Here is a 55,801-nt window from a genome sequence, read left to right on the forward strand (position 1 = left end):
GATTGATCGATTGATTAAATTTATAATCTGCTCTCCCCGCAAGCAAGCTCAGAGCAGATAACAACAAAGCACACAAAGAAAAACATGGTAAAATAACCACAATAAAAAGCATAGGTAAAAACATGGTAACTTAAAATAGAATAAAATCAACAATCCAAATCTTATTGCAGTTTATTGGATGTTCCGCCCTACAGATTGTATTGACTTACATTGTGTAATCAGCCTTGAGTCCCAGTGAGAAAGGCGGGCTGTAAATAGCAGCACTGAAATGGAATAAATGGAAGCTTGCATATAACCACTTGCCCCGTTGTCTGGAGCGAGCAAGAGTTGCCCTTAGGTGACCAGTTGATGCCCATTCTCTTTCAGACTTAAAAATCTACTAGTCCTTCAAAGCTAGACAGCTGTGCATGCAGCTGTTTCCCTGTCTCCATAAAAGAAGGAAATAAACAGTTCTGAGCCCTGCATCCAGAATACAGGCATATGTGCATTGCAGTTTATTTCTGCTTCCAGCCTAAATTACATCTCCAACGCCAGAAAGAACAGGCAGCTTTGTGCACAGTTCATAGCCATTCTTTCTCCCAGAAAGTAAGCATGAAGATCCTAGAAGCTGGCTGAGTCCTTATCAAGTTTTTGAGCTAGGAAATATGATCAGCTGTCAGCCTTTCTAGCTGGGGGATACAGCAGCCCAAGCACCCTGTCATGCACAAGGAAGGATATAGGCAACATACATAGACACACCAGTGATGGCATTTGGTGCTTGCTGAATTTCTTTATATAGTTATGTTTATCTACCCCTTTATCTCTGGTTATTCTACAATATCTTCTTGAATTTTCTGAACTCTTCTCTAAATTTTTTTTCCAAAATTCATTCATAGGCAAGTTACGTGCTACCTCTCATTTTTCCCACATTTGATCTTTCTGAGGTCTTAAAGGGACAAAAAAAGACAAAAAGGAAGTTCTGTTTATGATGTTATGACTGATGGCCCCATTCAGAGCTGCAAAGCATCCCTTGCTGTTGCGCTCATTAAGTGATGGTATGCAAATATGCGAATCAGACCTGTGTTTTATTTTATAAAGGCAAACAGGGATGTGACAAGGCAGTTTTATTCTTGCTTTAGGAAAGATATTTGGAGATCCATAATGTTTGTTTCAATAGCTTATCTACCTTACCCCAAGGACAGGCTACAATAGAGCTAATCCCATTTTATCTTTCAAACAGACCTCAGAAGTAGGTTAAACCAGAAAATCACGATTTACATGGAGTCATCAAGGAAGCTTTATAGTTAAGAACAGATTTTAACTGGAGTCCAGTGGGGGAAAGTAGATTGTCTGCTTTTCTGGAGCTCCAATTGTTATACCAAAACTCTAAAATTAACTTTGAAAGCAGATTCATGTTTATTCTTTTATGTCTCTACCTGCCAGATTTCACCGTCTGTGTAATTATAATGTTAATAATAATACGTAGCACTTGAATAGCTTTTTAAAGTGTTCAATATACTTCATGTACATTACCTTATATTTTTCATAACAACTCTCCAAAGTAAGTTAGTATCATTATCCTCTACTGCAAAACTGGAGCAAGGGCATATCAGAGCAGCAGGTACAGCATTAGTGCTGTGGATCACCAAGGGAGGTTGCTCTCTAAAAAGGCAGCTGGTACAGCATTAGTGCTGTACTGATTAGAGTGTCAGACTACAATCTGGGATAGTTGGGTTCAAATTTCTACTCTGTCATGAAAGCCCAGTGGGTGATCCTAGACCAGTCACTTTTTAAAGCCTAACCTACCTTACAGGATTGTTGTGGTTGTGGAGATAAAGTAGAGGAAGGGAATGTTTCAAGCCACTTCAGGAGAAAAATGGGTTATATAAACATCCAGGGGTCATTTCATAGAAAAAAACTGGAGGAACTCATTAGCATAACTCATTAGCATATGCCATGCCCCTTGACATCATCAGAAGTGTGTCATTAGGATAACTGATTTGCGTATGCCACTCCCCCCTGACATCACCTATCCTGGCTGTTTTGGACCCAATCCTGGCCATTCAAGGCCGAAATTGGGCCCAAAATGGTGAAAAGGGGCTGAAAATGGCTGACAAGGGGCCCAAAATGGTCAGGATTGGGCTGCTGCTGAGTGGGAGAGTGATCCACCACCTGTCAGAGGCCCAATCCAGGCCATCTTGGTCCCAATCCAGGCCGAAACGGGCCCTAATGGCTGAGAGTCAGGTGGGCAGAGCCACCTGACATGTGACCTCTTTGGGGAAGTGCCGGAACTGCGTTCCTGTGCATTTCCCCTGGAAATGAGCCCTGTAAGCATCTAAAAAAATAGATATGAATGCACCAAACTGGATGGAAAAGAGGGTACATGCCAAACGAGCTGCAACACTGCAATCACATCCCCAGGTATTAGAGTTGCCGGGTCCCTATACCCTCTTGGCAGGAGGGGGGACCTGGTACTCTGCACAGGACCAATACTTTGAAAATCGGCCCCAAGCAAAGAGTGGAAGCATTCCCATGGCTGGTGCAATGACGTCACTTCCGGGAGTGCACACTCTGTGCTTGTGCCAGGGGTGCCTACCAGTGGTGGGTGATTGCCGGGCAACTTGAAACCTCCTGCTGGTCACCAGTGACTGGCGGGCAAGTGAGCAACTGGTGGGTACCTGGGATCCCTACCAAGCACATATTGTAAGCAGTAAAAAGCAACTGCTGGATGGGGGCTGGTATGGACTGTGACCATGACACTGCAGAAACAGCAGGTTTAATTAATTCCCTCAGTGTTGTTTTGCTGATTGAAATCGCTCTTCTGGCCTGCTTCAAGCCCCAGGAGGCAAAAACAATCCTGTATCTTTTTCCTCCTCTTGGCACTTAAAGCAGTTTAAAGGGACCATTTCCAACCAAGGAAACAGCACATGGGAAAGAATTATATCCTGCCTTCCCCAGATTAATGGCCCCAATCCATAATCCCCATGAATGTACGTCTAGGGATGTAATCATGAATTTTCCAGCATCACATGTGGGTTGGCCCTAAATGGCATGTGTAAGAGCAGCATACAAATCCCTGCCACTTTCATTCAGAGAGATGACAGCTTTTTCACAAGAATTGCAGACGTATTTGGCATGCCAGTGGTTATATGGTAGGGCCCATAAAAGACCCAAGACCTTAAAATCTCCAAGTAATCTAGCAATTACCTCGCGGATTTGTAGCCAGATATAGAATGTGTGTTGGTACGCTATGCTATAAACATTTCATTGGCATGAGGTTGAGAGGCCTGAGGAATCCATGATAAAGATGATGCCTGCCTGTCTACGAAAACGTGGTTATGGTGCAAATCAAGTAGCAACAACAGACAGGAGAAGACAAACTCATTGGAATGATATTAAGACAGTTATCTTGCTTTGATTTTTTAGAACATAGGATTCAAGACACTGATGCTCCTTCAGTGCTGAAATCCAATTGACGGAGGACGCACATGATGAAAGCTTCAAGCTCTTCCATATGCAGGAGGAGTCATGAAGGTAATTTGTGAGGATATCAGAAATGGGTGGTGCGTACTCAAAGATGGTGTTAGATACAGAGGACTGGGTGGCGCACCAACAACTGGGAGGGGTTTAAGATCAAATTAGGTCAGTTACGTGGGCAGAGTGACAGCACACAGAGATTTTAAAGCCAGATCTAGATTAACATAAATGTGTTTTCAGCTTCTCTAACATCTAGCTTTTCTTCCTTTTGATATGTACAAAGCCCTACATCCTAATATCATGACATTTAATTCTCTTTTGACATCCAGGAACTCCTTTTCCTTCCACCACATAACTGTTAAGGGAGAAACTACACATAATACAGGACAAGGCAGGCCAAACTTTATGTTTCTGGGAGCTACTTCATTTTTTTCAAGAGCCTCAGGAGCTACCCGTCACAAAATGGTGGTACAGTCAGTGAAGCCAGTCACAAAATGACAACTTCTACAAAAATTAGAGGGTTTTAGAGCAGGTATGCAATAATCAATATATGACAATCTTTCCTTTGCTGTTTTCCCTCTGTTTCTTGCCTTGCTAGGGAATAATATGTGGTTATTTTTATTTTATCCTTTGATACAGGGGTAAAGAATCAATAACATTCTCCTTTTTCATCCAGAGCAAGGGTTCATGTATATGTGCATGAAGGAAGAAGAGGAGAGGTGATTGGGAAAGGGTTGTTTTCCCATCGAGAGCAGATATGGCTGTGTGTGTGTGTGCCTCCTTCTCCTTCATACAAAAGAGAAAGAGGAGGGAAGCTGCTGTGGTTGATGTAAAGGGAAGGATAAGGAAATTATTAGGTAAGTACTGGAGGAAGGGCAGAGAGCTACTTTAATTGCTTGGTAAATGACTGGTCGGTCCTGAGTGACCTTCAACCCACTCCAGATATAGGAGATTCCCTGATCAGATCTCCCAATGTTTTCATTTAAAAGAAGCAAGCAATAGTAAAAGTAGATTTCTCTGAAAGGGGCCCCTCTACTATTTGTTTGGTGGGATTTACTATGGTGTTGAGCCATATCACAGCATATAGTATATAGAACTTCATTTTAGCTCTCATTCAATCTTAGCACTGGCCAGGGTCGTGAATCCCTACTAGTCTATGATGCCACATCCAAGTTCTTCTCACAACATCTCTTGGCCATTGTAACTCCAAATGTCTCCACCTAACCATTGTATGCCCCGTGCAATATCCATCAACACAACATTTGTGTTAGAATATGCCACAACTGCATCAGTACAATGGCTAGGGATATAAAGCTATCAGATAAATCACAGTTTGCTACAATCACTCTAGGAAAAGATCATTGGCACAGCCAATGTAAAGCAACCCTACAGTGTCCTCTAATGGCATTGACATGTACCTACATGCACACACTGAGCTGTAAAGAAGCTTGTAACTGGGAGGGGAAATTTCTGCATTTCTTCCTGTGTATTCTTTTTGCTTAAATTTTCTTGTTTGAATGTGATTGGGGCAATTACCTTTAAACGCACAGAACTGTTGCTGTCAAGGCTGGGTGGGCCCTTGACTCTGGTTTGCAAAGAAGGTTGCCAGATCTACTTGTAAGAAATCTTTACCAGGATACAGGAAGACAGCAGAGAAAGATCTAAAGACAACCATGTGCCAAAGATTGGAAGAATGTCTCAAAACAGACAGATGTTACAAATGACAGGAAAGCTTGAGGAACTGTAAGATAAACCTTCTTTTATTCTTGATTTTGACTTATACAGACATGAAAGTGTCTTTTCTGCAGCTGATACATCAGGGAAGAATCACAAAGGGATATTTTCCAGTGCATTTGTCCTTTGGGGTATTCAAGTCCTCCTCCTGTGCTGAAATGTCTTTCTCTGGCATGCCATATATTTCCTTGGTTCATCTTCTGTTAAGTTTTCTATTTCCATTCACATTGCTACAATACAAAACAACAACATGCCATCCAGTATTTTTTTCAAGTTCCTAATGACTACGGAATCAGAGTAATTACAAAAATGTATATGAAGTGTGGGATTATGATGTTTGTGTATGTGATCATGATGAGTGAGGGGCCATGGATCAGTGGCAAAGCATCTATTAGGTCCAATCCCAGGAACCTCCAGTTTAAGAAAGGATCAGGTTGAAGCTGTTGTGAAAGACCTCTACCTGAGACCCCCGGAGAACTGCTGCCAGTTAGAGGAGACATTGCTGACCTTGCTAGAACAAAGGTTTGGCTCAGTATAAAGCTGCTTTGGGTAGGCAGGTATGTACAGAACATTAATTCCCATGCAGTACAATGTGTCTAATGCACTATGCAAAGTTACACCAGTCTCAGCCCATTGATTTTCAAGAGCTTAGACTGCAGTAACTTTGCATAGGACTGCATTTTAATAGTGATAAAGAAGGGATGCTCGTGTTTGAACTCTGTGCAATGAATTCACTGACTAGACTCAGCCTCAGTATGCCTTGTCTATGAAATGGCTAAATGCTTTCTAGAATATTTTCTACATGTTCAATTTTACCTCAAATAAACCTCTTATTTCTAACTGGTTCAGTTGTTGTCTAAATAGTTTCATAGATCCAGAGGAGTTAGCCATGTTAGTCTGTAGCAGTAAAATAGAAAAGAGTCCAGTAGCATCTTTAAGACTAACCAACTTTACTGTAGCATAAGCTTTCGAGAATCACAGTTCACTTCATCAGATGAGAATTGCGAGCTTTCGTGAGCCACAGCTCACTTCTTCAGATCAACTGTATACCCTACCACAAATGTTGTTAGTCTTATAGGTGTTACTGGACTCTTGCTCTTTTCTGCTGCTACAGACAAACATGGCAACCCAGCTTGAACAAGAGCATGTGTATCTGTTGATGTTCCTGCCCCAAACCCATGAAAATCATATAATGGTAAGAGCAAGGAGAGACTAGGTGCCTAAAGCAGAAATTTGTTCCAGAAATGCTGTTATGTATTGAGCTAGCTTAGAGGGAAACAGGGTTCCTCAGGTAGCCAATCCTATTAGGAATTGGGATGTTCGCAACCAATCACTATTCCTTGGACGGGAGCCAATTGTAATCAAGTAAACATGTTGCCTTTTGTTAGAGCATGCAAATGAAGGATCCTAAAGCCCGCGCTCTTATTGGGCAGTTACGGACTTGGGGGTGGAGTTGGGAGTGTATATATTGCAGCCCCCTCGGGGGCCTGTGTTCTTCTCTTGTACAATAAACTATACTATGAGCTGAAGTCACGGTCTGGCTGAATCACTTGCGGGGCGAACCCAAGTACTTAATAAATGCAAACAAGATAATGTTCCTACCAACAAAATCTGCCACCTTGTAACTACTTATGCCTGGAGAGGTGATATGATAGCCATCTTCAAGTCTTTGAAGGACTGTTGCACAGAGGATGGAGTAGAGTTGTTTTCTCTTGCCCCAGAGGGTTGGTCCAGAACCAATGGATTAAAATTAAAGCAAAAGTTTTTATCTAAATATTAGGAAGAAATTCCTAAGAGAGCAGTTCCTTGGTGGAATAGACTTCTTCAGGAGGTGGTAGGCTCTCCTTCTTTGGAGGTTTTAAAGCAGAATTTAGGCATATTGTGAGAGGGAGGGCAGGAAGGGATTAGTCAGTCGTAGGCTTTTGTGACCCTTTCTTATGTGCCCAGGGTAATGCTAATTGCCACTTTGGGGTCAGGAAGGAATTTTCCTTCAGGCAAGAAGGGGTCCTGGAAGTTTTTTGCCTTCCTCTGGGCACAGAGCAGGGGTCACTGGGGGAGTAGGGAGGGTGGCTGTGAATTTCCTGCACTGTGCATGGGGGTGGACTAGATGACTCTTGGTGTACTTTCCCAGCTCTATGTCCATTTCCACACATCCTAAACAGAGCACCCCACTCACCAAACAGTGGTGGCTTTTCAACGGGATTTCTGACATCTCCATTTCCAAAACGGATGCAGGCGGTTTTGCTTCCATTGTCGTGGCACCGCAAAAACTGCTGGCATCCAGCGTTCGATGAGTGGGGCGCTCTTTTTAAAACGTGGAAACGGCCTATGCTTCTATGTTTATATGCCATTAAAATGCGACTGAAATATTTTAGAAGTAAGTATTATGCTGTGATACATATCCCCTTTGTGGTATATATAACAGTTGCGCAGATCATTTTACTGTATCTTTAAGCATACTTCTTATTTTTTTCTTCAAGTCTTCAAAATATTATGTTTAGTGGTTACACTTAGCAGGGTACTCTAAACCTGGTTGTCTGTAAGTAATTATAATTCCATAGTTTTCCTGTAGCCAGTGTAGTCAGCTGACAATTCATGTTATGTGTGTTGTAGCCAATACTTTTACACTCATACAGGGCCGGCGGGCCTATTGAGGCCAGGTAGGCAGTGGCCGCAGGTGCGGGGTGCCGGAGGGAGCGCCGGAGGAGGTGCGGCGGGCGGGAGCGCGTGCCACAAAGCACCAGCCTCCTATCCCTCCCACCCCGCGCCGCTGCCACCACCAGCACAAGCCCCCGGCCAGGTGCAGCCACCGCGGGCAGGCATCTGTGGTGGCGCAGGCAACCGAGCGGGAGAGCTCGGAGGCCACCCGCCGCAGCAATTGGGCCGGCGGCGGCGCGTGCACTCCCGTGATAACGTCACGCGTGACGTCATCACGCAGGCCGGTGCGCACGCGCGCTCGTGCGCGCGTGGGGGCACCCGGCCGGCCGTGAGCGAGGTAAACCCTTGCGCCGGCCCTGCACTCATATAATAAAAAACAGATATTTACCGGTTAACATCTGTTGCTGTTGTATGAAGTGCCTTTACCCTGAAGAGAAAAATTAAAAACAAAATTACTCTGCCACATGTGTGACTTTTGGGAATTATTTTTTCATGGACTTCCCAGAGATGTCAGATGATCACAAATTCAGTGAAATCATAACCTTGAGAACCCAAACTATAACTGTTAAATGTCATCTAATTTTCAGAACCATCACAAAGGTAAGCATTGTCTTGCCGGTTTAGACCAAATGGGAATGCATTTTCTACAGACACAGAAAAGACACAAACAAAAAACCGGAAGCCAAACAGCCTACAACTATTTTGAAAACAGAGATGTCTGGATTCCTGGGCAAAAGCTGCCAGCGTTCTGTGAGCGGGCTGTCCTTATAAGAGCATGCAGAAATAGCCCTGGATGTCTCAGGCTAACCCAATCTCAGTCTTGAAAGCTAAGCACTGTCAGTCCTGGGCCGTTTCCAGATGGCTTATCTGCACCCGCAACGTCGCGCCACGTTGCGGGGAAAACACGAAATATCGCGTTTTCTCATGCGAGTTTTGCACAATGTTGCACGACGTTGCGCAAAACTCGCACGAGAAAATGCGATATTTCACGTTTTCCCCGCAACGTGGCACAACGTTGCGGGTGCAGGTAAGCCATCTGGAAACGGCCCTGATCAGTATTTGGATGGGAGATCACCAAAGATGTTCAGGGTCTCTATGCAGAGGCAGATAATGGCAAACTACCTCTGTTCATCTCTTGCCTTGAAAATCCTATGGGGTCATCGGAAGTCAGCAGTAGCTTGATAGCACTTTACTCACACGTGCAAACTAGCAGCTATCTCCATAACTTGTAGCAGTGAACTGTATAATTATGCCATGTTGGAGGAAGTATTTCCTTGTGTCTATTCAGTCACAACAGTTTCTAGTCGAGTCATGCTGACTTCCAGCTATGCTCTCATGGGCTAAGGAGAACATGTCCATGTCAGCAACATGCCTTGAATGTATCATCTTTCTTCATAACAATGGCCTCTGGAGCAATAGCAGTCAAATGCCTAAAGCTGACATCTGCTCATTTCAGCACATGGTGACTGCCTGTTCCACAGGTGGCTTGGCCTGCGGGAGTTAGTTGGAAATGCAAGTTGCCCCAGGCTGAAGGAATTCTGTGAACCAGATGGTAATCCCTTCACACCAATAATTTGAAAAACAGATTGTTCAACAGAGTATGAAAAATTCAATGGGCATTTCTAAACTAATACTTCTAAACTCCATTTCATTTTATAATAGTTTGAGAATCTCATGGCTAAACTACCATTTGGTTTTTTAACAAGTTCCCCTCAGCCATGCAGCAGCTGTGGAGAATGGCTTTTTAAAAAATAAAAGAGAGCCCAAACAGGCCTGGAATGTTGCCATGGAGAAAGGCAGGAGCCTGTTTTCTCACGTGGCAGGGGTCATTTATCTGGTTATTTACCTGGTTTTGCTGCTTCACGTGGACAGAATGTTCCACATGTTTCCCAGACCCAACTTAGTAAAAAACAAAACATGTAGTTTGGCCCTATGTAAGGCTATTGATGGTCTTATTTTAGTAAAGCAGACAATTGTTTCACCATCCACATGCTCTAGGCTATACATACACCAACATAGATCTTCAACAAGAGCCCTTGGATAGCCTTATAGAAAGGATCAATAACGGGATGTCCCTGAGGTCTGGTACTCCAGTTGTCAGCATTTGGCTAATAGAAGTGTGAAGAAAGCAGTATCGATGTCAACAGAACTTGCTGGCAGATTGCTTCGGAAGGCAGGAGTTCTAGCACTGGCCTGCTACCCCCTCACGCTTGCTCACTATGAGAAATAGTTGCTCACTAGGGCTTTAAAGGGGCACAGACTAATTTGCATAAAAGTTCTGTTGTCCAGTAGTGAATAATAAATAATAATAAATTTACCGGGTTACAAGCATCACTGTTGCCTTGAAATTTTGAACCAGCCTAAGGAAACAGAGGGGGCGGGGGGAATTATTAACATTCTAAAAAGTCAGCTGAGTTTCAAAAATCTTTTTGATGTTCAGACACTAAAATCATGGAAGGATTTATGACACCATAGTATGTGATTCAACTTTTAGCCCACCCTTCCCACAAGCGGGCTCAGGGTGGGTCACAACAAGCATAAAACAATGGGTATAAATATATTTAAAACAATAAAAACCAATAAAAAGTAAGAAAATTAGAGTACAATTCAAAGGGAAGATGCCCTGTGCACGTCCTATTAAAATGAATGAGAAAAGCACAAGAAACTAATGGGACATGTACAGGAGAACTTCTCATCGGGTACTGGTTGTATCTTTGGTTGTCTCATTACCAGATAGACAGCTTCTATTCATGTCTGCTCATGTAATTACAACCCCCCCCCCCCCAATCTGTATATTATCTAACTAGAATGAAACAGTGTGATAACAAAAGTGTCCCTACCTGGTTGGAAGTGCTTTGGGAAGATGACGATTGGCCCTATGAAGAAACATAAAATCATTTACTATACAATTCTGTGTCCAAAGATAGGCCAGTCTGAGAAAAGGGAATTATGATTACCCAATGAGCCCACAGATTCCATATAGGCATTATCTATTTATGCCTTTGAACAAAACTGAATACAAACATAAGGTGTCATCTTACTGATGAGAAACAATACAAGGAAAGTAGCTATACCTGGTTGTATGTATTTTGTGATAACTGCCCCTGTGTGTGGGGCAGGGGGAACAGTTACTTCACAGAATTGCTTCTGCTGCCAAAATCTTTTTCCTTTTCTAGTAGGGCACACGCCACAATTATTCTATGAGCCCACATATTTCATATGGATATTTTCTGTTTGTCTCTTCTCATCTGACTAAGTTTTTGTGTAATTTCTCTTCATTGTAATTTTATTTGTTGCCTTCATACAAATCTTCAAAGTTGAGCTAATAATATAATAATATCATTCAATTTATATATTGCCCTTCAGGACAACTTAACACCCACTTAGAGCAGTTTATAAAGTGTGTTATTATTATCCTCATGACAATTACCCTGTGAGATGGGTGGGGCTGAGAAATCTCCAAGAAGCTGTGACTGACCCAAGGTCACCCAGCTGGCTGCAAGCGGAGGAGTGGGGAATCAAACCTGGTTCTCCAGATTAGAGTCCCGCGCTCTTAACCACTACACCAAACTGGCTCATGTCACCCACATAAAGAATAAGACTGGAAGATGAAAGAATCACTTCTGACCTTGGAATTCTATTAATTCACTTTCCCATCTTTGATTTAAATATTTTGTTTGATGACCTTTTATTGAGGATCATCTGAGAAGTCCCCATACGAACTTTGCCACATATTTGCTTCTCAGCTTAGTGTGTTCCTATTGCATCAACTGACACTGATGTTCATTCAAACCATACTATTAAAAACTAATATTAAACATTATTGTGCCCATTCACTGTACTTCTCAGCAAGCAAAATAAATGAGAATGTGGCTGACTTGTATTTGAGAACATGAGGCATCACCAAACATATAAAGTAGGGGAGTGGGCTATGATTCCATGCAGAGAAGAGATGTGTAGGAAAGAGTGCTTAATTCCATCCTCTTTCCTGCTGCTCCACCTAAGTCCCTTCCCCATCATTTTTTGTTGAGATTCAACCTTGAGAATAGAAGAAAGTTCTGCTGGAAGAAAAAGGTGAGGGTGGAGAGGCAGTGTTGTGAAGAAACAGGGACAGAGGAAAGGATTCCATACCCCACTTTACATCTCTTTGGCCCAACACACACACGAATGCATTGGCCTTTAATCCATCATATTTAGCCAGACTCCAACACTAGAAAGAACAAGTCTTTAGATGAAGATGAAAAAGGAGGCTTACCTGATGGCAAGGATTGTCATAGGTAGTTCCCTGTTTAAAATAAAAGTGTATTGTTATTGTTGTTGGAGAGGGAGGCTCTTGATTGCATTTGAATTGAAAGTTTATTTCTTTTAATTCCCACTTTATTGATTTTTGTGTTTTGGATGAATATACTACTGAGGCTTTTCATGGAAGTTGTCTTCTGAGGTTTTGATCAGACAAATGAGTATAGAGACTGTATAGATGGAGATGTTGTGGTGCTCTACAAAGCATCACCAAACTTTTAAAGCCCCTTCCTGCTCTCTTTTGCTTGCTGACAGTACTGAAAGTCCAGAAAGAACCAAGCTCTGCAAGTCCTCCCCATACCATGAGGAGTGCTCATATCTACAGTGCAGCGGACAAGCTACAAAAGGGTTGCAAAGAAGTATTGTGTCATTGCATGGTAAACAGAGATGAGGTTTCTCTGCCCTCCTATGGTACTACTCCTGGTAAGATCAGGAGAGTTCCACTCATGAATGCATTCAGTATTTATGAACAAAATGGAAGTAACTATATCTATTGCCCTCATAGAGTCCTTTATGCCCTGAAACCAATTCAGTTATTCTCCAGGAAAGAATTTGACAATAACTCCTTCCACATCATAGACAAGTATATATTCCCAAATGCTGTATATTTGTGCCAGGAAAAAAAAAACAGAAGTGAAGAATTTACCAGCCATTAACACATTTGTGGTACCTGTCAATTTTTCTGTGGTTTGCTATCAGAAGCAGCAAGACATTTCAGACTCTCCCAGTATATATAAACCTTTAAGGCACTTGCTTCCATCTGACCACAGTGGTCTGTTATTAGATAACATTGAGATGATTTTTTATATATTAAAACATACCTGACCACAAGGTTTGCCACCACTTGAGCCACTCTGCTTTAAAAAGAAGAAACAAAAATTATACTGCTAGCCTCCAAAAGACATACTTACAACACGTATTTTGTTGGTATCTTGCTAGTTAATCTGTAATACTTTAAAATGCTAGAATTTAAACAATTTGCCTCAAAATTAGTAAATGCAGGAGTCATTCAAAAACCTTAATTATTCACATAGGAATTGTTCTCAGAGAAGACATCTACAACAATCTTTAAAAGGATGATTACCTGGCTTCCTTGTGAAGAAGAGGTCTGTCAAGAAACCAAGAATATATAATTTTTTAAAAATAAAAACATAGGGTTCAACTTGTTTGCAAAAGCGCCACTGTTAAGTAAGCGCCAACACAACAGGAACTGCAGCGGTCATATTCCTGCCTTTCCCCAGTCTTGTATTCCTTAGCAAAGAGACTCATTGAAAACAACAGGATTCATAGATTTTAATCTTATGAGCAAATATTTCAGGTTTCAGGCGTATTTCATACATCTGCAGATCTACTATTTATACATTCAATGCCTTTGAATTGTTTGAATAATTTTCAGTCATCTTTTACTTTCATCCCATTTCTCTCTCCTACCAACTATCTCTTTCTAACTTGATACAAAATCAAAAACAGTCCAGTAGCACCTTTAAGACTAACCAATTTTATTTTAGCATAAGCTTTCGAGAATCAAGTTCTCTTCGTCAGATGATACAAGTTAATACAAATAGTTCACCAAACAACAATTTTTCAGTACCTTTGAGGCTAAGAGAGAAACTACACGAGATGCCCAACTTGTGAAGAACACATATTCGTTTCTCACAAGTTTCCATGGGAAGTGTTGTGAGCAAAAAGGCCACTCAATGCCATTTTCCAACAGGGAGAAGAGGAAGAGAATCCCTCCCCCCACTCGAGGACCATATTGAGGAATGCAGCCCAGGAAGCAAGCAGCCAGCCCCCTACATGCCCACTTTGCCATGAGATGGTGGGGCCCAGTGCTCCCTCCTCCTTCTGCCCCAGCCAGGAATGCTTGCAGCAGTCCCAGCCACCAGCTCTCACTTGGGGACTGAGTGAACATCTTGCATGCTCTGCCACCTCCCAAGGACCAAGGGCTGGAGCATTGTCCCTCTGGCTGCTGCTGGTACACTCCCCTTGCTCCTCTAAATGTACTCCACATTCTGTAAGGAGGGAGCATGCTGGCTGCAGCCAGAGAGAGCTGAGCGCACTAGCGTCTTGTGTAGTTTAGCTCTAAGGTTCAGAACTGCAGATAATGTTTGGCTACTGTGATCTAAATTAAAATATAATAATCCCACCCTTCTTTCAAGGATCTTAGACATATATAGATGATTCTTCCACCATCCAAACTTTTATGCCTCATGGCAATCCTGTGAAGTAGATTAGGCTAAGGCGTAGTGCCAGACCCAATAGAACCCATGGAGTTTCATGGTGAGAGGGGATTTGAACCTGCATCTCCTTGGTCCAAGTCCAATATTCTGTTTACCATATAACACTGGCTGTATCTATAATCATGAAAACATATCTACCTGTGTGCCATAACTGCTGCTGCTCTGTGAACCTGAAGACTGGCCCTATAAAGAAAACAGACAGGCATGCTATCATTAAAGGATGATTTTGTTCCATTTTCCAAAATGGAACAAAACATTCACCAAACTGGATTTACATAAACATTGACTAAACTGGATTTATCCCTGGGCGTTCTTTATCTTCAAATATTAGGAAGCTTTACAGCTTGATTGACCATGTTAAAAATAAGAAATGTACACTGCAATCCTAAGCAGAGTTACTCCCGTCAAACTCGACTAACTCTGTTTAGGATAATCAAAAAGAGTCCAGTAGCACCTTTAAGACTAACCAATTTTATTGTAGCATAAGCTTTGGTTAGTCTTAAAGGTGCTACTGGACTCTTTTTGATTTTGCTACTACAGACTAACATGGCTAACTCCTCTGGATCTGTTTAGGATTGTACTGTTAAAGTTTTTCTTTTTCTAGTTGCTGAAAAAGTGTTTGAACTGCTCTTTTAAAATATCTTGTATAACTCCAGGACTTTTGACTCCTGGATCACTATTTTCAATGGGCAAAAATAATTTATACAGAATTGTTAATATAATTGGCATTGATTGACACTTTATTGAATCCAGTTCAGATTTCTAGAGGAGTTAAACAAAGTTGTTCACTTTCTGCTTTACTCTTTGCCATTGCTATTAAGTCGCTTGCCATTACTGATATGTCAAACTCAATTAATTAGTGGAATTAACTTGAATAGTTATCAATTAAAGTTAAGCTTGTATGCTTATGATCTGGTATTGTTTCTGTCAAATATTCAAAATTCAAGTAAGATATTTTTTTTAAAAATTAGATAGCTACTTTAGTATCAACCTATAAGCTGAATGACCAAACTTGAATTAATGTTTTTATTAGTGGTTAGCTTTGTTACATGAAATACATCATTATTCCTTTCCTTTCCTAGCCCCATCCTCACAGGAACTTTGTGAAGAAGGTTTGGCTGAGGCATGGTAAATAACCAATTATACTCATTGAATTTCATGGCTGAATGGAGATTTTGACTCAGTCTCCTTAGTCCACACCCACCATTCTTCATCTTTCTTTATACAGTGGTGAAAGCATACCTACCTGTGTACCATAAGTACCACTTCCTTGTGAGCCGGAAGTCTGGATCTGTAAAGAATAAGGAAATTAGCAGTGCTACTATTAAAGAACAATTAAGTCACATTTTGTTTGAGACAGTAAGTAATGTTCAATACACAAACCTTGCTAAATTGGATGCAGATTTCTTTATAAGAAAATGAAACCCAATTTGGGCAGGATTATTTTTATGAAGGAAAGTAACGTAAATACTCAAGTATTCATTAGTATATTATGTTTTATGGGCATCATCAAGCCAAAGGCCTGATAATACCACTTCAGAGTCCCATTGGCTTCAATATGAATGCCAACCATGTGTTTAACACTTCTTACATTAAAATCCTATGGATTTAAGCATGCTCAGACAGATCAAGTTCCATATTTTATAATTAATATATGAGAGTGAACTACATGTAAATTCATGGAAGTTCCTTTAAGATACAGGATTTTTTAAAAAAATTGAAGAATTACTTGTGGTGAATTGTAAGCAACAAAGTTCACAAACCAAGCCTTCTCCAAAGCCTCTTGATCCATTCTACCCTAATGATGCCATTAGGAGCATTCTGGGATCTAAAGTATTCCATGCTATGTTGTCCACTATGATTTCCAGATGAATGTATAAGGACATTGGACATGGTGTAAATTGTACTGCATATTATGGAAAAGCAGGGGAAGAATCTGACATATGACTGGATCACATTTTCAATGGCAGCCAGTTATCTCTTGCGACATTGTTCCAGCCTGACACCAAAATCACTCCTGACAGATATTTGGTGGTGATGGTGGAAAGAATCGTCAAGTTGTAGCTGACTTATAAAAACCTAAAGGGTTTTAAGGCAAAAGACGTTCTGAGGTGGTTTACACCTCAGTTGCCTGTCTCTGCCTAGTAAGCCTGGTCTTCCTTGGGGGTCTCCCATCCAATTACTAACCAGGGCTGACCCTACTTAGCTTTCAAAAGCTAATAAGATTGGATTAGTCTGGGCCAGGGAAAAAGCAATAGCAATTTACTTCAGATCATCTCATGCCTTGAAAACTCCATAAGGGGTCACCATAAATCTCCTGTAATTTAAGAAATGTTTACATGTTCTCTTTTCAAAAACTTCCTGTGATATAGCTCCACTGTCTTTGTGGATGACTCGTTCAATTACCATGTCTCACTCATCATCAGAAAATAATTTTTGCTATTTAAGCTCTGTGTCTTTCCTTCTCTGCTTCTATTATCACATGCCTCAGGAACTGAAAAACCAATTATTCTGGTTACTTGTTGTCTCACTGAGGTGCCTCACAGGCTGTTTCCTCTCTGAGGCATGATGTAGCTAGCCTTAGTTTACCACCCACACAGTTCATGTTGGTGCAAGAGCCAACTAGAACAGCAACTTGACTGGCTACAAAGAAGCACATTATTAACACCTTTAAAAATGGCCTGAAGATATATACCTTGATACAAGCTTGGCTGTTATAGGAGGATGAACTCTGTAAAAGAAAGGCAGCAGCAATTACATTCTTGAGAATAGAGAGTATTGTCTCCTCACATACATACTCCAATCACCCTATACTTCTTCTAGCATAGTCATTAAAAGTTTCCAGATCAGATATGGGTAGTGAAAACTACCATCTGGTCCTGTGTGTGTAGCTTGTAAAACTATCTACTTTCTCTACCTCTCAACCAGACTACACAAATGTCCATTAAAGTGCATTAGGTCAAACTAAACATGACTTCTGTAGATATAATTTCAGATCACCTAATGGCTCTGTATACTTTCTCTTCTGAATTCACACTGGATTGAAACATGCTTTCAGGGCATGTGTATACAGACAATTCCTTATCACATGTTCATTTCACAATCTCATTACAAAGCTGAGTATCTTACACTACATCTAGTTTCATCCAGCTAGATTACAAAGAAGTTTGCCATACTGTCAATACTTGATGTTTAACACAAAGGTGATATCTCCTAGGGTATCACCTTCTGGGGTATCCTTCTGAAGCACTCCTGCTCCAACTAAGTGGAGGTAAGCCAAGACTAGCTGTTTGTTTGGGGGGAAGCTGCCAATGAGCAACAAAAAAACATGCTGGTGAGCATCACATTGGGGACCACTGGATTTGAGCTGGACCTGGACTGGCAAGATGAAGGTGTGTTCAGTGACCTTGGGCTAGTCACTCTCTCAGCCTGACCAAGTTATTGGGGTGGTGGTGGTAGTGGAATAACCACATCCATATATGCTACACGAAGCTCGTTGAAGAAGCACGGAAGATAAATGTGAAGGATGGATAATATGCTCTGAAAACTTTCAAGTCCTATATAACTGCTAAATATTATAATTAAAATAATATTATAATGCAAAGAAAGTGGCATTCTAAATTACGCTAGTGACTGTGAGATAAGCCCATAGACTAGTAGGCATTCCCTTTTCAGGGAGAAAAGGGGCGTCATCTTTTATATGCAATCTCATTCATCAAACATTTCTAATCCACTTTTGTGAAAAAAAGATGACTTACCTTATCACACACTTGGCCACCTTGCCCACTCTGTGAAAAAAACAGAAAAGTGATGAATTCTTTTATCAATGGATTTGGTTCTGTGTAATAGTTTTACCCCAAATCTTCCCCCATCTGTTGTTAATGTTTTGCTCATTAGATATACTATAGTAGATATAATATAGTAGACATCTGTTGATTAGCAGTTATACAGCCCACTTTTCCATGACCCCCAACCTCCTCCCTATCTGCTCCTGAATATAGATAAGATTTCTAAGACACTCAATTAAAACAGAGAATTATTTAAAATCATGAGTGGGTTTATTATATGCATATATTTAAGAAATATCATTTCCCACATTCCAGTATTGCTTTGTAACTGGTACCTCAATGGTAATTCGGATGCCTTTTGATGGAACGCCTTGAGGATTTGAACCCTGAAGAGAAAGAATAAAGGAGCTGCTTTTCTATAAATTTATAGAAGTGACATACAAGATGTAAAACATCCAAAATCACAATTAACACATTACAACTAAAAGAAATAATCTAAAGCTTTAAAAAATTAAGTAAAATGGATCCCACTCCAAATCTTGCGCCAGTGGTTCTATAGAATTTTTTCTGTGAGGATTTTTCATGGAATCTTTTAATTGTTTATATGAGGAATCACTGTTGGCACTAGCCATAGAAACAAATAAGATCAAAGGAAGGAACAAGTGAAATTCCATAGAATGTAGATGGATGGTAGACACCTGTTTTTCCTGTTCTTATCACTGGAAGTGCTGCTTTGTGGCTCATATAAATTATTATGTAACCATTTAATGGCAAAACTTGCATAACATCACCAGAGAAGGCTGAGTGGCAAAAAGATATATTAAATGTGTGTGTGTGCGCACGTGCACATGTGTGTAAATAACATTATAGGATCAGCATGGGGCTCAGTCACCTATAGGACATAAAATAACAATGAGAAGTTCTGGGACCATGTAAGAACATTTCCATTCCTTGCTCATATTATTATGATGGAATCAGAGGGCAGTATTGGAGTGATTTATGTTGTCCAAGACCATTGTGTCGTTGGATTATTAATTTTTAATTAACTGTTAGTAAAATAAACAACACTTACCTGTCCATATACAGAGCTACCACTTGATGAAATTTGTCCATCCTGTTAAAAGAATTAGGATTCAGTTATTTTGTTGTTTGCAAAATGATTTAAAGACAGAACTAGGGCAAGATTGTTTCACACGCAAGTCTTAAACAGCCTTAAATTCCCCCCTTACTATTTATGTTCAGCCTCATGGATGAGACAGTGTTATTTAAATTTTATAAATTCAATGGTATTTGACATTCAAAATCTTCTTGTTAACAAATTGGTGAGAACATAGGATCATAGCCTTCTCTACCATAATTCTAGTTCTGTGGAATTTTCCTCGAGAGGCCCAGAAGAATCTAATATTACAAATATTCAGAAAAAGATCTCTTGGAGGGCTATTCCAGGATGGGGGAAGCACTGACACCAGCAACAGAGTCGTGCAGGAAGGGTGTTCCTTTATGACTGTTACCAACTATTACCATGATGAGAGGGAATTGGGCAGAATCTGAGGAGGTGATTCCAGTCCAACCTTCTGGGTACTAGCCCAATGCCAAGCCTAAGTGGCCGTATCGTCCTCACCCAAGACCAAACATGGTGGTGGGTAGTGTTACCAGTCCCCTGCTTGAGGCAGGGGATCTCTTGCTCCCACCTTCCACCTCCGCTTACCTGGCCAGTAGGGGGGAAAGGTGGGGAACGCGCCTCCCCAGGCACTCTCCTGGGTGGAGTGGTGTGCTCCCACGCTCGCAGTGGGCCATTTGGTCCCCAAATGGGCTGAATCGGCCTACTGTGGAGCATGGAAGCGCTGCCAGGAGGGCCCTGGACAGATCCTGCACTTCACAGTGGGCCAATTTTGGCCCTAAATGGCCCGCTGCAGTGTGTGGGAGTCCTCCCAGAGGTGGCATGAAGCGCTGCATGATGATGTCACTTCCTGAAAGTGACATCATCACATTAAAGGTGAGTGCTGGGTCTCCCACTTCCCACTGGGAGGGTAAGGAGAACTGGCAAGCCTAGTGGTGAGCCAAAAAAGGGCAAATAGAAGGATGAGAAGTTTAATGGCAATAGGTTTGCCCATCTCCAGGTGGTGGATGGAAATCTCCCAGAATTACAACTGATCTCCAGGTAAGAGAGATCAGTTCCCCCAGAGAAAATGGTGGGTTTGGACAGTGACTCTTTCCAGGTATTTCCCTACCCAGAGCTGGCTACCCTAGATGGCAGGATAATCTCTGGGAGACCCAGCCTGACCACCTAAAGCCCAGACAGGATTAGGTGGTGCTGGAACAAGAAGGAAGCTCCCAGGAAAGGTGAAGATGATTGGCTGCAGGATCTCATGAGACGAGGCCCTATCATGGAGGGTGAGGACAGGGCCAAAGCTGGTGCAGGTAATAAGACTGAGGTTAAAGGGGGTTGGAAGCTAGTTGATGAGGACATGCTGAACCTAATGCTGGAAGATGAAAGACCTTGGGGAGAAGAAGGGAACATGGGTTAACCTCCTCTCTCCCTCTCTCAAGGCTCTCAAGCAAAAAGATGCTTAGATGTTGACCACAGCTGTGGGGCGGGGGAACACTGCTCAGCCTCCTACTAGAACAAGAACAACAAAATTTTGTCTAGACTGGGTTTAAAGGCCTACGTTCAGTGCAAGATATTAAAGTGTTTTTTTACACAGTTGCTGTTTCACAGTGCTATAGGACATTGCCTTTTTTACAAGAATTTTTGTGGATATTTCGATCTTATTTCTTCCTGGGACATTTTGAAAGGGAAAAAAAGCTTACTTGGACCTGGATTTTGCTGGAGGAACTCTGAAAAAGAACCATAAAAATAGTTATATTTTTGTACATAAAAGTGTGACATGCAGCATTATCAAAAGCATTTTTGCACAGGATTGTACTCTGTTGAAGAGGTCTGATAGCGCAGTCCTAAGCAGAGTTACACCTTTCGAGGCCCACTGAATTCAAAATACTTAGAAGGGTGTAACTCTGCTTATGATTACAATGTTAATTCATAGGAAGTGTGCTTAGGACTACACTCCAGTGCAACATAGGGGTGCCATTCCCCTGCCTGGGGTGGGGGATTCCCAGCTCCCACACTTCCCCCCCTGTGCCCACTTACTTGGCTGGCGGGGGGTGCACTCCCCAGGGCATGCTCCCCGGGCAGTGCAGTGCACTCCCGTGCCTCAAATCGCACCCCGCAGCGGGCCCGTTTCAGGTAGAATTGGGCCCTGCAGCAGGCAGTTTAACTCCTCATGAGTGTGGGGGGCACCCTTTCACCTGCATGGCAGCCACTGCTGCCACCACTTCTGGAAGTGATGGCGCCACACAGCCAGCATGATGACATCACTTCCGGAAGTGATGTCATCACGCTGGCTCTGGGGGCTGTGTACACATGAAAGGTAACCATGGATCAGAGGAAGGTAAGTGCCAGGTCTCAATCTTCCCGCCAGGAGGATAGAGGGACCTGGCAACCCGAGTGCAACATCTCCTATAAAGGAACACTGTGAAGGAGCAGATCATGTTGGTATAATCAATATCCTTCAATTTACTTTGGTAGATCTTCAACAACTAGGCAAAGATACAAAGAGAAATTCTATCTTAACTTTCCATGAGGTGATCATGACCTCTCTATTTGCTGTATCATTCTTTACACAACCATGGGAATGCCTATATATTCATGGGACCAAAGGCAATATAAAAATAAAGATCATCAGCACATTATTAAGGCAATCTCCTAGTCTCGTCAACAAAAATACACTCAGCACTTGTATGTCTCTGTGTTGGTAATACATAGTCAAATATGCTAGATAGAGCAAGGATTCTTACCTGGGACTGGATAATTTTGGAATGGGCATATTTCTGAAATAAAATTAGGAACCATTAATTTTTTCTCATTCTCCAGAATCCTTTACCACACACTGAGGTTTTAAAGCAGCCCTATATTAAAATGATGCCTTGAAGCTAGGTCATTTGAAAAACCACTATTGCATAGAAATAACTTGCTCTACAGAAATATTGACAAATTTCAAAATGAATTGGATACTCATAGAGTTTATCTCAGCTAACAAATCAGATATGTTGAGTATGATAACCAGGCCCTAAATCGTTTGCTTAGCTTGTCTGCTATTCCAGCTTTCTAAGTGTGAGAGCTGGGAAAATGTTGTATTAAGCCCTGTTCATATCAAGATAAATGATATTGGTGGCTGGCTAAACACCGCCAAAGATTGTTATCACCAGTGAAGTGGTGAAGCCACCACGTTGCTGCTACTGCTAATATTAAAACAAACACTAATGAAAGAAAACCTTTAAATGAGCTAAGCCCTACCCTCATGCAGTAATGGCAATATTGCAAAATCTGTTATTTTAAATTATATGCAACATGACCTAATTCAACCAGGATCTTGTCATCTTCCTAGAGGATATGTTTTCTGCTATCAACAGAAATATTCTCTCAAGCTAGGAACAACGAAGTTAAACTAAATTCATGTGCGCGTTGCAAAGCTCAAGAAGGTTTGAAATGCAGTAGTTAATCAGCCTTCTTGCTTGGCCATCAATAGATGCAGAAACCCACTATAAGCACATTTAAAACTGACTTTCTCTTTTTGAGCCCTGCGTGCCAAACTGCAGGAAAGAAGAGGAAAATGTTTTAAATAGCATGTAGATAGAAGAACTAGAGTCGATAGACAAAAGATCTGTTCTCATAGTTCTCATTATTCCCTTATATTTAAAATGGAAGTGTACTTACCGACGAGTAAGTTTCACGCTATTGGAAAAGGAGGGAAAACATACTATTGGATTATTACTTTTATTATCAGTTTATGTAATGCAGACAACATCTGAAAGGCAACCTTTCTTTCTACACCCTTGCAAATGCCCAAGAGGTCGTAAGCAAGTTTAGGGTTTGTAATAAAACGGTTGGTTAGCAGATAACCAAAGATCACAATAGTCTTGAAACTGCATAACAGACCATAGAAGCAACTACCAATTTACCAATACATTTAAACTGTGCAAGTGTAAATGCTTGAATGACATGATGGCACACCATATTTTATGAAATTCTATAGCAACTCATAATAATAAGTATGATGTTATGCTGGGAATGGATCACGTGGGATAAGATGCAGGTGGACAGGTACTCGTTTCCATGTATCAATGCACAATTTTTCATTCATAAGACATAATTATTTTTAAAAGCTTAGGGGACTGCTTGAATAAGCACTGGCTTAACTATTTTCACTGTTTTAATTATCTGCTTTAATTGCCTCTTTTAAATTGTGTGTTTTAATTCATTTAAAAGGTGATTTTAAAAAATATTTTATCTATTAATGTCACTGGGTCATGATTGTATCAAGGAAAAGGCTGCAAATGTTCTAAACAAATACTATTTCATATTTAACTGTAGAATGTGCTGATAGAGCTTAGCTGAGTAGGTAAGTCCCTCGGACAACAGAATGCAAGTAGAGAGAGAGGTTAACACTAGAGATGGGCATAAATTGAAATACGAACCAAAGTTCGTGACGAACCAGGCCAGTTTGTGGTTCATAAACCAGCAGTTCGTCAGAGCCCATTTCTGATGAACCGCCACGAACCTGAGGGTGGTTCATTTTTTGGTTCGTCACTGCCTGTGCCGACCAATCAGTTTCCTAGGCAACAGAAGATGGACTTCCTGCAGACCTTCTGCTGACCCAGAAGTGGCCTTCTGCTGGCCCAGAAGTGTGACATTTTCACAAACCAAACGAACCAGTTCATGGTTCACGGGGCAGGTTCGTGGGGCAGGTTCGCAGGGCAGGTTCGTGAAAGTTCATGGTTCGTGAAATGTGACGAACCACAAACTGCACAGTTTGAGTTTTTTCCAGTTCGTCCTCATCTCTAGATAACACATCCTTTTTGCTAAAAACAGAACCCTGTTCCCCACTTTAGAGGTAAATGGGCAGATGTGGGTTAACAGTTCACCTCCATTTTATCTATTTTCGTCTCAACATTCTCTGACTTACTTCAAAAATGTGAAGCAGAAAAAAGGCTTACCTCAGGTGGGAAAGGTTGACTCTCTGGATAAGATACCACCTGTAAAAAGCAAACAGTAACAATATGATTATCCAAGGAAACTGTGATTTATAATAAGCAGAGAAAAAGCAAAGAAAATAAAAATTGTGAAAGTATTTGGAATGCTAGGAAAGAATATAGTGTTGCAGAGCCACCATCTCTGCTAATTTTGGGCTAGTAAATCATGGAATAGTGCTAAAAACGTCAAGAAATAACCTTCCTTCTCTTACCCTACCCCAATCTGAGTAATGGCTGAAAGCAATTCTCCTGTGATGGAAAGATTTGCTAGATAATATTATCTGGCTGATTTATTATAGCTGTGTAGTCATGAAGAAAGGCATTGCTGACTTGTCATCACACCATTAACTGTCATAGCAATTTACTGCCAATTAAAATCTAGTCTTTAAAATTTATTGGAGGAGAGAAAACATACCTTGGCTCCTTTCTCTGTGGACACCGACTGCAAGAAATAAAACAACCAAATACACGCTTGTTTATTTACTTACATTTTTAAAAGATTTTATCATCAATCAAGGTGATAAAGAATAAAGCAACAATAAAATCAAATACACACAACAAAGAATAACCAGCAGGTCAAATAAAATCAAACAGCATAAATATTAATTAAAGCAGCAGCAAATAGTAAATTATAAAAGAAATCACCAGATCTCTAAGATTGTTAGAGTGATCACTGATTGATATGAAGTCTTCCCAGACAAATAACTATGATCACCAGAACAAAATGTCTTCAAAATGAAAAATTCTTTTATTGTCAATATATTTAATACCCCATCTAGACTAAGAAGACTAAATAAGGAGTGGCTTTATACTATAAAAAACAAAGATCACAGCAAGTTTCTCTTGGACAAATACTTCATAGAACAATCCAAAATGGTGATGAGTGGAAAATTAGAGCATTCCAAACTCATTGTAGTATGGAGCTCAGCTAAAGTTGTCTCCCTGTTTTATGAAACTATTGTAGGAATTCCTACCGGACACCGAACACATTACACTGATCATCATTACACTTCCTTTGAAATCATGGAGGCAATATGGATAGTGGCTCCAAATTTGTGAAACCCTTTACAAAAGGAGGTCCACCAATCCCCAAACCAGATGCCACTGTAAGACATTTTTATTTCAGTAAGCTTTTATGGCATGGTAACTTAATTTTTTATACAGATTACTACGGTCTACATTACATTTTTTTTTTATTTTCCAAGGACTTACATTTCCCCCCTTTAATTCAATGGGATTTACCTGTGCTTAATTTTGGCTTCATTATCCCCTATTCATTTTATTGTTAATGGATTTATTATCAGTGGCCTTGACCATTTTGAAGAAAGATTCAGTTAGCACTTCACACCTTTCTCATTTGTCTTGGGGTTGATTTGCATGGCTATTTTTAAGGTGTTGAAGTCAGAGCAAGCAGTTTTACATACAGATTGTGGGATGGATCCTGTGAAAACCTTCACTGACCGAAGGGATTTCTATCAGCAGAATGAAACTTCCCCATCCACTTCTCGTGTGGCAGCCTAAAATGCTCCCAAAATGCTCTTCCTGGGAGACAGGGCACTCCAGGAGCAGCATGTGAGGAGAACTGGTGAAAATGGTCCCACTGTCATCAGTGATTTTTTTTTTGTTGGATCTAAGTCTTTGTGAACAGTTTGCTGGATATCAGGCTTCTGACTCAGTATATCCTGGTTCAGCCCAACTTTTGAAGTTGTGCTGAGTGTGATTGTATGCTGAATCACTCACAAGAGCAGTTAAATCATAGGAGAAGTTGTTCATGCAGAAAACCAAAAAACTAATGCAAAAAGCACACTTACCTGGCCGTATGAAGACTGACCACTAGTGTCGGATGCACTCTGTAAACAAACCAAAATTCAGTTACTCTCTTCTTCTAAATTGTTTGGTTCAACATATATTGAGGAACAGAAGGATGCCTTCTGTAGTCCTCTGTCCAATGCAGGAAGGGTGAATCAACAGCTAACTTATTTCAGCAACATTAATAGTTCAAGCAAATTATAAATAGGAATAAAATTAAATATAAGTCCCAAGCATTTTGGACTCTACCAGTAGCTTTAGGCTATGGCGTGCACTGGTGGAACAGGTATGCACATAATCCTGGTATGGTCGCTTTTTCAGCTACAAAGATAAAAGTTGTTGTTTTGATTTTTGTAACACTAAATGTTCAAGAGTAGATAAAGTCTGTATCATTGAGAGGGAGAGTAGTTGGACATTTCTACTCTGCTTCCAGGGAATTAGATGTGGCAGCATCTAGGGAAGAGGCCATGGCTCACTGGTCAAGCATCTGCTCTGTATGCAGAAGATCTCAGGTTCAATCCCCGACATCTCCAGCTAAAGGTCAAACTAAACATCTAGTTTTTTAAAGAGTTGGATCCAGGTTTCCCAGACCCAACTCAGATTTCTTGCAGCCACACAGCAGCTGTGGGGAATGGCTATTAAAGAATAAAGACTCAGAACGCCACTGCAGGGGGAGGAAATGCTTCTGCCTTCCTCCCACAAGCCATTTCCCCATGTTAAAATAGCATGAGGGAGGATATTTCCCTGGTTTTACTGCTCCATATACACAGAATACTCCATGTGGAAGAGCAAAAACAGAGACTCCCCCCTTTGCTATTTGGGCAAATGGCTTGAGCGGGGAGGGGGGCAGAGGTATTCTGAGATCTTTGGGGGTCTCTTTTGGGTGAGGAACCCGAGTTGGTTCTGGGAAACCTGGAGCCAACCCTTGAAAAAGGATAAGCTGGTAAGTGATGTGAAAGACCTCCACCTGAGTCCCTGTAGAGCCACTGCCAGTCAGAGGAGTCAATAGTGATCTTGATAGACCAATGGTCTGACTCAGTATGATGCAGCTTCATGTGTTCATGTGCTCAGCATAAGCCTTGTTGTATTTTAATAGCTGCTTTGCAAGTTTATTGTTAAAATTTGAAAGTGTGTCCCATTAGGGAGACTGTAGTTAGTTCCTAGGCAGACCAGGCCCTCTAGACTGAAGGGGAGGAGCAGGGGGAAAGTAGGGGGGAGATAGAGAAGAAAGTAAAGCAGGGACTAAAACAGAAGAATAAAACCTGTTGTTAAGTATTCTGCCTGATGTTGTCTCCTTGCCTGCAATAAGCCACAAAAGCCCTGTACAGTGCCACTGCTGTTAATCTCCAAGTATCTACATTAGTAACTTACTCTTTTCTATGCAGAAACAAGAATTTGCTGCTTATCCCATACTGAAGAATCTTCTCTAATGTATCTTCTGCATAATCTTTCTAGGAGTAGTTGTTTAATTGGCCAAATTGTTAGCCTTTTATCAGTTCTTATACCTATGATTCATTTTTTTATACTTCTGTTCTAGAAAAACCTCCCTCACCAAAGATGGTAATCTCTATTCCTCTTGAGAACTTCCACAAAATCAGAGTCAAAGTGCTGATCTGGATTGACCCAAAAAAGCAGCTCATATCTTCAACAAAAGTCATTCTAAGCAAAGGTGTTGCCTGTTCTGCACCTCCCAGAATCAGCACAGATTCTTTGTAAACAAAATAAATGAATTCGTCCGTTCTTTGATTTTCTGCGAGTACAAGTGCTGTCCTGACTATGCTGCTATTCATGATGAAAACACTATTGTTGATCAACAAGACTTACATCTCTGCAACCATGTTTATTGTAAACATCTGCAACTCCACCCTGTGAATAAAATATAAAACAGTTATATATTTTTTTCACTAGACAAGATATTCAACATGGCTTATGTATAACAGAATGATGTACAAGAACATATGTATAAGAAAATTACGATTAGAACCATAGCCAAGAAGTGTTAATAGGCTACTTTCCCTCCATTGGTCTATCCCTCCACCCCGTCTAGGGCCTCCTAAGTGACCCACAGTGTCCTAAGATCCAAGAGAGGAGGTCATAGATCCAGAGGAGTTAGCCGTGTTAGTCTGTAGTAGCAAAATCAAAAAGAGTCCAGTAACACCTTTAAGACTAACCAATTTTATTGTAGCATAAGCTTTCGAGAATCAAGTTCTCTTCGTCAGATGCCTGATCAAAACTGGGGAGAGGAGGTGTTCACCTTATTCTTCCTCTTGTCATTTCTCTCTCTTTCTCTCTCTCTTTCTCTCTTTTTCAGACAGTGGAGAGAGGCCCTGTCCTTCTTGTCAGGCCCTCCTCCCAACATCTTCTAAGAAGGGCAGTCCATGCATGACCCCAGACCTCACGGGAAGAAAGCCCTCATAAGAGGCTGTAAGCAACTCTTGTCATTCCTTCAACTTTCTCCAGCCTCTCACTGTCCTGGAGTAGCCCAGAAAGCTACTGATGAGCTGTTGGTTTGGTGGTGCCCCTTTAAAAGGGCCCAGCTCCACAGTGACCTCAAAGGGATTCTTACACTCCAGGACGAGGGATGGCGACTCTCCATAAATTTAATAAAATCATGGTCTTGGAAAGAAGGAAGTCCGTCAAAGTCCAGCCTCTTGCACCAAAAGGCAAGAATACATGCCCATCTCCATCCATCCATACTTGAACCTGTATTACAAATTGTCATAAGCAGCCAGCAGGTTCAAGAAGGGGCATACAAGCAAATAGCTCCAAGAGACTCTTGTTGTAAGACAAGTGACATGGGCTGTTGAGAAGAGCTGTAGAAACTTGTTGGCTTCTAGATTTTTGCCCAGTGCAGCAGAAGATGGTACTTGATAAGGGTTTGCATTCAATTTATCACAGGCTTACCAGCAATCTGTAGCCATGGGAAATAATTACTACTCCACCAGAAATCCAATGAGCAAAGAGTAAAGACATCAATTCAACTTGATATCAGAAGCAAAATCTTCAAAGCCACAGATCTTCTAGGGAGACCAATATCCCATTTGGTGAAATTTCCTACTTGTCAGTGGCATCCTCCAAGAATGATGTATTTCAAAGGGTCCAATGCATGCCGTACCCCATGCAGAAAATACCTGCAGCAATCTAGATTCGTGCAGTGTATGAAAAGTGAAGCTTCTTCAGTGTCCATCTGTTAATGGACCCCTTTCGGTGATTCATTTCACAGAGTTCTCAGTGCACATTGATGATAAAATGCCCACAATGGGATAAACTCAATTGTCCTTAAATCTCTTTGAGGGCATTTGCAAGCTGACTCCATGTTGTTTTGCAGCAGTGCTTACACATCACACATTCTCAAGTATCTGGTGACAAAATATGTTAGGTAAAATTTACACTACAACACAATTCAAAATCAAAAGAATACTTACTCCAACACAGCTGCTACTGCTGCCTCCTTCTTTAACTACAATAACCTGCAATAAAAAATGATGCCAGTCATAAACTGCTTTATGCTTTAGAAACAGAGATGTGAGAGGAAGGAATTATCACTGGTTATGTACTGCACAGTAATTCTAAACATCAGCTTTAGAGGCTTGGGCAGACTCAGTGTTTCCTAGTCTTTTAACCATGTTTATGGACTGAATGTGGCAGTTGGATAGATGACCCTGCAAGTCCCTTCCAGCCCTATGATTCTATGATTCAGGGCAACAAGCTTCTTGTTCGGCCATCCCACTTCTCATCCCTGACCATTACACATAGTTTGGTTTAAACAGAGTTTGAAAGTCAGCATTGTGTCATGGTTAGAGTGTCAGATAAGGATCTGGGAGAACCAGGTTCGAATCCCTACTCTGCTATGAAGCTTGCTGGATGATCTTGGGCCAGTCACATGCTCTCAGCCTAACCTATCTCATGGCATTGTTGTGGAGATAAAATGGAGGAGAGAATTATGTAAGCCACCTTGGGTCCCCCTTGAGGAAGGTATAAGTAGAGTAAATAAATAAAAACTGGATTCAAACTATGCTTTAAGGCCAGTTGTAGTATAGTGGAGAGAGTGGTGACAAAATGTGTTAGGTCTCATGCCATTTCCCCTCAGAAATTCTCCTACCAATCCATTTTATTCCAAACTGGTAAGCATATGTCTAGAACCCCAGAGGAGCAAAAAGCAGCTTGGGAAGTTTCCAGGGCAGGGCAGAAGGGCAGAAGACTGCATAAAAAGTCATCCTTTCCAAGGACTCTTTGCATTGGAAAGCAGCTGTCAGCTAAAGTGTAATGGTGTAACCTGGCCCAAAGCAAGCCTTTAGAAGGAAAAGTTAACTGAAAGTAACACAAAGAAAGCAATATTTACCTTGGACAGGCTGCCACCACTCTGAGAGGATCCTTTGGAACCCTGGAGTTAAATGAAGCTTTTAACTACTGTAAAGTATGGCAGGGGATACATTTAAATCAAAAGTAACCATTCTCTGAATTCAGATACCACAATGTACAAATTAAAAAAGAAAAACAGCACATTTGTTATAAAGAGAATTGCTATGAAAGTCTTATTCAGTGAAAAAGATGCAATACCAAAGCCAACAACATCTGCAGAGTGAACATGTAAGATCAAGAGAGTAATGGGTAGGAAGGTGAGGAATAGCCAACACTTCTTAGCCAGGCTATTATCTTTCCTTGACTCAAATTTTGATTTGTCATCTAAGACAGACCTTCAAGGAAAGGACACTAAATCCTTTTCCACATGGGGTGTTTTTGTTGGTCTGATGTCAGCCAGAGAGAGAGCCCCTCCTCTGTGCCAGGGATTTTATTATCTGTTTGCCCACCCCTTTGCAGGCCAAAGGGGTATATCAAAGGAATTTTTCCTGGTGTCTTCAGGAAAGGACATTCTGGCATTTTAGATCTCCAGACTAGAGATGGGCACGAACTGGAAAAAAACCCAAACCATGTAGTTTGTGGTTCATCAAATTTCATGAACCATGAACCACGAACTTTCACGAACCTGCCCCTGGTTCGTGAACTGGTTTGTTTGGTTCATGAAAACATCACATCCAGGTCAGAAAATCATCACTTCTGGGTCAGCAGAGGGTCACTTACGGGCCAGCAGAAGTTCACTTCTGGGTCAGCAGAAGATCTGCAGGAAGTCCATCCCCTGTTGCCTAGGAAACTGATTGATTGGCACCAGGCTGTCTGCAGTGACGAACCAAAAAATGAACCAAACGAACCAGCCTAAAGTTCGTAGCGGTTCATCAGAAATGGGATCTGAAGAACCGCTGGTTCACGAACCAGCCTGCTTCGTGCTTAATTTTGGTTCGTATTTTGGTTAGTGCCCATCTCTACTCCAGACTTCTGTTTCTGAAAATGTCAGCTTTTAGCAGAAAGTCTTAGCTGGCCACTCCATTGTTTGCTGCCTTGGGATCTCAAAAGATCTTGCGGAGTGTGGATAAAGCCCTTCTAGCTCTCCCCCTTCCCCTCAGTAAGCTGATAGGTAAGAAAAACTTCTTAAAATTGCAGGCTGAAAAGTTTGGAACAGTCCAAACACCCAAAATAAAATGCATTTCTCCACATAAAGAATGATACACTTTGGATAACTAGTGTTTACCTGGCCACAAGAACCACTGTTTGATCCACCCTGCCAAAAAACAAAACCCATCAAGAGTTATTTTACAAAAGAACTATGTAACTATTTTACAGAATTTTTAAAAAAAATGCTCTGAACTTTTGTTTAGAAAAGGATGTAAGCTAATATAAACCCAACTGTTTTGATTGTACCATTATTCTTCACTGTTGTTGATAGTTCCTTTAGTTTCCCACCCTTTGATCAAATAGACCAGGTTCATATAGGATTAATCAAAGAAGAAGTTTATTAGGACCAGAATAGTGAAACTGGACAGAAGATAAATTTAAATTCATCCAATTAAACAATTAAAACAGAAGCTTTTAGAAAACCCTGGATTATGATTGAGAGATATAATGGGTATTTATTTATTTAAAACATTTTCAGCCACCTTTCTCCCTTGCAGGAACTCAAGTGTTAACTCATAAGAAAACCATATTTTCTATTCACAATTTAGCACCTAGCATACAATTAAGATGAAAGAAGGAAACATTTCCTAGATTTTATTTCTGTATTTAATCTCTGGGGTAGTCATAGCATCACTTTGAGTCCCTTCTGAAAATACTTTCATGGTTTGGGAGTGTTCCCTTCTGATATTCTATCACTGAAAAACCTTGGCCACCTGAAATGGCATTTTCTTACAGCAACATCCTCCTCCTATGCTAGTATGACAAAGGGCTAGGTTGTGGGCTCCTCCCATGAGGGCCAGAACTTCTGATATTACTAGAGGAATATGAAATGACATACTTTGGCAGCTCCCATAAAGCCATAAAAGTAATTTCAAACAGGATCCTCCCTCTTCCTCACACATTTTCATTGCTAGTCAAACCTCATGTCTGCTGTTATTCCAGGTCAGCCAAACCACATTAACACCGCTTCATCAAGGGAACCCACATTGATTTCCTTTGCAATTACAGCTTTGGGGTAAGGCTGTCAAAAAGATATATGAGGTCTGGTACAACAGTAAGGTGCAACACCAAACATGTTTTCACAACTGAAGCTTACTTAAGGCCACAATACACATTGTGTGTGACTCAGGTTGGGACATAGGTGCTATGCCCAACCCAATTTAGCATGGCTTAGGTCTTATGTGTCAGAAGGCAAACTAGTCTAAACTTTGTGAGATAATGAGCTTATAAGACTGTATAGAAGAGTAATGAATACTGTTAAGCCAAGTAAGCCAAAGGCCTTCCTAACTTGTCTGGTTCTAAGCAGCCTATTTTTTCAGAGATCAGTCTCTATTTAACTATGTTACATAGGGATTATTCCCAAAAGAATCTGCAGAGGATTATTGTCCTAATATTATTTGGGGGAGAGATACAGGCATGTGTTACTATGTTTCCTGAACTAGCCTAGCAGGAATATATACACTAATCTCTAGGTAATCAAGAACAGTCGACACAAAAAACTGAGGAATTGTTGAAAAACGGTTCTTACCTCACCACATTTTATCTGCACATTCACAATGGACTGAAAAGAAAAATTAAAAGTGTTACTGTATTGTAAAAGATACTGTATGCCTAATAATCTCATACAGACCCATTTTGGCTATGTTTTGGCGATGTATGAGATGTTTTTCACAGTGACTAGAGCCCCAGATGGGGTGGGTGCAAGCAGACATTGCTGCAAGCTTGCTATATTAGCCCCAGACGGAATGGGCATGAGTGATGGCAAGAGCCTGCATTTCTTCTTTTTCCTTTCTTTTGAGAGGTGGGTGGTCAGGGCCCCTCCCAAGGCCCAGGGAAACTGCCCCTGTTGCCCACCAGCTAATACACCCCTGGGCAACTAATTGAGTAGGCAATCACTGGCTGTCTACCCATTATCGGAATGATCACCACAGGGATACCAATAAAAAGGCAACCCCTCTGCAAATTCTGCATGGACATACACGTACACGCACATGCAAAATCAAAATAATCACAGACTGATGGTTGCCCTCCATAAGGTAACATTAAGTAGTATTTATGTGCATGTGGAGAATTCACAGGAATTCAGTTTAGTGATATCTCCATTTGTAACCCTAAAGTTTCTTCCTGTTGTGAAGAGTGGCAAGAATTCACATCTACTTCATGTTCTAAGGTCCACTTCTTTTCCTAGTAGTGCCTATAATTTTGAAGAGCTTTATCAATAGGTTACAAGTAGATAGCCTGCTGATGGAAAAGTAGGCAGAGCAAATTCACCTTATTTTCCTCCTCACCACCCTCCCAACTCCTGAATCTTTGTGTCTGTGAGAGTTCCCCAACCCCAGCAGGGACGTGGTAGGGGAAAGGACACCAACAGAAAGATCCATTCCACTAGCAGAATACTTATAGGATTCCTCCTCCTCATTGTATTTATTTCTACAAATGCATGGTTACAACTTCCATCTAACTGCTTCTCATGCAACGCCAAGAAAGTACTCTCTGTTGGGACCAAATGGGATAGGCATATGATTTTGCTATTTGACAAATGCATCAGATATTATCATGTCATGCATACCTCCCACATAATGCCTGTTGCTTATGTTATTAGTGAGGTTTGTGGAACATAAGGAAATGCTAAGGTAACATAAGAACAGTTCCTAAGGAAGTTGGAACTAGGACAAGTGTATCTGGGACAGGTGATGCTTGGTCACATTTTTTTAAAATATGCACATGTACGATTCAGTTTAATTCCCTTTTTCCTTCATAAACAAACACATAGTTTGTAATAATGATTTCACAGGTACCTTCCTCCTGCTTCTCCCTGTGGAATTTCCTCTTTGGGGTTCTTCAATTTTTTCAAGTGTCTCATTTTCTCTGTTGGAGTCATCAGTTGTCTCAGGTTGCTCAAAGTCTATCTCAGACCCAATCAAGGTGTTGAAATCAACATTTTCATCACTGTTATCATATTTGTCTGAATCAGTGGTGATCTCAGAAACCAGGGATGTTACAGAATTGTTGGCTATTGCTGAGATATTGGTTGTCAGAGAATCATTGACCATTATGGAATCTTTAGTTGCATTGGAATATCTGGGTGAGAGTGTTTTGCTATGAACACCAACCCAGTAGGTGTCATAATCTTGAACAAAAGTTGCCCTAGAAAAAAAATGAGAATTATAATGACTGTGTGTGGCTTTTTTCTAATGTATTTTGGCATGTATTAAGTACAGCATCATTTCTCAAATTACCTTCAGCAGTAAGTGGGCCATTAATATGCTTATAGTTGGATTCCTTTAATTTCTAGGTTGCTATTCGACTGATTCAGGACATAGATTCCTTATGCCTTAACATAGTTTTTTAATGATTTATTTCAGGATATCGCTTTCTTTAAAGAGTTAAAGGCCATCTATAAATATTATATAACAATACATTTACAACTTACATAAGGCGTACTTTTTTGGTAATTCGAGGAGCAATCCAGGTAGTTCTAACTTGGTGCTTTATTCTGGGATTTGTGTGACTTACTGCTGAATTCTGAAATAAGAATACATATAAAATTGAGAATCATGGAAACTCAAGCGTACTTCCTTATGAAAGTCAAAGAATTTCTGTATATACAGTAACTGAGTATTACTATTATCTTGTTATATGTACCATTAGATCAAAAATAAATACTACTATTATAGCTGAAGTGAAAATTTGAAACAAATCAATGAATGTTCAGATTTCAGTTTTTGAAATTTGACCTCAAAGTGTGACTTCTTAAATTTTAGTATCACATTCTGACTGTTCTTTACTTTATTTATTTGGTTCTACAAATATTGTGGCACTGTTAAAAAGGCTAAGTAAATTCTCTGAACAAATGAACACATACCGAAATATTGGCACAGGGAAGGCCTCGTGTGTTTCGATCTATGATGCGAAATGTACCGACAGGAATATTTCCATGAATTTCTCGGGCCTGTACCATAAATCCTTTAAATCCAAACTTCGATGTTCCTTCTAGAACCACTAGAAATCAATAGATAAGTGTAAGTTTTCCATTACAAATTTCTGACACGGAGTTTTTCTCAGACAGGAACTTTGCTAACTGATTTGATCCGTTATAAGCATTCATAAAATGGGTTCTTCCCATAAACAATGACACTCATGGTGGCAAATAGCAATTAATCATCAGCATCTAAAAATGGTTTAGACTGATATATAGTACTAGGCCTGAAGTGCACAGAAGGTCTTCTTTGAGGGGAAAAGAGATGTATGGGAAGTTTTCTTTTTCCATGACAGATTTTTGATCCTGCTCCCAACAGATGACACTAGACTGTCCAGGTGTACGACTGAGCCAGAGACTGTTGATCTTCAACCATTTGAGGGTACACCGAGAACCAGCCTATTGCTAGATAAGCAGGCAGCAGCTGTGGCTAGGAGTGTCTTTTACCAGGAGAAGTTACAAAAGTTGTATCCTTTTCTAGTCAGAAAAGATATGGCCACTATAGTGCATGCTCTGGTAACATTTATATTTGAGGCGAAGCACCCTGTGCGGAGCTACACATGAAAGAGCTTGGAAACTTCTACTTGTACAGTATACTGCAGCCAAGATGTTGGCTGGAGTCGATTGTAGGGATATCTTGGCTCATCTACACTGGTTCTCTATTTGGTTCTGAGCCAAATTCTAGTGTTGAAACTCTATACATAAGCTTATCATTTGTCTGCCTATGACAGGCAAGCTTCCAACCTTCCCTCTATCACCCACACTTGAGCAATGGAGCACCGGGAGAAAAAAGGGGGGAGGGAACGGAGCAGAACGGAATCTATGATGCCACTCCTAGGTGATAACCCATAGAGACTGGGGGACTGCATGATTTCTTTGACTTTGCGTGATTTCTTCCACAATACTGACTATTTGCATACATTATCCTGATTTTGAGTTCATTATGAAGAAAGCGGTCTTTCCACCAGCCACTGATAATCTATTTCAGCCATTTCTGTGGCTTCAAATTTTGCAAACCTCCAGGTGGGGCTTGGAGTTCTATTGGAATTACAACTGATCTACAGTCTACAGTGATCAGTTTTCCTGGAGGAAATATCAGCTTCAGATAATAGACTGTATGCCATCATCTCTCCAGTGAGCTCCTTTCCCTCCTCAAACTCCGCTCCTCCCCAGTCACTGCCCCCAGATGTCCAGGCATTTCCCAAACTAGGGTTAGCACCCCAATTTCAGAATGCATTGCCTATAAACTTCCAAGTGTATCTTTGCAACCATAAGAGGTAGAAATTTGATTTTTTTAAATTATAAAAGTATGAAAAAAATTAATCCAAATTGTATTTGGGGTGTTTTCAGTACCCCAAACTAAATTCCAATACACCTTATGGTAGTAAAATAGCATTTGAAAATCTATGCCAATGGTAGATGAGTCAGTATGTTTCACAACCACCACCAGAGCCTGTTCCAAACATCTGTTATTATTAATCACTAACATTTTTGGTACTTACGAGATTATCTTTCTACCTAGCATATATCTGTAGTAGAATGAATGTTCTATATGTAGCAACTAACACAACTTCCCTGGATCAGTTTTCTTTTGCAAAAATGAATGGGACATTTTTTTTATCCCAATACATTATATTGACTTGGATAAAATACTACAGGGAAAGTCAGCTGCTTTTAAAAGTGTTGTTTTGTCCCCCCAGGCCCTTTGCTATTTACAGAAAGAAAAATGCCTGCAGTTTAGGGCCATTGTGATAATGGCCTAAAATAACAAAGTTTTTGATCTAATTCTTCCGTCCCCACCTCCCAAAGTACAACCAAAGTGGCATTTTACCCCAGAAATGGTGCTTAATTGATTAAATAAAAGTGTAGATGTTTAGGAACTATTATTCTGCATTCAGTACCTCATTCAATGCTTTTTCTGTGCTTCTGCAGAATTATAGCATAATCAAAGTCCTGACAATATTGAAAGTGGCTGATTTATATATTCTTGAATACAATTCTATTCTTCAGACTAGAAATATATTTTGGTACACAAACTGATCTCACAGATGATGTACCACTATGGCAAAGTTTTGTAATGTTCAAAAACAGTATTTTCTTACGAACTTATGCACACAGGCATAGCCTGGGCAATGTGTAAAAATCATCAAGAGAGAGAACATGACAGTATGAATTATTCAAGTACAGCCTGAAAACAATTTTCTACTTTCTCATAAGTGCAACTATCAGGAAGCTCTCGAACACTCTTAATTAAAATTAGGTAGGACCAAAAGTGCTTCAAAGACCTACTAATTTTCCCAGTCCACCAGCTGGCCAAATGTGATCTCGGCGAATTTATATAATGTATCCATTATTTACCACCCAGAAATGACATGTGATTTACCTTGTATTTCATTTCCTGGATCATATCTATCAAAAGATACAGAGATAACAAAAGGTGGAGGGGACTTCTGTGGTGCTACCCCATGGTCTGGCAACATGGAGTCACATGCTATTGAAACATCGCCATATGGGTATCCAAAAACAGTTGCTGTGAATGCAGCACAAAATAGAACCACGAAGAAAGGATATTTATCCATCTGAGGAAAGAGAACAAAACAAGCTATAAGAAGATGGTAGAGTTGTTGTTGACAAGAACAAGGAAAGATGGTAATTGCATTTATTAAGTGTTGTCATTCCTCAATATATATGTAACCCTTTTACTCGTGTTCAACAAAATTTACCTGATCAATGGACATTAAAGAAGTTCTCCAGTACATTTGTTTTACACATGGGAGATTCATGGTGTTAATGCTGTGGATTCAGTTTGCTGCAGCCCCACATCCATACAAAGGGGACACAAGACATTACTGGTGGGGATTAAGGGGTCTCATGGAAACTGAGACAGTGACCGCTCCAAGAGCACCAGTGAGTCCCTGGATTAAGCAGGAATCTGAATTCTGGCTTCCAACATCACACAAATGCTATCTGTTACCAGGGGAGGGGTGGAATTTCTTTTTTTGAAATTTCCTTTTTTAGATACAGCAGAGGGTTTCCTTCTCCTCCTCCTGCTCCATCTGTCCCCTTAAATAACCTCTCTTCAGTTCACGCCAATACGGTGGATCTATTATTGTTGTTGTTTATTTATAGTCTGTCTTTCTGAGATCCAAGGCAGATTACACACAGCAAGGAAATACAATATAATCAATATCTAGGACATCCACAGAGCAAAAATACAGCATAATCAACAGTTATGGCATTCAATGAAAATAGATACGATAGGGTATGGTAGGCGCAAATTTGAAAACTAACATAAAGCTGAATTCATAGATGTAACATTTCTGAATTACAGCATAAGTAATTAACATGACATCTTTAGCAACCTCGAACTACCCAGTAGGAGCATATCTACATCAGCAGACAGTACCCAATAGCCTAGTCTATAGCCCTGTCCCTTAGCAAGGTATATTTTTGAGCTATTTTTTATGACACAGCCCTATAGTTAAATAAATTATCAATGGAAGCCCCTATTTTTTCTCATACTGTCACTTGCTTCCTTTAAACTCAGTACAAATTTTAAAAGTATTTCAGCCCATTATAACCTCTCCAGGTCCAAGCCTGGCTCTAGAAGACAATTCCAGCCCATTTCCATTCCTGCTTCCCTCTAGTTGCAATCCAACACAGTTTTAGACTGCAGAGGTGAAACTCACAGACCTTTGGGGGAGGCAAAGAGGAGTGATCTTCGCTGGCTTTCCGGCTCACATTGTGTCTCCCTACACTTGGCAAACATGTGCCAAGGCATCTCCTATAGAGAGACTCTTAGGAACCTGGATTTATATAAAGGATGATGCTCTGGAGTAGGAAGGATTCTTGAAATTCATTGGGATTATTTGGGAGTAGTATTCTAAGAATCTCACTGAGAAGTCTACCATAAGAGCTGCAAACACAAATCATAATGGCACTGGTAAAATATAGGACAGTAAGAAATATTAGTGAAAGTAATATTCCATAACAAAAAAAATATCTCTCATGTGTAACTGAGTCCTTGACCTAATTGGGGGTGGGAGGGTGGGAATGGAATGAAGGGCCATACTGCACGGAATCCAAGCATTTTATGACTAGCATCTCTTGTGTGTTTTTGTTTGAAAAGCTAATTAGCAGCTTTATGTGGTTGCTTTGAAGGTCAGCTCTTCAAAGAGTTTCATGTAGTTACTAATTAGCTTCCTTTTAAATCCATAATAGATTCTAATCACCAAATTCTCGTGTTGCATGCAGTGATTTCTGTGGAACTTCTAGGAAAGCATGCTTTGGAAAAGTGCCCACCATCTATTGGAAAATAGCTGCAAACAGATATTGGGTACTGTCTCAAGCAAATATATATTGAAAGCACAAGAACATCACTAGAATCTTGAGAAAAAGCTTGTGATTCCAGACATGTAACTCCGGGGTTTCCACCAAAGCCAGGAAAGGCAGTAATGGTCATGCAGCTTCAGAACATGCCCATATATGAGAGTTCTCCTAGGCTAAGGAAAGAATGGGAAAAGCAGCTGGTTTGGGAGGGCCAAGAAACCCTCAAAGAAGTTTTAAAAGCCTTTCCACAGGGAAATAGCAGTGCCGTGAAAGCAACAGCAAATCGGAAAGAGTCGTTTTAGAAGGGGCTATCAGAGAGGGGAGTGTGAGGGCAAGGGCATGGTGCAAACAGTGGCTCCTTGTGTTACTAGTGTGTTTCCAGATTGGAGTTTCTTGTACTAAAAGCTCAGCATGGAAGTATTTAACTTAGTATACAGGAAGTTTTCTTTTTAAAGATCCTTTTTTCCCACCATAGGATTCTATAATGAATTCAAATGATCTTGTACACATTAAAGGAAAACTAGGTGCCCTCAAGAAAAAGAGGTGACCATGTTAAATTTACATACATTTCCACGCAGGTTATTGGCCCTGAGAGTCTCATTAAACAAGATGAGGTACACACGAAGGCTCAAGTGAAGAGAGATGCAATACTAGCCAGGAAGACAAGTTTTAAAAAGACAGATCAGAAGGCTTTGTCAATTTCCCTCTCTACAGAACTGCTTAGGGCAGGGGTGGGCAATTGTTTTGGCTCGGTGGCCACTTTGTGGGAGCGGAGGTTAGCGGAGGGCCGCACCTTTTAAAATGATTGCATTCATTAGTTAACTTTGCATTTCAGAAAAGGTATAAATTGTATCATAAAAATCAATAAATATAAATTAAATAAAATAGTGGTAGTTTTATTCAATTTATTTATTGTGCTAATTTCATATCATCTATAGCTGCAAGCACATTTAATTTTAGAATCAGTTTAATGAGACAAATGTAGGAATGAAGGAAATGAAGGAAATCTCGGTTCAAGGCGGATTTTTCAGACTGTCTTGGCGGGCCACAAAAAACTCTGTAGAGGGCTGCATGTGGCCCGCGGGCCTCAATTTGCCCACCCCTGGCTTAGGGCGTTGTTTATTTCTTCCCAGGCTCCCAGAAGGGGAGGTGAAACTGACAGAGCCTTTGGGGAGGCGGAGAAGAAATAAACAACACCCCACCCCCAACAGCAATCTTCTTTGCTGGCTCTGTAGAGAGGGAAATTGACAAAGCCTTCAGCTCTGTCCTTTAAATGCCTACATTTCCCAGCTAGCATTGCACATCTCTTCACTTGAGCCTCCGCGTGTACTTTATCTCATTTAGAAGCTGCTGAGAAGCATTTTTTTCCTGTTTCCCCACAGCATCATGGCACATTTGAGAGCCACCGGAAGTTTCCCTGGTTTTCCTCCAGTCTTTCTCCAAACCACTTTGCTCCAAAGTTTTAGATCACAGTAAAGCCAATATGGCTGTTGTCTAGGATAACCAGCTGGCACCCCTCATCACTACTCAGTTGGTTGGGCGGGGGGGAGAAATGGCAGGAAATGGGGGGACTTATTAGCTGCAAGGTGCACTTGCCAGCAACATAATGATGTCGCCAGCAATGTTCCACAGTATGCCTGGCAGTGACAACAGCATGTTTTCAGGTGAAGCCCTGGTATTTGGGTAAAAACCCATAGAGTTTTTGCCCAAATACCAGAATGGTTCTGGCAGACAGCTGACATGCTGTCACTTCCAGCAGTGATGTCAGCTCTCCCGACCCCTTGCCAGTTGCCAAGGGGACCTGGCAATCCTGCTGCTGTGTGGGTGGGAAAGTTCAGATTTTCCTGATCTCAGCCACATGGCAGCCATATTCCTTACAGTAGCCATTTCCTCCTCCAGCTATTGGAGGGTCTTTTTATTGGCATCCAAATGTATTAATATGGCCATAGACCAGCACAAGTCTTGTGTGAATTCCCAGTCGCCACAACAAAAAAGGTTACATATAATAATGTGAAAACAATATACTTTATGGGTTGTCCCAATTCCAAGCTTGAATTATTAAAAAAGAAAGTCTCTAGCACCTTTCATTGCAGAGGTAGAAGGAGAAAGGCACATCTCCTCAATGAAAGGAGCTAGAATCTTACTTTTTTTTCCAAATGAAAGCTGGGAATTCAGATCATGTGCTATACATATTGTTATAATGTTTTATCAATATAGCATTATTGAATTGCTTTTTTAAAAAAATGGAAATGGTACAAGAGAGAGGGAATGGCCACTGCCAGGGGATGGAGGAAGCAAAACTATGGGGAAACCTGCCATGACGAAGCTCCCTTGCCGCTGGGCTGTACTGGTAGCCATATCAATGGGGAACAGCAGGATTTGAGTCCAGTGGCACCTTAGAGACCAACAAGATGTTCATGGTATAAACTTTCAAGAGTCAAAGCTCCCTTCAGAAGGGATGCAAATACTGCTGAAAAATGTTGAAGCCACTGGACTTAAACCTTGCTGTTCTACTGCAGACCAACAGGGCTACCTACCTGGAACCTGTCAATGAGGAAACGGCATGTGTTTGTCTCTGTGTGGAAAACACCACTGTTATATACAGTCTTAGAAAACCTTTTGTGTATTGCCTTTTCAAGGGACATCATTGTACAGAATCATAGAATCATAGAGTTGGAAGGGGCCATACAGACCTTCTAGTCCAACCCCCTGCCCAGTGCAGGATCAGCCTAAAGCACCCCTGACAAGTATTCATCCAGCCTCTTCTTGAAAACTGCCAGTGAGGGGGAGCTCGCCACCTCCCTAGGCAGCTGATTCCACTTTTGAACTACTCATTCTCCAGTGTTTAGAGCTTCATTCTGAAAGCTTGGAAAGGCTACTCTTTGTGTATGTGTCATATTTTCTCTGTCTCTTCCATCTGATGCTTAGGCCAAAATTATATATGCATTGTAAGCACAGCATGGTTGAAATTGGAATAAAAATCAGCCTTTGTGTATGACCAATCATTTCAGAAACTGCAAGCACATTTAAAACTGCCTTTTTGGGATTTTAATAAATATATTCCCATCAATAGTTGGAGACAAGGCAAGCTGAAAAGAGTTTTAATTGGCACATGTGAATTTGGTCTTAGGCAACCAGGAAAACTCCTTCAAGAATTCCCAATTGAAATGCTAATAAACTTGTTATCAGGTGGAGGTAGTTTGCTCTCTCAGATGAATGACATAATGCACACCCTACCCAGCTCTAATTGGCATTTCACAAGTTCTGACTCTTGTTGTCTCATAGGGTATCGATTGATTCATGTCCTGGGGCAGGAGGAACATCATGATATTGTTTTAAGGTGCTGGGAATTTTCTTTCTCCTGCTCCCTGTTTAGGATGCAGTTGGAGCTGTTCTGGAGGCCAGAGACCAAGCAGTTGCCATATTGAAAAGGCCCTTTGGGGGAACTGCATAACTCAGGCATGCCTGTGCCTTTTCTCACTGTATCATAAACTAGCAAATGATATTAAAGGCATCCATTAATAACCTTTATTGCTCAAATAATGCTTAATAAAAAAAGTAAATAACACATGCATGTTTAAATCTATGGAACACAGTTAGGGTTCATCCATTATATAAACTATATATATATATATATATATATATATATATATATATATATATATATATATATATATATATATATATATATATAGTTTAAGGTGCAAATTGTAAAAATATTCTCATACTCTTTTTTCCCCCTTTTTATTGTCATATTGGTTACTTCCACGTAGAGGATTTTATGGCATATCCTCCCTTCAGCTGTGTTGTTTAAGCAGCAAGCTTAAAAAAATTATCATTTACATCCCAGCTTCTTCTCCATTGGGGAACCAAAACAACTTAACATTGTTCTCCTCTCCTCCATGTTATCCAAACAACAACACTGTAAGTTAGGTTAGGCTGAGACTGAGTGACTAGCTCAAGGTTACCCAGCAAGCTTCCATGGCATCCCCATGGTGGGGATTCAAACCTGGGTTCCCAGATCCTAGTCCAACACTCGACCCACTGCACCACACCAGTGCCCTACACACTGTAGTGGGGGCAGAGGAACGGGGGATGGAAGATGAGTGCTATTGAGCTTGGGAAATTCCTGGAGATTTTAGGGTCATAGCCTGGGGAGGATGAGGTTTGGAGAGGGGAGGGACCTCAGCAGGGTGTAATGCCATAGATCCTGTCCTCCAAAGCAGTCATAATCTTTTGGAGAATATTACTCAGAGGGTTCTAGGCCTGGCTTTTTGCTAGCTGGTCTGAAGTGACTGCAATCTTGTGAGCTGTCCTGGTGGTAAAATGTATAAGGAACAGGCAATTCCAATTTGAGCCCTGTGACAGTCAGAATGCCAATAAAAGCCCTGCTGTGTTAAGCTAAAATGATCCTTTGAAACTCTAATGTAATGTGAATGTGAACTTGGAATGGCTTTGAGTATCTCTTGTTAATCAACCCTACAATTGCACTTCTAATTGCACTAAGTCCAAATGTATCTTAAAACAGGAGGTAGCGTGATGTGGTTTCTTTCTCATGAGCAGTGAGCCTAGTTCCCCCACCACGGCATCATGACATCAAATGTATATACAAGTCATTCTGCTGCTGATTCTGTTCTCAGGCTTGCCCCTCTCCCTTACCCTCACCCTGTCTGCCTTTTTATTTTAAGTACCTAACATACTACTCAGCTGAATGTGCATTCAGCTCCTTATTTTGTTTCTTAAAATGGAGGGAAGTATTCATGACGTCACAGGGGTGAGCCAGTCTGTCCTATGCGTGCTGCCAGTTTCTGTAGCCAGCTGGCCAAACTGGTTTTAACGGAGTCGTTTATTTTTGTCTGTCAGGAACACGGTGATTGTGCAACCAGAATGTTTCATTGTTAAATTATGGATATCTTAATTTAAAGAAAGAATTCATGGCATTCAAATTAGCCTGAAAAACCTGGTGAAAAAGAATGCTACTCGAGATAGTTACTGAATGCCCTGATGTAGCACTTCCCTCAAAATAAAAGCACATGAGATGCCATCAGATGTCTTCTTTTTGTCCTAGAGCGGGAAAGTATAAGCAGCCTCCTGATGAAAACGTATAGACCCTGAAGAGTCACAATTATGTTTTTAATGGATGGAGTTCTGGGAAAAACTTATCCTACATCATTTCTACTAGTGTTAGGGGTAACGTAGGTCTATTGCTATTTAGCACTTTAAAAACATCTTGTAAGTATGGAGGAAAAATGTCCTGCTCCTGTGCTTAATGAGATGTTATTTACCAGGTGATGTTATTCACTTCCATGCCATGAAAAGCTTCAACTGCCTATTAAGCCTGAATTAAAGGAACAGGACATTTTCCTCCAGGCTTGTTGGCAACTCTATGGGCATGCAATTGGAGAGTTGTGCTATTTATGGTTAATTGTATTGTAGCAGATTAGGTGCCATGATTACTCATGCACAACCACATTCCATATAACAAAGTAGCAATGTATGGGCTGTCTGGGAGAAGTGCTGCATTTTCCCAGGCAGAATTGTACTTTAAGTGTTCAGGACATGCAGCACAAGCATAAACATCAAGACTTGCATACAAAGTTCATCAAATGCAAAAATATAGCACAAAAACGGCAGAAAGTTCCCATTGAAGGGGAAAAATGATTTCTTACCTCTTTTAAAGTTTAGGCTAGGTCTACATCTCCAATTTCTGTTTCTCCAAAAACAGCAAGATAGACAAAATCAGGAGCCCTCCTCCCTTCTCACATCACAATTTGCTGACATCAGTTGCTAACCCCTCTACCGCCTCTCATTTCCAGTCACTACTCAAAAAATGACAGTCGGAGTGATGGTATGACATCACTTTGAGGGAAAAACTAGAAGTGACATCAGTCCTCTCTGGGAATCACAGAAACTCTATGGTTTTACCAGAAGTGATATCAGATTGCCACCAACAGCCCCCCATATCTCTGACCCCCTGGCACTGCCTGGCACACCAAACTTAGACAAAAGTAGGAATCCTTACAGAGGTTCAGTCACATTCTGCAGAAGACATCCCCACTTCCCCATGATGTGGAAACCATGTCCAATGACCCCACTATTACCAAGTCACCCCCTAACTCACACCAGAAAAATAGGGATGTGCACAGAATATTTATTTTTGTTATTTACAATTCAGTTGTATTCGTTTTCTTTGTTTCTGCTATTCTTTGATTTCATTGAGAGACATATTTCTGCCTGTAATTCTTTTTCTCTTCCAGTCAAGTGGAATGACATTTGCACCCCTCACCTGAGCAATACTCCCTACCAAATTTCCAGCATATAGGAGAAAGTAATTTCGATTTTAGAGGCATTCTCCCTCACTCAACAAGCACAGGTAGGCATGAGTGAACTTTTCTCCTTTCCAAAAGGAAATCTTTTTCAAAACAAAAATAGAGGGTGCAGGCGAGATGAGCTAAATTCTGCTCCTTCTGTCGATGCACTTCTGTACTTGTAGCACTGTTCCCCCAGCCAGACTCCTGATAACAGGATTGAGTCTGACTCGAGGGAAAAAATGATTCAAATACTAGACTGAGACATAAGAGGGGAAAGGATTTCGCTCCCCTCACTCATGCACTTTTTGAAATAGACACTCCTACATGCTTTGTTTAAACATGAATGGGAAGTTTCCTCTCTTTTTGTCTTCCAGGGCTAATAAATACTGGTGGGGAGGGATTTGTACATGGCTTAATTATGTCAAGAGATCTCAGATTTGATCACCACAGAGTGCTCATGTAGAGAAGGCTCAGATACTTCCACATCACAGATTGCTTCATCTGGTTTGACCCTGGCATTCACCACTATCCCCTCACCAATTTTTCTCTGCAGTAACCTCAATAACAGCCATTTCTGAAGTTTTGTAGAGGTGACACAGTATCATTATTTTTAGAAATCGTATTTGTTATATTGAAGAACCAATGGGATATGCTTCAGATTTTGATTAATTAATTTCTGCATGTCCATCCCGGCAGAGAACCAGCCTTACAGAATCACCAGCATTGGGATGACGTGATGTCAAGGATGTACATATCATGAAGAAACAACTCCCATGAATGTAGGTGTCAGCACTAGCAGAAACAAGTCCTCAGAGTGTTTAGGAAAGAGAAGGGAGAGAGAAGCAAAGAAGCTTACTCTCTTCTAATATTGCTGTAAATCCAGCTCCCTACAATTTTTACTCACCTCTCTCCTAGATCTTGGAGTGGACAATTCCATGGCTTTCTGGGCTCTCAAGCATCTGACAAGTTTGCCCTGCTCTCTTTGATGTTAGCATCACCATTATCAAACATGGACCTGACAACAAGACCTTCTGGGTCTAGTACAATATTTGTACTCAGGACTTTCCTCTACTTTTCCCAGAGAAATGGAGATATGAGGTCCCACATGAATTGTAGGTTCATTCCCAGCAGCCTACCCTTTCAGTTAGTTGAACAGTGCTGTATAAGAGAACTATAATATCAGCTCTGTCTAAAAATAATATTGATCCAAACCTAAATATAAACATTTTTCATCATGATGAAAGCAAGTACCAAAGCTTCTAGTCCCCTGCATTTTTCACAATCATAGTAGCAACAACTGCTGCTTAATCTCATATGCTAGACTGGATATTAAAGCTGCTTCTCATTACCTAGCCTGAATATTTTTTCAATGAAATCCTAAACAAAGTTACACCCTTCTAAGCTAATTGACTTTAATGGCTTTAAAAGGGTGTAATTTTGTTTAGGATGGCACTGTTAGACAAGCGACTAAACACAATCCACTGACTATAAAAAGATGATACAGATTGAGCTGTTCCTTTTCAGAACTCCAGCAGCCTACCTTAATGCCTGGTTCAGCCAGCTTTGGTACCTCTGTACCTTTTGTGCTACAGCCTTGTAATGTAGAACTGCATGGGAAATGTGATGATAAATAAGAATGCAGGAGGATGAGCCAGTCACAAGGTGGATGGGAAGCAGCCAATCAGCAACACGTGCATCTCCACCTCCAGAAATTAAGGGCATGCCTGGTGAAATTACCTCTGGCAGTACTCATCCCTGACCTTTAAGCCACCTTTCTGTTTTTATTTGCAAACCTGGACGTACTACTAATTTACTTTTAAAAAAACCACACACTTTCTCACATCACTCTTCAACTTCATGTACCTTGTTACCAGCCTTGCAAGTCTTTGTCCTTATAATGAATGGGGCAACCTTGCACCCACAATGTTCTGTCTTGGTGTTGCTTTGTTTATATTATTAAAGAAGTATGCTCTATTGTAAAAAAATGTTGCTATGATACGACATATTTTGTGTGGCTTTTATATAAATAGAATATTCCTTTGTCAAGAAACACCCAAAGTTTTGTTCAAACATTCACAATGCATACAGTGATTTCTCTGTTGTGCAAGGGTCTAGATATTTATTTATTTATTTAATCATATTTATATTCCGCCCTCCCCGCAAGCAGGCTCAGGGCGGTTAACAGCATTAAGAACATTTAAAACATTTCATTAAAATTATCACAAAACATTAAAAGCATTGTATAAAGATATTAAAAATAGCAGCACTCTTTTTTTTTTTTAGTGGTGATTACAAAAAGTGCAGCAGTGCAATTGAACATGGCAGCAGCTTCAGAACAGTGGTGGGCAGCTCTCATAGGGAGGGGAGTAGATGTTATATCCTCCAGCCAGTGGAGGCCCAGTCTCAGCCATAAGCCTGGCGGAACAACTCTGTCTTACAGGCCCGGCGGAAAGATAGTAGATCCTGCCGGGCCCTGGTCTCAGTAGACAGAGTGTTCCACCAGGTAGGAGCCAAGACTGAGAAAGCTCTTGCTCTAGTCGAGGCCAGGCGGGCCTCCTTGGAGCTAGGGACTGATAGTAATTTATTTTATCCTGATCGGAGAGTCCTCTGGGGAATATACGGGGAGAGAAGGTCCCTCAGATACGCTGGCCCCAGTCCGCATAGGGCCTTATAGGTCAATACCAAAACCTTGAACCTGATCTGATACTCCACTGGCAACCAATGCAGCTCGCGCAATATTGGTGTAATATGCACCGTATTTGGTGCTTTCATAAAGATGCGCGCCGCTGCATTTGCACCAGCTGTAATCTTCGGGTCAGGCACAAGGGTAGGCCCGCGTAGAGCGCATTACAGTAATCCAACCTAGAGATGACCGTTGCCTGGATCACTGTAGTTAAGTCACAGGTAGACAGGTAAGGGACAAGTTGTCTGGTCTGCTGCAGATGGAAAAAAGAAGACCTGACAACCGCTGTGACCTGTGCCTCCATTTTCAGGGAGGCATCTAGGATCACCCCCAGGAGCTTAACCCTTGGAACAGGCACAAGCTGTGCCCCATCGAGGGTCGGGAGCCGGAGTCCCGAATCCAGTCCCCCATGGCTCAAGTATAGGACCTCCGTCTTTGTTGGGTTCGGTTTCAGTCGACTCTGTTTCAACCAATTAGTCACGGCTGCAAATGCATGTTCCGGGACATCTGGGGCTGAGCCGGGCCAGCCATCCATCATCAGATACAGCTGGGTGTCATCTGCATATTGATGGCACTCAAGCCCAAAACTTCGCACCAGCTGGGCAAGGGGGCACATATAGATGTTAAACAGTAAAGGGGAGAGTATTGCCCCCTGTGGGACCCCCACACACCAATGGGTGACGGGGTGACAATTTCTCCCCAAGCGCCACCCTCTGTCCCCGACTGTGGAGAAAAGAGACAAGCCACTGTAAGGCAGTCCCTCGTATCCCCACATCGGCGAGGCGGTGAGTCAGAAGATCATAATCGACTGTGTCAAACGCTGCTGACAAATCCAGTAAAATCAGCAGCGCTGAACCACCTCGATCCAGATGTCTGCGAAGGTTGTCCGTGAGGGCAACCAGCAGCGTCTCCGTCCCATGTCCTGGCCGGAACCCGGACTGAAAGGGATCTAGGGCCGAGACATCTTTCAGAAAACCCTGTATCTGTCCCACTGCCGCCTGCTCAATCACCATTCCCAGAAACGGGAGGTTTGAGACTGGGCGATAATTGACCAGGTCAGTGGGGTCCAGTGATGGTCTTTTCAGGAGCGGTCTCACCACGGCTTCCTTTAGTGGCCCGGGGAAAAACCCCGTGCCCAAGGATGTGTTAACAATGGCCTCCAACGAGGACAGCAGACCATCGGCACTGGCCTTTACCAGCCACGATGAGCATGGGTCCAGGGGGCACATGGTGGGCCTAACAGATTGCAGGGTCCTGTCAATCTCTTCCCCGGAGAGTGGACTGAACTGATCAAATATTGACCCTAAAGACGGCCAAGGGGTCTCTAGTTCCTTCACTGTATCAACTGTGGCTTTCAGGTCACGGCGGAGAGACAAAAATTTTTCAGCAAAAAAGCTCCCAAAAGCCTCACAGCTGATGTCCAAATTCTGAATTTGGCAGTCTCCCCCTGGGAGGGAGACTAGTGATCGAACCACATTGAACAATTTTGCTGGGCATGAGCTAGCTGATGCGATGGAGGCTATATAAAACTCCTTCTTCACAGCCTTCACCGCCATCTCATAGGCTTTCATAAACGTCCTATAAGATGATCTTGCCTCTTCGTCGCAAAATGGCCGCCACACTTGCTCAAGCTGTCTTAGCTCCCACTTCTTTTCTTGAAGCTCCTCTGTATACCAGGGAGCCCGTCTTACACGGGGGCAAAGAGGGCGACGAGGAGCAATTTCATCGATGGCTTCGGAGAGCCAGCATTGCCAGTCCTCCACCAGCTCATCTAATGAACCGCCGTGGAGCATAGGATCCCACAGAGCATTCTGGAAACCAATTGGATCCATAAGTCTCCGCGGGCAAGCATAAATCAGCTCACCACCCTTGTGGGGGGGGGTGGCATCTCCAGTCGAGCCCTCAAAACTGCATGGTCTGACCATGGCACTGGTTCTATTGCCTCTAGATCCTCATCAAGACCCATCCCGAAGATCAAGTCTAGCGTGTGGCCCACTCTGTGTGTGGGGGTCGATACAAATTGGGAGAGTCCCAGTGCTGCCATGGAAGCTACTAGGTCCGCAGCCTGCGCAGAGGAGGCATCTTCAGCGTGGACGTTGAAGTCCGCCAAGACCAACACTCTGGAGAACTCCAAGGCCCACCCTGCTACCACCTCTAGCAGGCGCAACAGGGTATCTGCTGGTACGCTAGGCGGACGGTACACCAGACAGATGGCCAAACTCTCCTTGGCACCCCACACCAGGCCACACCAGGCCTAGATCTCAGTGGTGGGGAGCGGCTTGAAGGAGAAAGACTCTCGAGTGAGGATTGCCACCCCTCCCCCCCGGGCCTCCTATTCGGGACTGATGAAGGACCTAATACCCTGGGGGGGTCAGTTCTCCCAGGGCAACCGTTTTGCCCTCCCTCACCCAGGTCTTGGTCACACATACCAGGTCCATATTGCTCACCGTAAAAAAGTCTTGCAATGTAGCAGTCTTGTTATTTATGGACCTGGCATTGCACAACATCAGTGTCGAAGGGGGGTTCCTTCTCCTAGCTCCATCCCCAGCATATTTCGGGATGGGACGCAGGTTAGAAGGGCACTGAGCTAAACCATATCTCCATGCCCTTCTCAGTCGAGACCAGCTCCCACCGCCATACCTCCCATATCCCCAGAGGATTGGAATCTCTGACTCCATACTGGCCCCCCTCCCTATGCCCACCACTATCCAGTTCACTTCTCGTTTTGACCAGCAGCAGAGGACAAGCTCAATGCCAGTCCACACAGCAGTGACCTATGACACTGATATAACCATATATCATATAGCAAAAACCTAGCCATATGCACATCTCAGACCTTATGAAATATTCCTATCAAATACAATTTACTCTTGAGTCAATGTATTTGAACACAATCCCTAGTAGCATAACCCTAACCATGTAGTTTAGCTCCCCTCCACTCATCAACTTTTAAAGCTCCAATTTGCAGCAGTCTAGGAAAACCTTTCTTTTTTAATAGTTTCAGGGAACGATTTCCTTTTTTAGGCCGCACTAACAGGGTAGCATAACCAAATTCAACCTTCAAGCTAACAACCCTTTTGTCCAGAGGTTAGAGAATATGTTACTATATTAAGGCCACAGTAGATCATGTGGTGCAGTAATATGTCCCCCAATTTAGTCAATTCCAAACCATTCATTCAATTTTAGTTTAATTAACCTCGGCAATACCTCCCCTCAATCTAATATAACACCACATTAACTTCAATTACAACCAGCAGTTTTGATTTACTCAGGTTGATATCTTAACCCCCCCCCCCCTTTTTTTGTTACTTTAAACCACAGCTAAACAGGGTGGTACAGTAGTTACAATCTTCCAATTCTAGGGCACAATAATATAATCAACTAACTCTAGATTTCTCAAGCCCTACTCTACTATCAGTGATTTAGGTCTTTGGGCTGATAACTCCAGGGTTTCACCAGCTATTTCAAGGCTCAGCAGGTCACAGCTGTAATTCTGTTTGTTATGCGAAGAAGAGAGGCCAGCAGCCTGCTACGGCCTCTCCAGAGCTCCCAGCCCTGCTCCACCCCAAATTTCCAAAATTCTCCGAGAGTCTCCGAGGGAGCAGAGGGAGCAGTTTCGTCTTCCAATTGCCTTACAGCAGCTGCCAGTTCACTACTGCTGGTTTCCTCTTCGCCTTCCTCCCAGTCTCTCTGTCAGCTCCCAAACCTCCAGGTAAAAAATCCTTTCCAGCTGGGTAATTGGGTCGCCGACTTGAGCTTGGGGCTAGGCTGATCTCTCAAACACAGCCTCAGTGTCTTCGTCCTCCTCCTCCAGGCTCAGCTCATTTGCCAGTAGCAGCTGTAACTCTGTTGCTGTTGCTGCTTAAGTTAAACGTTGCTAATTAAAGTTACGGGGGAGTTGACACGCGGAGCTACCACCACTCTCTGCTTCTTCCATCTTTCTTGTACCATCAGACACAAACAACATGAGATGTCCCTTCACCAGACTGCACCTCTCTTTCCTCACCTACCAAGTCCCTAAGAATGATAATAGCACATCACATATTGCTTTTGTTAGACATGACAGAAGAGCTGTGGACTGTGGCAGCTCATAAAATGTCTAGATCCTATATGTGGTATTTTCTTTAAAAAAAATTAAACAAGTTGCAAGGGACCCAATTTGAATCAGGCTATTGTGGGGTAGGGGTTTAAGCCTTTAACAACTATACATTTTTTTTCTCCAAAGAAACTAGAACTGCCTTAGCCATGGTAAGGAAAAAAGACAGGTACCTGTATTGTACTCCCCTCCCCGACCATCATACATAGCAGCTTTGGAGTAATATATCAAAGAAAACCTTACCACCACAAGTGTCACAGACCCAATTAAAATTGAGGTCCCCTACAGATACTTTGAAATTTTAATATAGAATAAAACATCTAGAAATCTGGTCACAGATCTTCACATAACATGTAGTTTGGCCCTCAGACTTTTTGCGCTGTTTATAGCTGAAATAATATAGTCATTATAAGAAAATACTTGTTTAGCAACATGAGATTACTTGGAACTTGTGGTTAATACCACACAGTCTAACTAACCACACAGTGAAGTGTAGTGTATTAACTGACTGTTTCCACAATAATGGTATCAATGTCTATGTTTTTATTTAGAAATTGCAATGTTATGACTTGAATTTCCATTGTAAATGAGATATTCTCCCTGATTGTCCACAGCCCTCTAAAATAATCTCATTGAAAGGTAGGAGTGCCAGATGAATTGCCTTTCCTGGAAAGATTTTGCTCCTGGAAGTATTTTTTAAAAATCATCAAACTCATGATCTTTTTCAAATATAAAGGATATTTAACAGTGAAGACAGGGTGATTCCTCTTTCTGAGAATTGCTGCGTCAGCTCTGTTTATTGCAGTCTGATGCTCATCAAGATATAAGTGTTTCCTTCTCAAGGCATTTTTATAAGTTCCACAGATGCATCATACCTGGAAGGGATGGTTTAGTAGCACCCACAGAAAGGACTTGTTGTTGATGTCAGGTAATAGAATCATAGCCATTCATTAGAGTGTTCAAATCCTTTCCGAGAGACACATGAGTGATATATTTTATATTGTAACATTTCCTTAAGGAGAAAAGCTTTATTAAATTACTGCAGGTCATCCCTCAAGTTCATGCCTAAGAACATGGCTGAACATCTAGGTCATTCCTGGATCTCTACATCAAGATAGTAACATATAGAACACTAAGGAAATGAACATGAACATACTCATTTGAGTTAAGACAAGTTTAATTATGACAATATTCAGTTTTAAAGAACAATGGAGGAAACCTATGCAAGTCAACACATAAATAAGTTCAATTTTATCAAATGGAATTTATACCCAGGAAAATGTTATAACTTATAGCTACAATCCTGCTTAGAAGCCCCAGTAGACAGTCAGTGGTACTTGCTTAAAAGTAAACCTGCATAGGCTTGGGCTACAGAAGAGCCGAAGTTAACTCTACTGCCACTTAAATTAATTTCTGCCATATTGTCTGAGATGTCATATTTTCAACATTTCCTGTGTAGCCAGCAGCAGTTTTTAGTGTAAGTCTGCATACACTTTGTAACATAGCAGGTATATTTTTAGAAAGAGAAAAGTTCAGCTTGGCAAATCCAATCATTTTAATGTTCTTTTCTGCTAGAGAGAAAAACAAACAAGCTTCATGCCCAGAGCCCACAACAGGAACTCCTAAAGGTCTCCAGTATTTTGGAAAAAAGCATTCTGATTGGTCCACAAAATCCTGGTGTTTTTTTGGCCACTGTGCAAGTGTTAACTGCAAAAACTTGTTTCCTAAGCCAGCATTCATAACAGGGGAGTGACTTTGTACCCCTAAGTTGCATCATTTCAGCTGTAGCACATAGGAAGCATCCATTGGTCATGCTTCCTGAAATAAACATTGGGGACTGTCTATTTTATCACATCCTGTTTTCCATTGTCTCCTCATGACTACCCTGCTATTATCAATAGTAGAACTTCATTCCCCAACACTGTTTGCTCGTTCCCCATCCACAAGTTCTTTGACATTACTTCCAAATTGCAGTCTTGTGAGCTAGTAACAAAAGTGGTGTTCAGTAAAGTGCTGCTTTGCTCACCAACAATTGTCTTAAATAAATCTTTATGCCAAACAAATGCTTACCCAATAACATGGGTATCGAAGCAGGAAAGACAAGAATGTAGCCTGGAGATTCTACGGTTGCCAACCTCCCGGTGCTAGCTGAAGAGCCCCTGGAATTACAACTGATCTCCAGGCCACATTGATCAGTTCCCCTGGCTGCTTTTGATGATGGATTCAATGGCATTATGCCCCTCTCCAAACCCCACCCTCTCCAAGCCCCACCTCCAAATTTCCAGGAATTTCCCAACTTGGAGCTGGCAACCCTAATTCTTACCAAGGTAGTTGGAGAGAATACAAACTCAGGAAATCTAACTGGCCAAAGGATGTAGCAGGCCATAGTGCAGAGTAGAGATAGAAAAGCAAACAAAGACACAAGTCAACAGAAGCACCAACAAAGCCATGGGAATGGTTAGCCAAATAAGACTGCGAACCAATCAAGAAAGGACATGGTTGAAGTCAAGAGCTCTCTTCAAGAGTCTTGCTGCTCACTAGCCTTAGGTAATAGTGATAAAAAAAAATCTGGCTGCTTTGTTCAAATTCGGCTTGTTCCTGCTTGACCAGAAGCACTGCTAGAGGGCACCTCCATCAAAGGCCATTTCATAGCACTTCAAGATACTCTTGTTCTGGTTTAGAGATATCTGAACAACAGATCAGTTAATTATTCCAGCAAGCATTTTGTAGCTTCTTGCTACATAGCTAAGAGATTAGTTGAAAAACCCAGGATTTATAGGATTGCTACAGCTGGGACTGGTTGGGAGCATCTATACGT

General features: G+C 41.4%; 1 protein-coding gene across 1 annotated transcript; it reads right to left on the reverse strand.

The window, feature by feature from the left end:
• Window positions 1-5,194: 5,194 nt before the first annotated feature.
• On the reverse strand, window positions 5,195-47,811 carry LOC129331249 (uncharacterized). The gene is made up of 29 exons (XM_054981693.1): window positions 47,745-47,811; window positions 37,948-38,143; window positions 35,451-35,587; window positions 35,019-35,110; window positions 34,384-34,732; window positions 33,114-33,146; window positions 31,662-31,691; window positions 30,417-30,458; window positions 29,500-29,544; window positions 27,899-27,940; window positions 26,077-26,115; window positions 24,681-24,707; window positions 24,230-24,268; window positions 22,950-22,967; window positions 22,031-22,063; window positions 20,987-21,013; window positions 19,248-19,289; window positions 18,511-18,561; window positions 18,146-18,175; window positions 17,083-17,118; window positions 15,634-15,678; window positions 14,526-14,570; window positions 13,232-13,255; window positions 12,969-13,004; window positions 12,104-12,133; window positions 10,689-10,724; window positions 10,167-10,208; window positions 8,237-8,275; window positions 5,195-5,420 (listed from the first exon to the last, which is right to left on the reverse strand). The coding sequence occupies exons 2-28, from the start codon at window positions 38,141-38,143 to the stop codon at window positions 8,240-8,242; spliced, it is 1,602 nt and encodes a 533-aa protein (XP_054837668.1). The 5' UTR covers window positions 47,745-47,811; the 3' UTR covers window positions 5,195-5,420; window positions 8,237-8,239.
• Between the last annotated feature and the right edge of the window lie 7,990 nt (window positions 47,812-55,801).

Source organism: Eublepharis macularius, chromosome 5, assembly GCF_028583425.1.
Source record: "Eublepharis macularius isolate TG4126 chromosome 5, MPM_Emac_v1.0, whole genome shotgun sequence".
In the NCBI taxonomy this organism is placed as follows: domain Eukaryota; kingdom Metazoa; phylum Chordata; class Lepidosauria; order Squamata; family Eublepharidae; genus Eublepharis; species Eublepharis macularius.

Excerpts from the sequence above, each read along its gene's own strand:
- LOC129331249 (XM_054981693.1), bottom strand. The coding sequence starts at position 38,143 with ATGGATAAATATCCTTTCTTCGTGGTTCTATTTTGTGCTGCATTCACA. Across the intron at positions 26,116-27,898 it reads ATAAACATGGTTGCAGAGAT|AGTGCATCCGACACTAGTGG; the intron begins GTAAGTCTTGTT and ends GTTTGTTTACAG. Across the intron at positions 19,290-20,986 it reads CCAGCAAAATCCAGGTCCAA|GATGGACAAATTTCATCAAG; the intron begins GTAAGCTTTTTT and ends TTCTTTTAACAG.